The following is a 72,089-nucleotide window of genomic DNA, read 5'->3' as shown; positions in this document are numbered from 1 at the left end:
ATACCTAAAATTTTATGAAGTAATTTTCTTATTTGATTTTATAAAAGATATAATTAATGAGTGTATTTATGTAAAAATTAATTAAAAAAATAATTATAATGTTGATCTTATGCACCGATGGCATTTTGTTCGTCGATATAACATTGGAATAGTGTGAGAAATAAATAAATTTTTACCTCAAAATTTTAAGATGAAAGATCTTAATGATGTCTCCTTTATTCTCGTCATTGAGATACATCATGACATATCATGTGAATTACTCGACTTATGGTAGAGAGCATATGTTAATAGAATTCTTAAAAGTAAAGCATACAAAATTGGTCTCCTGGTCAAGCACTTATTATAAAAGACAATAAGTTAAGTAAATTTCAATTATCTAATAATGACATAGGAAATAATTGAATGAAAGATATTCTTATACATAGTAGTAGTGAACATCATATATATTAATGTTGTACATGTCTGAGTATCACTTTTATAGTTAGAATGTTAAATATGTATGTTTACAATTAGGGATTCATTAGATAATTGAAAAGAAAGTTTTATATTATCTATAATAGACAAAAAGACTTTGCACTCACATATAAAAAATTCGACCACATGAAATTAGTTAGATGTATAGATGCAAATTTTGTTGCATACCTCAATAATAAATTATATTTCTATGATAGTTGGTGGAGTTATGTCATGGAAAAGCATAAAACAATCTATTGCAACCTTATCTATTATGAAAGTTAAATATATAACTTTAGAGGTGGGCTTCGAGTCGAGTCGGACTGGATTGGGTCCAACTCGACTTGGTTCGAAACTTTCAATACACTGACCCGAACTTGATTTGATCCGAAACCGAGTCTGGGTCCTCTGACTATCCAAACCAGTGTTTTAAATAGCGTTAGCGTGTTGCGTAGCGTTCAACCCTCCGTAGCGTGTAGCGTAAGCTACACAATACTTCTATATATATATATATATATATATATATATATATATATATATATATATATATATATATATATATATATATATATAATTTTCACCGTTAAAAATTTTGTAGGGCCCACTATAACGTTTATTTTCCATCGAATTTGTTAATAACGTCACAACTACATGGATGAAAAGGAGAAAAAAATTCATATTGATTCGAAACTTCTGTGACCCTAAAAGAGTTTCAATGGTAGGCGTTCAACCCCCCACTGCTTTTTGCAGTGTGGTCCACTTGATCTTTAGATTTGTCTTATTTTTCAGCTCGAACCTTAAGACGAGCCTGCCAAATGGATGGACGGTTTGGATATAACACATACCTCATGGTGAGACCCACAGAACTTATTGACGTCAATACACCAATTGGTCAGGTGCATGGTACACCTACCAATCCGCTTCACGTACAAAAGACGGGTTACCCTCCCATTAAAACATTCATAATCAGTTTTTCGACCCACTGATGTGTGGTTCACAAATCTAGACCATCCATTATGTGTGTCCCACTTGGATAAGGGGTCAAACCAAGTTTCAGATGCATCCAAATTTTAGGTGCGCCTCACCAAGTGCTTTTATATGTTTTAGGAATGTCTTCACCTGATTTAGATGGTATGGCCCACTTGAGTTCCGTATACGGCTGATTTTTGGCATATCCCATAATTTAAAGGGGACCCATCAAATGCATGGTGTTGATGTTCGACACACATCACGGTGGGGCTCACGCAGATCAACCTCATGGGAAGTTCTATGAGCTCGACCGCATAGAACCATTTCCCTGTCTTCTTTCTTATCTCGTGTCAGAGCTCGGTGCTTGATGCACCTTGAGCCACGAGCTGACAGGAAGGATTGACTACTCCCTCTGCCACCATCCAATGGCTAGTGGTTGGTGCTCTGTGGACCCAACCATGATGTATTTATTTCATCCATGTCGTCTATCTATTTTTCTAGGTCATTTTATGGTATTAAACCAAAAATGAGATATATCCCAATCTTAAATGGGTAACATTACAAGAAACAATGTTGAATGAACATTGTACGAAACAGAATAGATCGGATTCAATCAGATCGGATCTGTTCAGATTGGCCATTGATCCGAACTCGACTCGATATGCGGTCAGATCTGAGTAGGCCTACTCGATCCTAGCCTTCGGTTCGAATCGGATCAGGTCAGATTCTTCCCAGCTCTAGTAACTTATCACGAAAACACAAATCAAATTTACAACCTTAAAGTTTTTTCTCCAGTTTACAAGTCATGAAATTGATCCCAAAATTATCAAAAATTTTATATAACAATTCGGTTGCAATTAACTTATCCAATAATAACAAGCACTTATTAAAGTCAAAGTATATTGACTTAAAATATATTATTATGAATGAATTAGTACAAAATTATCAAGCATGTATATAATTTATCAGCACAAAACGAATGATAATGGATTCACTTACTAAAGATTTTTTTTTATTTTGTTAAGAAGCATGTGTCTTCTATAGGAATTGTTGATCATAAGGATATATTTAAGTAGTGTAAGTTTAGTTTAACGCGATTTATGTACGACATTTAGATATCTCATTTATTTATTATTAATTAATTTCTTATGGTGCTTATTTTATCTTCTCTTTCAGTGTGTACATAAATTATAAATAGATAAATTTTTACTCTCATTAGAGATATGATGCCCTTTATAGAGATAATTGTTATGGATAGATGTCTTAAATCTGTCTGTTGGTCTGTTGATAACATCGACAGGGTTTCGATGACATTGAAGCCAGTCGTCGATGACATCAAAGGTTTCTCGATGCCATCGATAATTGTCGAATTTTTCATCCCTGGTCGCTGGACAGTTTTGGTCCATTTTCGATGACATCGTTGGACCTTCGATGACATCGAAGATTTTACGCAGATTTTACAATTTTTGTTTCCTATTCCGATTCTACTTCTTTCTAAACTTATATAAAGGAATGTATGCGGGATTGAGAGGTATTTTAAGGCTTTCTAAAGGAGTTTTAAAGGTTCCTAAAATGATTTTAAGGTTTCTAAATGGTGTAGCAAGGGTGAGATTCGAGGTTGTTCGAATCGGGTAAGTCCTCTCTCTTTATAATTTCTATTTTCATAGTGGAGATCTGTCGCTTTGTGCCATGGTTTTCCCACAAGGGTTATTCACGTTAAATCTGTGTTCTCTTGTGTGTGCTTGGTATCATTGGATTGCTATCCTAGATCTAGATCTGTGTGATTCCGAAGTACAAATCCCCAACAATAATAAGATCACTTGGAAATAGACACGTATGATCACATGATTAAACATGCAATTTTTATATAACACTTTCATATCTTTTATACATATTGTTAATGCTACTCGTATTAGTAGTCGTGATTCATTTCACTTTGAAAATATTAAATGTTGTGATTATTACTATAATTCAATATTAATGGTCTTAATGGACAAGGTTTGATAATCGTTGCTTATATTATCTAATGATAGTAATTTTAAAATGCAGTGAGTATTTAATAAGATGTTTCAAAATTATTTTTAAAATAAAAATAATGATTGATCAATGTGGCTCAAGTGCGATAATGCAAAATTTATATTATGTGGGCCCACATGATCAATAATTTGAATAACTTTGCCATTAAATTATTTAGATTGAGCATAGCGATGGGCCCCATAGTTATAGTGATCAGTCTAGATATGTAAGGAGTTGTGTGCTTGAACTATACTATATATGCACAATATTTCGGATACATGTTGACTTTTATACTGTGAAAGCTCATGGAAAATGAATAGTTGTGATGAGTTAAACTACTCTAACCTCATTCTTATAACTAAAGTTTTTGTCCCCTCAGTTACACATATATGAAAAAATCTTTTCTCCAATCTTCGATTTCTATAAAAGGTATAAAGTGTAGAAGATCAAGTTTATTCTTCATCTGTTAAGGCATTACTTCAAATATATATTTTTTCTCTGCACAATGGCATTTCCTAAAGTTAGTCATTCTAATCAATAGTGAGATCAATAAGCATTGTTGTTGATGAATACCTATTAAAAATTACATATTTGGCCAAGATAGTAAAAGTTAAGAAAACCAACACTATTTTTATGTTAAAAAAATACTATATTTTGAGCTCAATAAATAAGGGTTGGATGTATGGTCACCCACAGACCTAAGAATATAGAAAAAATATAAAAAAATTATGATTTCATAAGGCTAGAGAATGGGAAAAAAATAATAAGAAATGATGTATTTAAAGGAATAAAGTGAAACAACACATGCAAGAATACAATGAAGCTCACTGCCATTTTAAATTGATGGCAACCCACCATCGTTTCATGAACCATCCAAATTGATGAGTGCTAGTGACTAAACTATTACTAACTTGGGATTAGGACATTCATAATATCGCAATCATTTTAGCTTACTTGTAAGTACTCCTGCAATGATGGGTTAAGTTCCTAAAAAAATATTGTATATATTAAGGCTTATATAATCTAGATGAAGTTTAGATGATCGGCAAAACATTATGACAATCTTTACAAAACAAAAAACATACTTCTAATTTAGAATTTTACATTAACACATCAATGAAATAAATAAATAAATAAAAGAGCTGAAAATTAAGAATTTCTCCAATGTAATAAGATTCTAAGAAAACATTGTGTATAGATTTCATTAAAGTTCCTAAATTTATATGAAAATGACAATGTGTAATATCACGTTTCAATGGTACATTAGGGCTTACATAATATAAATAAAGGTTAAATCTTCAATAAAGCACCAACAGCACAAAAGCAAATCTCTGATCCAACATCCATAGTACCAAGGTTAATCCAAAGTTTTAATATACCAAAAATACCTACACATCAAGTGCATCATTGAAAAAAGAGAAGAAAAAAAGAAGAAGCTGAAAACCAAAAGTTTTTACAATGGACTAATAAGTTTCACTGAAGTTCTTGTATGCAATTAGTGTATCTGAAAATGACAATATATAATATCACTACTAGTACGCTAGGACTTCATAATCTAGATGGTGGTTGAATTTTCAACAAAGCAACATAACAACCTTCATATATATATATATATATATATATATATATATATATATATATATAAACCTCAATTCACATCCACAACACCATGGTCAATCCAATCTTTTAACATACCTAGAATGAATACACATCAACTATATCAGTGAAAGAAGGGAAAAGAGCTAAAAACTAAGAGTTTTTACAATGGACTAAGTTTCTACGAAAGTGTTGTGTATAGGTTTCCTATAAATTCTAGTATTCAATTAATGCATCTGAAAATAATAATACATAATGTCACAATTTAATAGTACATTAAGCCTTATATAATCAAGATGAAGGTTTTAAATATTCAATAAAGTATTACAATAAAAAGAAAACTCTTCTATCTAATATCCACAACACAAGGTAAATCCAAAGCTTTAGTATATCAAGAATGCCTATGCATTAAAGTGTATTAATGAATGTAGGAAAGAGAACTAGAAATTAGATGTTTTTGCACATGTTGTGACATTCAAGAGCTTGCAATACAAGTAGAGCTGGGCATCGAGTCAAGTCGGACTGAGTTAGGATTGACTCGACTCGATCCGATGACTGGAATTGGAACTCGACTTGACTTGGTACCGAGTCAAGTATGCTGGAACCGATCTGAGTTTGGGTCTAACCTAGACTAATTCAAAATGAGTCCGATCTAGTCAAAAGTACTAAGTCAGTTCGAGTTGGCACCGAATCGGATTGAGAGATGAGGGAAGGAGGGAGTGGAGAGGAGAGAGAGAGAGAGAGAGAGAGAGAGGGTGGTGATAGTGGTGGGTGGCTGCCGGGCTTGGAAGAGGAGAGAGGGAGGGGAGGGAGTGGAGAGACAGAGAGAGGGTGGTGATAGTGGTGTGTGGCTGCTGGACTTAGAAGAGGAGGATGAGGGAAGGAGAGAGAGAGAGAGAGAGAGAGAGAGAGAGAGAGAGAGAGAGTTTGGGTCGAGGTCGGGTACGACAGATAAAGTTAGAGATATTTAAAAATCAGACGAGTCGAGTCAGGCAAGTCAAGTCCTCCTATGCCCAACTCTAAATACAAGGCACCCCAGCAGGGTGTATGAGCGACAACAACCATGCCACGAACAACCATTGCAAAGGGAGTTATAACCATCTCTTAAATTAAAAGAACTTACAAAAATATGTTTTTTTGTCCCTTGACAGATAAATTAGAGATATTTAAAAATCAGACGAGTCGAGTCAGGCAAGTCAAGTCCTCCTATGCCCAACTCTAAATACAAGGCACCCCAGCAGGGTGTATGAGCGACAACAACCATGCCACGAACAACCATTGCAAAGGGAGTTATAACCATCTCTTAAATTAAAAGAACTTACAAAAATATGTTTTTTTGTCCCTTCCACTGGACTCCTAAGCTTAGCAATAGGATACTGAAAATTGTTAGAACAACATCAAAAACCAACTATAGCCGTTAGTCTACAACATTCATCATCTCCGCCACGACACAATTCACAACCATCTTATAGTTTTCAATGTTTTGAGTAATAAAATCACCGGTTCATGCCAGCAAGTTGGATAATTTGGATTGCCATGCAACTATTACCATCAATGCACATCTATGATTTCTCAAGCAGTGAAAAGCTAGTCAATGGGTTGGATCTAAGCCAAACACAATTAAAATTTCGAATAGGGTCCACTCAACAGGCATGGTCTAGCCAATTCAAAGTCCAAGGAGAAGCTGATTCAAGGCCTGGCCCATTGACCGCACTACGCAGTTGAAGTGAAAGGCCGCCATCTTTCTAGAAAGAAGAATCTGAATTCACATTTTAAATGCTTCAAGATATATATTTTTATAGTGATTCCAAACACCCACGTTGCAAAACACAACGTGAGACGCCAAAAATGCCCACTTTGAATTGCAATGCCTTGCATTTTCCCTGCTATACAATTTCACACTGTGTATGTTCCTGACTTTTGGCCGATCTGAATTTTTTATTTATTTATTTTTGTTATTGACCCTTCATTTGGTTAGGCGTAGCTGATGAACAAGTTGGATAGAAAATAATCACCAATGGTGGGCCCCACATATAAAACCATGGTTAAAACTGAAAATCATGATCTCTAATATATAATTATGATAAATTAAGATGAGATGAAATCATTTTAGTTAGGTGTGGCTATTTTGGCTTGTTCCTTCATTTGGTTAGGCACCATGGAGAATACATACCATGGTGGGCCCCACACAAAACTACGGTCTTAATCTAACTAATCTTAGTAACCAACAATCATAATGTTTAATATATAATTATGATTAATTAAAATAGGATGAAATCATTTTAAAGCGTCTATTATATGGGCCCTAACATGTTAGGTGTAATACCAACCATTGACCATGGACTATGCGTGAGTGGACCAACGATTGACGGTTCTTTCGAAATTCCCGCACGAACGAAAGCCTTTCACGTGAACTTCCTGCCCGGGAAACCTAGGTGGGGCCCACAGTGATGTTTGTGAGAAATCTACTCTGTTCATCCATTTTTTGAGATTATTTTAGTACTTCAGACCAAATTTGAGAAATATCCAAGACTAAAGTGGCCCGCATTAAAGGAAAAATTGGGTAAGAAAATTCCTGCCGTTGAAACTTTCCTGGGTCGACAGTGATGTTTACATGTCATCCATACTGTTCATAACGTTATTCATACTGAGATGAACTGAAAACATAAATATTAAACTGATTAAAAACTTTTATGGTGCCAAATATTTCAACTGTAGAAGTTTAATCCTCACGTTTTCGGCCCTCTTGAGTCTCGGATCCAGCCCGTTTTTGGCCCAATGTCCTAAAATAAGTTTTAAAAAATGGATGGACGGGTTGGACTTCTCACAAACTTCGCGGTGGGCCCCACCTACGTTTCCAGCGCAGGAACCTTCCGCATAGGCTTTGGCAGGAAATCCTCGTCCGAACTCAGGCTTTTATTTATTTATTTATTATTTTTCAATAATTGAGCTTAATTCGTTGACTTCAAATGTACTTGTATAAGGAGAAGAGTCCTGATCCATTTGGGACTTCCAGGTTTCACGTGTATGATGATCTGAACCGTTCATTCACTAGGAATGAATAGACCATAAATCAAAATCACTATGATTGGACAATCCCAGACATTTAAAAATATGTACATAAAAGTCACAAGAATCAGATCAGTTGTTTTTTCCATTAATGGTCCACTTATGAGCCTTATGAGGAATGAATGGATTAGATCATCTTACATCTATCCTACCTACCTTGACTGTCTGAGAATCTCCCCTCAAAAATAATGTTTCAATTATTAATATTTTCTATTTTATTATTGTTTCTTAATTTATTGTTAGCATACTATCTTTGAAGACATCGAAGACGTACGAACGCCAATTTGGACGGTTGAAACTCTCACACGTGAGAAATGTGTAGAGCTCGAGTAGTTTTGAACGGTCAATTGACTGCACGTGCTCACATCTGAGATAGCACGTATGAGATATTTGGTACATTCATCAGGTGGGGCGGCTTGGGATATTATCAAATAGGCTATTCAGATGTCAGAAAAAGGCGAAGGTTAGAAAAGAAAGGACCAATGGTCCATATTCAATGAATTTTGGGCTGGGATTTGTTCTCAATGGTCCCCACCTGATGAATGGACCAGATTTAGTAAAAGCTGGCACGTATGCGCATCTTCAACCTTTCCTCACGCACGATTCGAACCTTTTTATCGTTTTGGGTCGCATTCCAACTGAAAGGAGAAGTGTCGTTATCCAAGTGGAAGTTAATAGGGAGATTCGCGCGATGATACGCTTGCCAACGTTGCACACCGGCAAGGAATCTGAGGTCGGATTGGGCACTCCCCCCCTGCCAGCAGCTCGGTGGCTGATGGTCGGTGCTCTGTGGGCCCCACCATGATGCATGTGTTTCATCCATTACGTTCATCCATTTTTACAGATCATTTTATTGTTTTATCCTAAAAATGAGGTGGATATAAATCTCAGGTGGACCACAACATAGGAAAACAATACTGATTGGATATCCACCACTAAAATCATCCTAAGGCCCACTGTACTTTTTATTTGACATCCAATCTGTTGATTAGGTCATACAGACCCAGATGAAGGGAAAAAACAAATATCAGATTGATCCAAAACTTTATAGCCCCCCAAAAAGCTTTTAATGGTCCATGTCCATTCAACACTGTTTCCTGTAATGTGGTCCATTTTATATTAAGATATACCTAATTTTTGGTCTCATATAATAAAATGATCTCTAAAAATATATGGACGGCATGGATGAAACAAATACATCATGGTGGAGCCCACAGAGCACCGACCACCAGCCAGTGGCCGGTGGCAGGGGGAATAGCCAATCCGTTTCCATGGAATCTGCCACACATCGGTTGGGCCCCATGTAAACATGTCCCATCCAAGAAAATCGTCCTGAGCCGTTCATCAGGTGGAGCACTTGCGTATGCCAAAGTAGAAGTGGTTGAAAGATTCTTATCCTAATCATCCATTCTTCTCGTGTAAACAGACACCTGATGAATGGACAGGCCTGATTCTTTGGGCCAGGGAATGTTGAACGTGGATCCCACCTGACGACTGGATGGATTTCACATTTGTGTGCTCGGCTGGTAGGTCAAAAACATTCGCGCGAGTCTCTGGGAAAGTTCGCACTTTGAAATGTAGAGCTTTGCGAAGCCCATCATGCACTTCTACACGCAGCCACGTGATACCGTTTGCTGCTTGCATATGGTGGGGCCCACCGTGGCCTACGAATTAGGTCGATCAACTCATCAAGGGACCCACACATAAAGAGAAATTGGACGGTTAGAAAAGCTACCAACAGTTCACATTAAACGTACGTTTGGGACCTGCCTGATTTTTGGGCTGGCCTAAAAAGGAAAAAGTCATTGAAGCGAGGGCCCACCTCATGAACGGCTCGGATGGGTTCGGTCGCAGAAGGGCGTGGGTGAGCACGACCGGTGCAGATTGGTTACTACCTCACGAGGACCCAGCTAGAGACAGACTGTCACTCTATGGGCCACCATGAATGCTTACCATTGAAAACTTAATCGAGGGTAGCGAGTTTTGAATTAAGCTGAGATTTATGCTTTTGTCGTAATGGTGTGTGTAACCTTATCAACAGATTAGATGGCAAATCAGCGTCAAGGTGAATCCTTTGAAGCTTTCATCTATAGTAATTCAATCTTGCTTTTGACTTAAGCCTTCAGCCTCTTTTTCAACCCATGGTATAAAATAACGTCTCAAAATAGATAGCTCGCATGGATAAAAGATATACATTAAAATGACTTCTCATACCCTCTACCAAGACTGTCAGACTCTAGCTAGGTCCTGACTCTAACAAGACTGTCAGACTCTAGCTACGTCCTGATCGAGTAGTAACCAATCCGCGAGCATGACATGGCTGTAACCTGAACGAGCCATTCAAGAGGGACCTTAACCACAAGCCTAACCTCCATGTTTGCATTTTATATATATGTTCAGTGCATCTATTTTTCTAAAAAAATTAGCAGGGTACTATGTTTTTTTTTTTTTTTTCACTGTTCCAAAACTATTTCACAAAAGCAGACTTTTTAGGGTACGGAGGTAGATGTTTTGACAAAAATACTCTTACTTGTTATGATAAAGCAGCTGAAAAAAGTAAAAATATTTTCATCTATGTCCATCCATACAAATATTAGTCTAATTTGGTAATTTAGATTTTTTCGGGTCAATTGAAATAATAACGGTAGTCCATCAGGTCTATACTAAAAATGTACCCATTTTCTAGCCTATTTTGGCAAATGCTCCCAAATTTTAAGGAGATTAAAATTTTAAGTGGACTACAACGTTGAAAACAATAGTTATTCATAGAGTTGGGCATCGGACCGAGTTGGACCAGATTAGGTCCTACTCGACTCAGGATCGAAATCTGGAGGGCCGAACCAGAAGTTGATCCGATCGGGAGCCGAGTCCGGGTCATCTGACCCGAACAGATCCTAATCCCTCCTAGCCTAAGCCGATTCGAGTCCGTCTCAGTCAAGACAACCGAGTTGGATCGGATTGGGTAAGGTTCGGATCGTCATTTTTTTCAACGATGTGGAAATCATTATTCCCACTGTTTTCTTATGGTGTGATCTACTTGATTATTAGATATATTTGAAATTTAGCATCAATCCCTAAAATCATCTGAAAAAATGATGGACGGTTTGGATAAACCGAAAAAAATTCAAGACGGGCCACATAGTTTACTCAGATAACTCAATACGAAATCTACTTCTAATTCCATAAGTAGGCTATAGCTCCTACCAGCTATACAATTGTCTATAGGCTATAGCACCTACTAGCTATATAGTTGCTCTATGTACGTGTTGTGTGAAGACGACTATAGGCTAGAAATCAGATTGCTTACTGAGTTACTCGGTACGCTCTTATCGTGCTGAGTAAACTTAGTTGGGTCCACCTTGAATGTATGTGTTTAATCCACACCGTCCATACGATTTTTCAGCTCATATAAGGGGATGAACCCAAAATTTAAGAATATCCAAACCTCAAGTGTATCATATCATAGGAAACAGTGGTAGTAGTGATTTTTCACTGTTGAAACCTTTCTGGGCCCCACAGTGATGTTTTACTTGCCATCCAACCTATTCGTAAGATCTTACAGACATGGATGAAAGGAAAACACAAATATAAGCTTGATAAAAAACTTCTGTCCCATAAGAATTTTTCAACGGTGGACGCTCAATTCACACTGTTTCTTGTAGTGTGGTCAATTCAAGCTTTGGATATGATTTATCGTTTGGCTCAAGCACTAAAATTATCAGGTAAAATGGATGGACGGAGTGGATTAAATATGTAAATCATGGTGAACCTCGAAGAGTTTACTTAGTACGCTTGAGTTACTCAGTACGTAATCCGCTTCCTATAGGCTATAGCTCCTACCAGATATACAGCTGCTTTGTACGTGTCGTGCGAAGACGATCACTGATGCTCCTCGAGCTCCGGGTTGTAAGAACAGTTCAGAGGAGATCAAAGTTACATGGCCCCACAGTGATGTATTTAGTAAATCTATACCATTCATCTGTTTTTAAAGTTCATTTTAGAGCATTATCAAAAAAATGAATCATATCCAAAGATCATTTAGACCACACCATAAATAGAAGCGGAGATAATGATTTTCACCATTGAACAATTTGTACGGCCCACCATAATGTTTATTTTCATCCAATTTGTTCGTAAGGTCACAAAGACCTCAATGAAGAGGAAAAACAAATTTCATATTAATCCAAAACTTCTGTGAACCTAAGAAGGGTTTCAATGGTAGACGTTCAATCCCCCACTACTTTCCGTAGTGTGGTCCACTTAATAGTTAGATATATCTTATTTTTTATCTCAAGCGTTAATACGATATTGCCAAATGGACGGACAATTTGGATATAACACATACCTTGTAATCAAACTCACAGAACTTGCTAACGTTACACCCGCAAATCCACTTCGTACACCAGCTAATACACTTCCGTCAACCAACATGTAAACAGCTGCATGCCAACCATGCCTGCTACGATTCTCTCTCTCTCTCTCTCTCTCTCTCTCTTGTACATAGCTTTATACCATTTCTCAATGTATTTCCCTCTTCGACAGAGAAATCCCATAGAGCTTCAAAACCCAACGGCTCTCCATGTATATTTCTCTCTAACAAAGAAATCCATAAAAGCTCCAAAACCCACCGCAAGACATCTAGCTAGCCTTCTTCTTCAACAAAAAGGGAGAGACAAATATAGAAAGAGATAAAGAGAGATAGAGAAATAGAGTTAGGGCTCAGGTGTACATTGGGCGGGGTTTTTTGGCGCCAAACGAAAAGCCAAAGATGCGTAGAGAAAGAATTTTACAAAATCGAGGGATATTTACATCCTGTGTCAGATCAGTTCAGACCCTTTCGGTCCAGGTTTTCGGATCGGTTCTGTTTGGATGCACCTCTATCCGAATCCGACCCAAAAAATGATCGGATCCGGATGGACAAATTCGATCAAAGCCGATTTAGGCCGTCGGTTCTGTTCGGAACGGTACCGAGTCGGGTCGGATCAGGTCGGATCTATCGGATCAAGTCTAACTTGCCCCACCTCTAGTTATTGACCATTAAAAATATTTTGTGGACCACAATAATTTTGGATCATCAAGTTGATATTTATTTTTGCTTTCATTTGTGTCTGTGTGATGTTATCCACATGTTGGATGTTCAACAAATATTATGGTGGACCTTAGAAATTTTTAATGGTAAACATTCAATAACTATTATTTCCTATGGTGTGGTCTGCCTAAAATCTATATTGTTTCATCCGCCAGATCATAAGATAAAATGATCTTAAAAAACATATAAACGGCGTGGATATACATTGCATACATCTAGGTGGGCCCTACGGTCAGGGTCCTACACAGCTGATTATGGGTCGCATGTAAGTCGCGCTCGGTGCGGGTTGCGCAGAGATTGTCGCGACTGTACGAAGTACGGCTAGTTGACTACAGTAAACCAGCCAGCAACCAAACGAACCTTTTAAGAATACTAAAGTTTCGTTTACCACAATTCCTTTACGTGGTGGTGACTTATAGAACATATACATGGTACACGTGAACATTAATCTAGACCGTTTAAATCCATGGATTTATTGTGGATAGAGCGTGGGCCTAGAAGCTAAACTGATCGAACGTTCCCGAACAAATAACAGGTGGAAAAAAAATGCATGGCCAAAAAAAAGAAAGGAGAATTCCTTTTCTCTTTCCTTTGTTTGTTTGTTTTTTTTTTTTTTTTTTGGCCCTTTTTTTAAATAAAATATTTGGCTATGCTCCGTGGCCAATGAAAACCGTTCATCTGCTGGGCCATATGATGGATGGTTTATAATTTATTTTGCTTTTAAAATCTCAGTGGTGGGATGATCTCATTGTTTTGAAATTTCCACGAACAAAGTCGCGTGCGAACTTTCCACGCAAATGACTCTCTTTTCTATCGCTTGCGTAGAAACATCCCATCACTGACCGCACCGTGAGTATTACCTGGGAGCGAAAATCTGACCAATCCACTCATTAAAGTGGGTCACACCAGTAGATTGGGTAAGACCATCAGCTGTCCGTTGATTTTGAACTTGTAACCCTCCTGATGGGTGGAAAATCCTGGTATTCTCTCAAGGTGATCTTATGGTGTGGGCCACCTTTTGCACGGTTCGGATGATCCAGGCACCCACTTTGAGTGAAAGGGAAGCATTGTAGGTGGAAAGCTGACATGCGAACTGACCGTCGTTCTGAGTAACTCATTGAGGCCAACTTGATGTATGTTTATTATCCATTCCGTCCATCCGTTTTTTCAGCTCATCTTAGGATAAAATCTCAATATTTAGTCATATCTAGTGATCAAGTGAACCACACCATAGGAAACAGTGGGAATTGAGCACCTACGGTTGAAAACTTCCTGGGTACCACAGAAGTTCTGGATCAAGATGATATTTTCGTTTTCCCTTCATCCATGTCTTTTTTATCTATGAACAGGTTGGATCATAAATAAACATCACCGTGGGCCATAGGAAGGTTTCAACGGTGGACTTCTTTATCCCCACTGTTTTCTTTTGTGTGGTCCACTTGATATTTGGATATGCTTAAATTTTCGTATGATAACATAAAATGAGATGAAAAAATAAATTAACGGTGTGGATAAGATACATACATCAAAGTGGACCCCACGGAGTTTACTGAGCACTATACACCGCGCTGAGTTACTCAGTGCGCAATCCACATCCGTCCATCTGCAGGCCAGTCTTTGCATACTATAACACTCCTAACCGCCTTACATTTTTTGCACGTGGATTCATCCATGTGATGCCCCACCGAATCAACGGTCCATATACTGCATGTATATCAATGACACTCAGTAGACGCATGTTGCTGAAAGGTGCGCATCCCTTCAGTCGCAATCAATGTTCCTTTTAACGTGTGCTTTGTGGAAATTCAATGGAATGCAATCACAACCACTCACTCGGCATGCATGCATGGCGATTGGACCATTGACCTGCTGGGCCATTCCACGTCCGTGGAATGCGACAATCCCAACGGTTTCACACCCACTTCGATCGTCCTCTGACTTTCGGGAAATAGAATAGATAGCAGTTCACCTGCTCTTTTCAAAATGGTGGTGATTCTTCCACCGTGTACTTGGCATAGATGCAGATTAATCCAGACCGTCCATCGTAACTTTTACTGTGTTTGACGGAAAATTACATTATCTGATGGTGTCTGTCAAACAACTGGCATGAAGGAAAATGGTCAGCAATCCGAGCAGTTGAAATCAGATGTATTGATATTTCCATCACCTGGTTAGTTTGATTTTATGGTTAGGCTCTAATCACAAAGGGTCCAAAGTATGGAAGGTTTGGATTGCATTACACAGGCCGTTGAATGGTTACAGTGGTTAAGTCACCACCATTTTAAAACAGGTTACGAAGTTTCACCGTAGCGTAATTAGAGCTGGATAATGGATGAGAACCTGCTCGGAAATGATACGGTGGAGCCCGAATCAACGGAAAATGCCTGAATAACCGGGAAATGCTGGTGCTTTTTCTCCACGGAAGCGGATTGCGTACTGAGTAAGCTCTGTGGGCCCCAGTGTCATTCATGCATTGTATCCACTCCGTCCATCTCTTTTACCACATAATTTTAGAGCTTTATCCCAAAAATGGAGCATATCCAAACTTAAGTGGATCACACCACCAGAAACAGTGTGAATTGAACATCTACCGTTGAAAAGTTCTTGGGGCCAACCGAAGTTTTAGATCAAACTGATATTTGTGTTTTCCTTTCATCCATGTCTTTCTGATCTTATGAACAGGTTGGATGACAAATAAACATCCCTGGGGCCTTAGAAAGTTTTCAATGGTGGAAATCAATACTTCCACTTTTTCCTGTGGTATGGTCCACTTGAGATTTTTACATGCATCAATTTGGGTTGAACCACTAAAATTATCTGGAAAAACGAATGGACGGTGTGGATAAACCACATGCATTCACGGTGGGCCCAACAGAGTTTACTCAGTACGATAAGAGCCTACTGACTAACTCAGTACGCAATCCGATTTCTTTCTCCACAGCACACGTGGCAGAGCTATGTATTAATCGGATCCGTCCATACAGTAATACCCATAATGGATGGCTTACATTTCAAACATAGAGATAATATCCAATCCCATCCATCACTTTCCTTGAAGTTTCCACACCAAATGTTGATAATGACCTTTTTTGTTTACGACCGTCGCTTTGAACTCCATTGATCAGATTGACAGGATTAGCTGATACATTTCAATTTTGAACCATCTTCAATCCGTAGGACGAAAGTCTAGATAGACGGTCACGATCGTCATATAACAATGCCACATCTACTGTAGAGGCGATGGATCTATCATGTTGTGGTTCTACTGTGCTCTACCTTATAATCTTGATGCTTCCTCGTGAGTGTGGAGTCGCAATCCCTATGCCATGAGGGTTGTCTTGAGCAATGGTCCCTCCACTCATGCTTTTGGTGGGCCACCCTTCTATCATTACTGGTTTTGATTTCCCCACCAACTTTTGCCAACCACCATCTCTTTATCGTGTACCAAATAGTTTGAATATCCTGCTTTATTGATGCATTAAACAGTGGAAAAGATACAAAAGAAGAACTTTGAAAGTTGGCCAGAGTTCCAGCAGTGGACCATCTTGGCCCAATCCAACAGGGGTTTTCTTTGGGCCGTCAGATTATGATCTGGGCTGATCTTACGTCTGCCTAAGACGCAGCTCCACATGGAGATAGATCCAGATGGTCGGATCAGCCGCAGACCCGATGTTCTCACCCATAGGAAATCAGGGCTGTCTGGTCAAGTACTCTTTTTTTGGACGGTTAAAAATAGTTCAGACCACTGGTCTGGATAAAAGAGTTTATACGTGCGGGGCACGGCTTCGGTGGATCCCTAACTGTGGGGCCCATCTTGATGTATGTGTGTTAAATCCACGCTGTCCATCCGTTTCTCCAGCTCTTTTTAAGGTATGAACCCAAAAATGGAGCAGATCCTAATCTCAGGTGGACCATGCCATAGGAAACAGCGGTGATTGAATGCCCACCATTAAAAACTACCTGGGGGCTATCGGAAAGTTTATTTTCCATCCAACCCGTTGATAAGGTCACGAAGACCTGGATGAAGGGACTACACAAATATCGGCTTTATACAAAACTTCCATCGCTTCAATTAGTTTTTAATAGCAATCACCACTGTTTCCTGTGGTGTGGTCCACCAGAAATTTAGATCTCCTTCAATTTTCGAATTAGGCCCTAAAATGAGCTAGCGAAATGGATGGACGGCGTAGATGTAAGACACATACATCAAGGTGCGCCCTACAGTCAGGGATCCATCCAAGCCGCGCCCATACGTGAGCTTTTTAAGCATTGGCCATCCATGACGTGTGGCCAATGTATGAACGGTCCTGATTGCCAGACATTCTCCAATATCATCGTATTTATGGTGTTACACCCATACATCTCCCATCTTCCTTCTAAAATACCCGAAAGTTAGATACAGGCACACACCTCCCTGCAGTCACATGTGCTGACTTGGCACCATCATGTTTGTGGGTCCCACATCGCCTATGACTTATCCAGTAATCAGGCTAATGGATAGGCCTCAGCTTTGGATTGAAATTTTTTAACCGCCATCTTTTCTTACATGTATGGTCCACGTGAGTAGTTGAGTGACCTGATTTTTGGCCCGTCATCTCCGCGTGGGGCCCACATAATGCATGTTACAGATTGAAAAGCGTGGGAGACTTATCAAGCTCTAAACTCCAACCGCAACACATGAATGTGGCCCAGCCGTGAGAGATCCCAGCCATTCATCATAGGGGCCACAGATCGGTGGATTCATGTGGCTCAAAAATCAGTGTGGTGACCTCTCATGTGGTTGGCCACCACCTTGAATGTGGAGGATGGGTCCCCCCTTATAGATGGGTCTTATCTCCAACATACGATATCGAATACATGTTCCGGAATCTCAACCGTTGGCTGTCTCTTATTTTAACCATCCATTTACTGGCCACCAATCACATACTTACAATGACATTCTAGTTTAATTTTTCGGTTACGACCTATGTACATTGGGATACACAATTTCAGCAGTTTTGATTGAACGACATTGATGCCACGTGTACGGATAGAGTTGGGTGCGTATGGACAGTCATGCATTGCCAGAGTATCAAACTTCCGTCCTTGTATAGCGTAAAGAACGAGGTGTGGGTCCCGCGAAAGTGAATTAAGATTTAATAAGACGCTTTAATGAGTAGCAAAATTCGGAAAGTGCGCTTCGCTCCATCAAACAGGCTAGGAATAAGATGCTCGGCCCGAGGACATGCACCGCATACTCGGTATTTGTTTTTGTTCAAGTGAATCCTGGGTTAAGTAATCAGAGCCGTTGATATTTTGATACCCACTATGGATGGACCATATATAGAAAAATATTCTTCATATATGCTCATTAGCTTCACATTAACAGCCTGAAAATAAACGGTTGAAAAAGAAACACAACGATCTTCCACATTCAGCTGAGACACGGTGTAAGATTTACTTCTACATCTTCCAGTATGCGGCCATCGTCCATCCATGCTGGGGCCCTACAAATAATGGCCCAGATCACTAGTCCATAGGACCCACTTAGGGCCTGTTTCGCCGGACGGATCCCATGACGTTAGGAGAGATTGGATGGATTTTAAAGTAATGATGGTGGTGTATGTGGATTGGTTTAAGGTCCAAAGGATTACTACATACGGGAAAGTCCGTGGGTCTGCTTGGCACGCCCACTGTATCCCGGGATTTTACCTTTCAATCCCTTGCAATCCATCTAACCAAATGCCCCAAAGCATGATTGAATGGGATTAGGGATGGGATCAAATCTAAGGTAATGATGGTGATGGCAGTTGATTAGTTTAAAATGTATGGGTTTGCTATATTCGAGACAAGTTTACCGGTTCTATTTGGCAGTTGTTTAGTTTAAAATTCATGGGTTTGCTATATTCGGGACAAGTTCATAGGGTTTATTGGGCTCGTTGGATATATCCAAGATTTTACCATCCCATCCCTCTTAATCCGCCCGGGCCTGTTTAGCCGGCTGAAGTAGATGGGCTTAGGTGGGATGGAATTGCATCGAGTCCTGTGCCAATTCCACTCCTGTCTGGGAAGAGTGGAAAAGCTTGGAAGTAGGCTGGTTAGAATCGTTTTGGGTCCCGTGCCAATATCACTCAATGTTAGCAAGTTGTGAAGGTCACACCATGATGTATGGGCTATATTCATACCGTCCACCCATTTTTCGAGATCATTTTAAAGCATGGGCCAAAAAATCAAGTAGATCTAAAGCTCAAATGGACCCTACCATAGAAAGCAATGGGGATTGAATACTTAGCGTTGAAAAATTCTTTGGGGCCACATAAGTTTTGGATTTGTCTCATTTTTAGGACCATGCTATAAAATGAGGTTATAAAACAAATGAACAATTTAAATATAACATGTGTGTTATTGTCAATAGTTTCAAATAATAGTGGGTATATCCTTTCAATGTACCACCGTGTTACAAACAGAAAAAGGAAATTAAGCTTATCCCATGGTAGCAGGGAATAGTCCCTGCCCTGGGTAATAATGATGTTTTTTGAATCCCATCCCACCTAATACCGTGGGATCGGTCCGGCCAAGCAGGCCCTTAGAGAAGCTGAAAACTCGAATATGGTGTACATGTCCATGGAATGGGATGATCACCATGTGATTCCTGCACAGGATAGAAAAGATTTGGTACTCCAGCAGAGACTGATGGTTCACACGAATACACTCACAAGTTGTAGAATTATTGTATACGTCACTCAAATCCAACAGTCCAAATCATAGATCCCAATTCAGATGGACCAAAAATAAAAGATTAATCTGAACCGTCACCTAATTGGTCTTCAAATGATACCCATTGGATTTACGGTTGAAATGGAAAATCATCAACATTCTAAATTAAATAGATCTGATTCTAGGGTGGTTGACTATCAACAACGTGTCCCACTATTTGTACGGTTTTATTTGAGCTAAATACACTGAAAGCATGAAAATCCAACGCATGCGTATGAACTATATCACACTCCGCCTGAGTATCAAATAACTCCCCAAAACAAAAAGAGTAGTTATTTGATATTCTGGCAAAGTACCACAGTTCATACACGGGCACTAGGCTACTGTACACGTGTTATATATCTTACTCAAATCAAACCGTCCAAAATGTGAGAACTGCTGTATATCGATCTCCGCCCTGAAACAAGATCAATCGAATAATTTTAAACTCTGATTAATGTATATTTGCTTTTTTGCATTAGTTCCATCGAATGTTTTCATCACAACCGTCCATCAAATTACCATCAATTAAGCAAATTAATAAACCGGTATTGTATAGACTTTTGCCAAAATCCATCTAAACTCAGGCCCACTATTTTGACCGTTTAAATCAAGTTAAGGCCCAGACTCTTATGGTAGTTTACCAGGATTTTGAAAGATGGCGGTTGACTCCTTCTCTAACATTTGTCAGCCGGCCAGCACTCATGTACAGTTGTGCAGGCCATCTGAACTGTAGAAGCAGATTGTGGATGGAGCAAATATCCAAAATATATCTGATTAAGCAATCCTAACCATCCAATTGATGGTTGAAAATTTGGTTGGTTAAAAATAAAATAATTACCATCCAATTCAAAGGCTTCATTAAATTTTAACCATATTCTCAGTTTAATTTTTGCGTCATAATCCATCCAGTTCGGTCAGAAATCTGGACGATATGGATTTCCTTACAACTGATCCACGTGTAAGGTGTAAAAGTCACCACCATTTTCTAAAATGTTGTTGAACTATCATAGAAGTTAGTAGAATACTTATTAAATTTCAAGTGCATGCCTATAAACAACAATCATACGCTGCCAGAATATCACATTTTTCTCCCGAAAGTAAAAGGGAATTTATTTAGTACTCTGAAAGAGTATGGCACTTGATACTCAGGCACACAGAACATGTGTATGTGGTACAAATGAACTAAAAATAAACCGATTAAATTGTGTATATCACGATTTCTAAACCACAGTTCTAAAATAAGATTGTATGACACAATAATCTCAGATTTATAGACACTTGTTTGTTGGAATAGCCCCGTTGGATAGTTTTCATTTCAACGGTTGGCAGACTCTCGGGAGTTTAACTCCCGGTCAAGGGTTCGAGTACCCATAAGTGGTGAAATTCCACTCGCGTAAGTGTGTGGGGTGTGTGTGTGTAAAAAAAAAATAAAATAAAAAATGTTTTCATTTCAACGGTTCAATAAATGTTGCCCAATCCGATATTTAATATTCTTAAATAAGTTTAATTTTTGTCATATAATACCTGTAACCTTTGACTCATAATTTGGACAGTTTTATTAGATTAATTATTATATATAAGTATGCAATACCTAAATGCCTGCGTATCGTCCATTACCTGCACTCGGCCAGAGTAACAATGATTCCCGAAAAATTTAATGTTGCAGATTCCTCCGCACGATGCTTTATTTATTTATTTTTTTAAATCCACATAATGTAATTTTTAATGTACGGATATAAGATTACGAAGGAAAATACTCCTGATCTTTAAGATTAAATTATTAAAAAAAGTAGTAGTATTTTCATCTTTACAGTATCCTCTCATAATTAAGATGAAAAACTTCATCACTATAGCAGAGCGCATTATTGTTGATACAGGCATTTGGAAATTACTTATAAATGAAAAACTTGTCATAGGATTAGCCAAATTAAACAGTCCAAATTTTGGAACCCATTCAGATGTATCACAAACCGAAAGATAAGTGTATTTAATTATCTAAATATCAGATTAGTGGACATTTATTGGACGGTTAAAAATAAAAAAATCCAGTTGTCCTGTTGACACAAACAATTACTACGAATTAGAGGTTAAAATTGTTAAAACAAATATCATCATAGGATTTTGACTTGGTGGCAGTTGGATGCACAACGTAGTCTGTTTTGTCTGAGTTCATATATGCCACGTGTACAACTTCCAAGTGCCGGCGTATCAAGTGTCATAGGCAGCTAGAGTATCAAATAAAACACTTGAGAGAGAGAACGGCTTTTCCTTCCCCTTTCAAAAAAGCGACCCTCTCTTTCGTCGATTCCTCTTTTCTCCCTCTCTATTTGAACCATCTCTCTGAAAAAAGACAGCTTCTTCTCTCCAACCAGAAATCCGAAATCCAGCTTCCTGAAAGAAATCGAAGAATCTGAGACGGAATCCAAACGATCTTTCATCCGTTTCTTCAGCATCGGTAAAAAATCGAAGCTTTTCTTTCAATCCTCTCTCAGTTCTTCCTCCTGATTCTCTTTAATCCAGCTCTCTCTCTCTCTGTCTTTCTTCAAAAGAATCGAATTCTAGAGTTTTAAATCTCTTGAAGTTCTTGAAATTTCTGTTTTTGTCTTGTTGAAGTAAAGATGAGATGGCAAAACCGTAAATACGAGTAATTCTTCATCTTATTATTTTCGGATTTTCATCCGTTTCAATGGAATGCAGCTTAATGGATTTTTGCTTTATTATTGTTATTATTATTATTATTATTTCACATTTCACCCCAGTGGTAACTTTTGTCATTATTATGACCGAAATGCCCTTACAGCGGGGTGGAAATTTCAAATCCACTGGGTTGAAATGTCATTCCCTTAATTTATGGGAAATGACATTTCCTCCCACAAATGTGGATGAAATGTATGACGAAATTACCACGTATGGATGGAAATATCAAAATTTTAAGGGGTGAAAATATCAGTGTTATCTTTACCCTTGCAGGGGTAATTTGGTCACTGCAGGTTTTATTTCAATGTGGGTGCTTTGAGCTATCTCTTTATTGATGAAATTACTTTTAAGGGGTGAAACTTACTATATTTTACTTGTAAGGGGTGGAACTAACAATATTTAGGGGGGTGGAAATGTCAATTCCCCTGCAGGGCTAATCTGGTCATTGTAGATTTTATTTCAATGTGGGTGCTTTTGGCTGTCTCTTTATTGATGAAGTATCTTGAAAGGGGTGGAAGTAACAATATTTGGGGGGTGGAAATGTCAATTCCCTAAATTTATAATTTTCTGTAAATGAAAAATACAGTACTTGTTATGTACAATGAATCATACATGTCTTTGACATGATAATAAATTTTTTGGATTTTCTGTGTTCTATTTTTAAGTGAATATTTTGGGAAATGCTATTTGTGATTTTAAGACCCCAGAAAATTGCTAAGCCGCCCCAGAAAGGGTGATTTGATCATAAAAAAGGTTATCAACAGGATTTGTAGAAAGTCCTATTAGGACTAGATTAGCCCTCTTCTGGTTTGAATGGCGACTCAAGGGGGTAAAAATATCGCACCCTTTTAAATTTTTTTATTAATTAGTAAAAGAGGTTTGGTTTCAGGAGTTGATATTTCCACTCTCTAATGGTGTTAGTTTACCATCTGAAAGGCGTGTTGTTCATGTGACCCCTCACTGAAAATTCATGCCCATCTATTGAAATCTGAATGGTGGGCTCAATAAATGGTGGGCCATCCTCAGTTGAAATCTGAACCATAGATTGATTTTCCGCTGACACATTTGTCGCATCCATAGTGGAAAAACAAGTTGGAATGGTTTTTCTTTGTTGTCCAAACAGGCCCTTAACATTTTATGTTGTCGAAAAATGTGGCTTCTTTGCTTCTATGTATGAAACTTAGTTTTCTATTCCATTTCTACTTCATTTATTTTGCTATATATATGTAAGAAATATGGGGGCTAATGTTGTGGAAATGGTGATGAACAGACAGCTTTAGTTTGCACCGATGACGAGGATAAGCCGTGATTTTGGGGATAAAATGCAGAGGGATGTATTCCTTTCGGTTTCAGTTGATGTAAGTTTTATTTCAAATAAGTTCCCAAACTATAAAATAGGAGCCAATGATCGCATTGTGGAGCCGAAGGAGACTCCAGAGGCACCATCCATGAAGGAAGTCGTTGCTCGTGAAACTGCCCAGTTGCTAGAGCAGCAAAAGCGTCTGTCAGTTCGTGACCTTGCTAGTAAGTTTGAGAAGGGGTTGGCAGCTGCTGCTAAGTTGTCTGATGAGGTTTGTTTCCTACTAAATTCGTTAATTTTTTCTGTTTTTTTTTTCCTTAAAGTGTTATGTGAATGGTCGATTTTCTCAAGTAAATTTAGTGATTTCAGGCTAAGTTCAGAGAGGCGGCTTCATTGGACAAACACGTCCTTCTAAAGAAGCTCAGGGACTTACTAGAATCATTGAGAGGTCGTGTGGCCGGTCGAAACAAGGATGATGTGGAGCAGGCTATCTCTATGGTTGGTTTTCTGTATTTATCTTTTTCATTCTCATGGCCTGCTGAGGCTTATTGTTTTTATTTGTCTCTGTGCCACATATATAGTATTTAGTTGTGTTAGGCTGTTCTTGTGTCCTTACAAAAGTTTTCTGAAAACATATCATGAATGAATCATGAAGCTTTGTTTGGAAACTCTTTCAAAAATGTTTCTTGAAGATAGACATGATTTGACAACTGGCCCTGTGCCCATGGCCTTGTCAGAAAATCCTGTTGTTTTGCGGGACATCGCCATAGAACCAAGAAGAGAAAAATATTTATGCCTCTCTGTTTTGCAGGGAAGTCCTGCTAACTGACAGTGCATATGGATGAGTGTCAGATCCTGTTGGTCTGGGACTCAGGGGTATATCTTTCTAGGGTTGCGAGGGAATCCTAAGTATAAGAAAGATCACTTCATTCCAATCTGTCTGTCATGTTTAATTTTATGGCAGAAAGATATAGCAAAACAGGGATAAGTTTGCTTATGTTTTGAAGGAATCCAGTGATGTAATGTCTACTGTGACCTTGGAGATGGCAAAATCATGTTGCTATTTCATGAAGCAGAAAAAGAAAAGAAAAGAATGAGAAAGAAAAATGTATTCTTCCTTCTGAATAGCTTGACTGTTTTTTCAAGAGGTTTTGGGATAAATCCAAAAGCAGAGTTACTGGTTCTGTTATTTGAAACTTTTTTCATGCGATTAACATTAGGTCTATAAAACTAAGAGAACTGCTATCCCATTAATGAGACTTTATGTTTAGGCCTACGACTGAATCATGGACTGGAACCTGCCCTATGGAGCAGTGTTTCAAATAGCGCCCGTAGCGTACGCTACGTAGCGTAGCATGGCCGTAGCGCTACATAGCGTCCCAAATAGCGTAAATCCCCTATAGTGTACGCTACGGGGGTTGTAGCGTACGCTCCAGCTATGTAGCGCATAGCGTTCGTAGTGTAAGGTACAACGTATTTTTTTACTGTTTTATTTTTTTATTCTTTATTTATTTATTATTATTATTATTTTTTTTTCACGTTTTCTTTGTTTCTAATGTTGAGGAATGTAACACTTGTATTGTACTTGATACTTTTAACCTATAGGATTTTTATTTCTTTTCATAATTGTGACTTGTGGTTTCAATTAGACATTATTACTTAAAGTGGTTTGCTTAGAAAGTTGTTGATGTGATAATTGTTTAATTTGGCTTATATATGTGGATTGGCTTTTGATAAATGATAAGTAATAACCTTTTTGAACATGCTTATAATTTATAAAATGAATCATCTTTTAGGCATTTTTATATATATAATTTTTTTCCTTTTTTTTTTTTCACTATTTATTATATTTGTTCTATTGTTAAATTAAAAAATAGATGTATCGTATAGCTTACGCTTCACGCTACATATTTATGCTACATGCTATAGAGTGCTGAGCGCTATGCATCACGCTACCGCTATTTAAAACACTGCTCTGGAGTAATTGTTGTTGGAGAAATCATGGCTGTGAATGGTGAAATGAGAAGTGTTGTGGACACTTTTCTTGGTAATGCTAAATTCCCATATGTTAGGGTCCTTGATGGACCCACATGGGTCAAATGGAACAGAGAAGAAGCTTTATAGTTTGAAACAGTTTGGTGGTCCTGTGAAGGACAATTAGATACTTCCTTACTGTAAAACGCATCCCTGGTTAAGAGATTGGCAATGTGGATTGACCCATTCAGCCTGGCTTTGAGTTGGGGCTTAATGGCCCGACTCACCCGAGTCAGGGGTGACTTAAGTATTGAATTCGATTAGCTACTAGCAAATCCGAATTGACTCAGACAAGTCATATCAGACTCGCCTGAGTCTTAAAATCATGTTATAATCCCGTATATGAAAATCAAACTCCTACTAGTTGGTTTGGCAGTAAGAATACAATGGTGAGTTGAGGGTCACGAGGAATCAGCCAGAGGAGCCACGACGCCCACAATAACTATAACCTGTACCTCTTTCTTTTGATAACTAACAAAGACTTTCATTAAAACAATGCAAAGATGCTTCAGTGAGCGGGCTGCTGCATTTCAATTTCTACCAATTGAAGAAACAAAATCTTCTCGAGGTAAAAGCCTACAGAAGGTACATAAAGCATGCCAAACAGTTTCTTTTCACTTACTTCCCACTTTGAGCATGCTAAATCGTCCCACCTGTGGGCTTTTTGATTATTGGTCTTAAATGTACTTTTTGGGTAGAACTTAGGTCCATTGGATTTGCTTTATGTATTACTTAAGGAGGGCACTTTTGTAATTTAATTTTTTAATTAAGCTAGACCTAATAAACTAGAGAGAGGGAGGATGTGCTTGGGTTGAGTGTGCAACCGTTCTTCTCTCCTCCCCTTTCCTTTCCTTTTCCTTCTTTCTTTTCTCTTTTCTTTTATTTCTATTGGTCCAATGGATTCACAGAGCTCACATAGAATTGAGCCAAGAGGAAACATTTTCTGCATTTGGGAAAAATCTTTCAATGCTTTGGACACCCTTAATCTATATGGGAATCAATCCTTTCCTTTTTGGACAGAACTGCTGTATCTTTACTAATAAAAGAATAAATGATTTACAATCGCAGCTGGAGGACTTCACCTTAGCATCCCTAAATAGCTTGACATAACTAGAAGAACAACAGCTATCCACAATACAATTACTTGGCTTGTAACTGAGTAATGGCCACCTTGTCACTGAATAGACACACTTTTTTGCCGTTGAAGGAAACATCCGTGGCAGGAAAAAAGCATTGCAACAAACATCAAAGCCATGATTTGCCAAAGTATCGGCAGGTTGATTACTTGCACAGGAGTTATGATATATGCTGCATTGTGACCCTCCTGAAGGACCTTTAATTTCTTCCCAAAAGTACCAGACAGAAGAAGGGGGCATGATCATATGAGAATAAGCTTACTGCAAATGCCGAATCACTTCCCACTGCTATATTTTGGAACTCATTAAAAAATCTGTAGACTGTCAAGTGACTCTTTAACTTCAGCTGTCAAGTGATCTCTGTGGCCATGATAACAGGCATTAGTGATGTGTAAATTACCATCAGAATCTTGGACAATACCTCCACCACCCCATTAATCCCATAATTACCTCAAATGGTCCATCTACATACAGTTTAAAACCTCCCAAGATTGGCTTAATCCATTTTGCTAGAATGAGCCTAAGTTGCACAATCATTTTAACTAGATACTGCTTCTGTTATCATTTCAACTTTTGCTCCCGCTCTTAATTCCTAGCTATTTATACCTGATAACATTTTGAAATAGACACTTCCCCACTCCTGGTGCTGAATCTGTTGCACCTTCTCTTCAGGCTTCATGCAACTGTAGAATAAACTCTGTGGCTAAATATGACTGATATCAACATTCAGATTTCTAAGAGATAATCAGCTTTCTTGGAATCCATCCTTTTGCCCTAATAACTGAATCCATGCAACAATTATCTTGAAAATCAGACTTGAATGATGAAATTTACCTTCAAACTTTCTGGAATTGTTTTCATTCCAAATTTCCCACTCAATGAGCGCTGAAAGGATACCAATTAGCGAGGAAAATTAATTTCTATACGAGGCTTTGTTGAACCATTGACAACATTACTTGATGGAATCAAAACGATGCAAATGCAAATCAAGATGCAAGCTGAAGAATAATCATATCTTTCTTGCAAGATCACCTCGGCAAAAGAGATGGTTTATACTTTCCATTTTACCATTTAAACAGCATAGTGCAAACACACCTGGATATAATCTGAATTCGACTGCTGAATCTCCAGATCAGTTTGAATTTTATGTGAATGGTTTTCCACAGCAAAATTGAGATCATGGTTGGAATGTCACAGCACCAAACCCATGTGTAAGGAATCAAAAGCATGAGTGGAGAAGTAGCTGATGAAGTTCACCTCCAGAGAAGAAGTCCTGAACTGCACGGTACACCTGTTCCCCCCAGTGTCCAAGGAATGAGTGAAAAACACCCCAGAAAACCCATCAGGGCCTGGAGCACTTTCTTTTGGAATGCTAAAAGCTCTCTCCTTAATTCAGCATCTTTAGGTCTGAGAAGCATGAAATTGTCTTGGGCCTCTGCAAGACTTGGAATGCTCACCAAAGATCCTTCCTATCACCCCAGTCCCCTGAATAGAGAAGGTTCCTGAAAAAACGACGTTGCTTCTTCTCTGATTTCTGACTGAACGTCAATCCATGCTCTTTTCCATCTTTAACTCTTCTAACAGAGTTGAAATGGTGTTGACTGAGAACTCAAACATGAAAATTTTGGGTTTCCTGTCACCTTCCAAAAACCAGTTGGAGAGGATTTTTGGGTCCAGAAGACCTCTTCCTGCAACCAAGTGGATCCATCGAAGGCCTAGCTTCTCTGACAACCAAGCCATTATCCCTGAGAGGGATTTTCATCAAAGAGAATTCCAGCTGGTTTTGACTTACATTCTGCCTCATGAACTCTTTTGTAGAGATTGCCGAAAACTTGAGTTTTCCAAATTTAGTGACCACCCTTTAACCTTGTTTATATTATTATTATTATAAATGAGAACTGCTAGAGCCAGACCTTTACCTTCAACCTTCCAATACTCTTCCACTTTTCTCATACTGCAAGAGCCAGACCTTTATTTTCAATCTTCCAATTCTCTTCCACTTTTCTCATAAGCGCTTCATGCAAAGTCCACATGTGCTGAAACCTAAATGGTTTTGGAACGTCTTCTTAGCTGCCTTCAATTTGGACCAATAAAGGGCTGTGATCTTAGTTAATTTTAGTTTGATGAGATAAATTAATAGACATAAAAGATTCAGCCGTGGGAACATTATAGAGAACCTGATACAACGTGGCTCTGGGACAGCCCGAGTCATGCTAGTTATCACTCTATGTAAGTTGATTCCGAGAATAACCTGTATCCATCAGAACATATCTTTTCAGTTGTTTCATGAAAATTTTCTATCCGTTGAGGCTTTATTCATGTGTCTGTCGGACAACTAACCTTCACTTGGACTTGGGGCTACAATTGAACTTGCTCTAAAAGAAATGAATTATTAATAAGGTTTTCAAAACTTGTGACCAGGCACTGACTTGAGCCTCAAAAAATATATTTTAGTCTTCGAGTCTACCACGATTCCATCTCTCAGGTGACTGTGATTTTCTTTTTGTTAAAAGAGTAAAAAAAAAAAAGAAAAAAAATGATAAGTTATCCAAAAACATGGGTGAAAGTACTAAACACTATCAGAACTTATGCAAGTAAATAGATGCAGACAGATATACATGTCTGATCTGTAACAATCCATTGTACTTCCGGAATCTGTTTCAAACTTTCAAAACACTTTAGCTATATTCTAAAGTCAGCTGAAGATAGCTCAAAAGTCTCATATAACTCCCAAATACATAGTATTAGGTGCACATTAAAAGAAACCATAGACACATGCGAGCTTTCAAGAATAAGCAAGGAAAAGGAAGCTGTGCATGCAAAAATAGATTCTTTACCCATCAATTGATTTGTGATACTTAAGCTAGAGGGTCAAGTTAATTGCTGAATTTCTGGTAGAAGTCGGTCAGTCAGACTACTATCAATATGCATTGTTTTCTAACCTTCAGTTTGATGGATTATTGCTGCAGTGCTGGAAAAGTTAGATTAAGTGTTGGTTAGATTCTTAGCAATGTTTAGCCTTATGCTACTGGTTAGCTATGCACGTCTTTCCACTTTCTGTATTCATTGGGGAAGTTTTTCATGTAACCTATTGGAACATCCTGAAGACTAGTTACACGTGGGGAGAGGCAATGGCATTGCAAATGTCTCGGCAATAGGAGTAGGCTGTTCGGCTGTTTGAAGTGGGAACTCTTTCACTTTATTTAATTTTATCAATTAATCAATTGTTTCTTGCTCAAAAGGAAAAATGTCACAGTGGCTAGGATTTTCTTATTTTAATATATTTTGCAATTTTTTTTTTTTTTTTTTTATAATTTGTTCAATTTGTTCTGAAATATCCGCTTTGGTTTGTTATTGGAAAAAAGTTACTTTACTGTTCTTTATGTTATCCCTCAATTATAGTGTGCACTGAGCATGTCAAGATATACTTGCTTTATGTAGGTGGAAGCTTTAGCAGTTCAATTGACTCATAGGGAAGGAGAGCTACTTCAAGAAAAAGCAGAAGTGAAAAAGTTAGCAAATTTTCTTAAGCAGGTAATCCCATGTTTTGTTAGACATGTGTATTGTTGGTTTAGGCCAATACTTTTTCCAAGTTTATTCTCTGTTTCATATGATTCTTGCTTTGTATTCAAAGAAGCATTTAAGTAATGAAACTATGCATGATCATCGATACGAGTATGATAAGTTTGGCACCACAGATCCTTCAAACCCCAAACTCTCTGAATACAAGTACTGGGCGCTACAAAGGATTGGTTATTACTTGTGAGTATAATCATGTTACGACATTCTTGAACAATATTCACAATTTGGGCTAGTAGTGATAGTAAACCAATCTGAACTTGCAGACCAAATTCAGTTTCAGCCTTTAAAATAGAGTAGAAGCATGGCTCTAATTCAAAACTTAGACTCTTGTGCTTGTAGAAGACCGTGGGAACACTTTTAGCACTCAAATTCAATTGGATTACAACAAGCAGCTGGGTAAATCGAAGAAAGAAGAAGGGGAAAAAAAGGAAGGATGGATTGTGGAGTACCACAAGGAAAGAAGAAGAGTCTCATCTCCTGTAAATAGCCAAGTCATAGTAACTCAATGAACAAATCTTTTAATCAATCACATATTGTTTATTGTTCTGCATGCATCTGTTCTTTACAAAGCAAGACTGCTTGCTTAAATAGGAAATTAAAAGATAACTCTAGATCTAACTCAGAGTGGAAGTTGAAGTTTCTTCAAAGGATACTTTGCTAAAATAGAATTAGTAAATAAACTGAACCCTTCACGTAGGAACATCATGTTGCTTCTATGGGTTATGTGGGCCCTACAGTTGGTTAGAAAACCAATCAAGAAGTCTCTTATGACAAAAAAATCACATATTGGCCAGAAGGCCTAATAGACAACTGAATTTAGACTATCATCCGAAAGCCACTTCCTCTCACCGTATTTACTTTGGGGCCCATCCCTGGCCCTGCAATGGCACACGTGGGTGATGGGTGGTTTGTCTACATATAGTAGCCTAATTGTTATCATAAACTCTGAAATCTGAGTCCTAAATAACTAGTGGGTCTAGAGATTAAACCCCTAGATTTGGGGCTCAGATTTCAGTGAAGGGGGATCCCCGAATCTTAATCCTTATCTGGGTCATGTATTCTTGGTTTTTGAAGGATCCAAGTGCCATATTTTGATCAATGCATTCCTAGCATTTGTTCTAAGTTTTGTTTAGAAAATTTGCTAACCTTGCTTTAATATATATGTAAAGAAGACCAGTCATAGAAGCACAGAGCTGAAAAACCGAGGACAAAAAACTGAAACACTTTGATAAAAAGGAATTCAAGTCAAGATGGTTTTCTGAGTAATAAAGAAACAGTCCCCTATCATTCCAAGATGTTAGAGTTTGCATATACAATGTTAACTTATAAGTTGATAGTCATTTGAAGGTATGCAAAACAGAAACATTACATTGCAACTATTGCTTAATTCAAACCATTTACTAAATGAATACAATCTACCTTCTTGACAAACCCCAGTAATCGTGCTTGCTCCACTGAGGGCCTGTGGCCTTAATGAAGACGGAGGTGTCATTGGCATGCTGTAGATTGGTTCATCACATTCATTTCACACTACTGCTCCTTGAAATGCTTCCCCTTAAAATGTAAAGGTTTGCACATTGCAGAGTATATGCTTATGGCCTCACCAACAGGAGTGAAAAGAAGGTTGAGAAAGGGTCGTCTTGACATAGATCCCATACTATGGTGATAAGGACCATACATGTCATCAACAATGGAGGCGGAAATGTATTTAAGTGAAATGCAATCGTGTTCCTCCATATAAGGCTTAGATGATGATGATTGGTTCATAGACTTCTTAAGGTCAAGAACCATGAACTCATAACCCAATTTGGTTGAAGACTATGCTTTCTGTCCATTTCGTTTGTTTTGAACCTGCGGTAGTTTTGATCTTGAAACTATGTTTCTTAACTCTTCCTTGTCACTAGTTCTGTACATGCCATAAGTAGCCAAAATAAAAATGCTTGAGTGCAAATGTGGATGATTATGCTGGCTGAGATGAAGTGATTTTTATGCAGATTGTGATTGAACATCCTGACTTGATTATACTTTTTAAAGTATGCATATGATTTCAAAACTATGGTGATGGTTGGTAATTTCTTTTGAGTTTTAATGACTGTTCGATAATCCGTATATTGTTGGCTCTTTTGCAGTTTTATACCTAGAATTTTATTTTCAAAGATGTTCTTCCTTTACTTATTCTGCTCTCCTTTTTCAGCAGCATATTGAAAAGCTTTTGTATTTGTGCCATGAAGTACAAGCTGTTATTCTCTACCACTCAACACTTCCATGTCCTGTATAGTTTTAACTAATTTTGGTGTTAGAACATACGAAAGCAGTGCAATAAACCAAAGGACTAAATGGCTCCAAGATTTGAAACCACATTGAGAAAATCTAACATTCATTTTTCTTATCCTCCCTTTTATTTGGTTTTTGGCTTACTACTGGTTCCTGCTTTTTCCATATACCATCCACTGTTGTGTGTGCAATCAAATCTTAGTGTTTTAATTACATGCTATCTGCTTCAGTTGCCTCTGTAGTCTGTACTCCACTTTATTATGTATCTTTTTCTTTTTCTTTCCTTTTTTTACTTTCTCCACTGCCCATGAATTCAGGTTTATCTTTGTTCAATCTTTGTCAATGAACTGCATTCACGTACATTTTTACTTTTCTGGTCTATTTTGTTTCCAGGCTTCAGAAGATGCTAAAAAAGTGGTTGAAGAGGAAAGGGCTTTTGCTCGTGCTGAAATCGAAAGTGCTAGAGCAACAGTTGAGAGAATTGAACAGGCCCTTGAGGAGCAAGAACGGATGTCAAGATCTTCTGAGAAGCAGGTTTGTTCGAACAGAAAGGCTTCTGTTGTTTTTCTGTCTACCAGATAAGATTTCTTGGTAGTGCACTCAGTTTCTTCTTCTTCTTCTTCTTTTTTCATTTGTTACTCCTTGTACATATTTCCCATCTCTCTCACTTTATCAACTGGAACAGGTTCATTATATTTTTTGAAAGGGTGCGGCTATATTCACACGAAGAGGATTGAGAATTGTGTGTCACACATGCAAGCATGACACATTTATGAGGTTGGGGTCATTTGTCAGGAGGGCCCCATTGTGTACTTGCCCTGGCTCAAAGTTCAGGTCGATCAGATCATCAGGCGGGCTAATAAAAATGGACGTTTTAAATAGTTTGACCAATGGTCGGCATTCAATGCACGTGTGTGGAGCATCTGATGAACAGTCTGGCCTGTATTTTGTGCTGGGCATGTTGACAGTGGGCCTGCCTGATGAACTGCCCATATCTTTGTGCAAATATCTTCCACACCTCTCTTTGCGAAATGCCTTTTCTTCTGTTCTTATCAAAAAGGGCTTTTTGTGTCCTGCATTTATTTTTAGGAACTATGTTCTTCAAGTGCCACAGGCCCACAGTGGCCCTTTTGAAATCCCATTGAACACACCCACATTGACTTTTAAGCCCACAAACAATGGTAATCTTGCTAAACTGCTGTACAGTTCAGACTGATTTTTGAGTGCGATGGCTACTCCAACCAATAGTTGGGGGCATCCTTAAATATTGCATGCCATCGTCAGGATCCTTTAATATGAAAATTCTTGCATTGACTCATTTTTGTTGCTTGAAACTTTATTGCTCATTGATTTATTTGTTAGGAGGTCATTTATAGTTGTAGAAACAGCCCTTTGTTCATCCCTGAAGTGATAAATTTTGTTTTTGAGGTGACTTGATAACATTTTCTATGGACAAAAAGAATAGAGAGGGTAGAAAATCTTCTTATGTTCTCTTTCTAGATTCCTGGTGCGTAAATGTGTTCCTGCTGGACTTGGAAACTCATCATTTTTCCTCTAGGAGCCTATCATACCTAAGTATTCTATCAGTGTAGTAGCTTGTTTACTTTTACATGCTTCTTTGCGTTTAGTTTATGTTTGTGTTTTACGTTTCAAATCTGTAGGACATGGAAGAATTAATGAAGGAGGTTCAAGAGGCTCGAAGAATTAAAATGCTGCATCAACCGAGCAAGGTATGTTTAAATTGTCCCTTGATTTCCATTCTCCTTGTGCATATTAGGAAACAAAAAAACGAGCCCTTTTTCCTTATCGCAAACCTTGGGAGTGCCTATGTCACGCCCCAGACTCAGTAACCAGACTTACAAGGAACTCGATAGCCGGTTCTGGCCGCAACAGCCTCTATAGTACCCCATTTTTGGCTCCTAAGGCAGGTTCCGATCCTGGGATCTTATAAGGAGGATTTCCATAATAGTATAATTATTTCCAATACCAACATACCCTACCCAAGATCACAGCAAGTATATCTGAGAATAACAAAGGCACTCATCACAAAATCCACCATGAATTTGAACTTTTACAAGTACAAAGTAGGAAAAGTATACATCTGATAGCAAGAGAGGTAAGAAGAAGATCTGCAACACTGGGGGTCCTCAGCTCAACTCTAATCCAAGCTCTGCTGCTACGACGCCCGCTTAGGATCTCCTGCACGCATCAATCGTACATAAGCTTATAGAAGCTTAAAGGGTGGTGATGGTGTGTGATAAATGTGCATAAAAGAATAGCAGGAGGTATAGGAAGGGAAACATGCTCCATGACAATATTACCAGCCTTACCAAGGCTTATCATGAATACGATGTAATGAGTACTGGGCGCCATACCAAGGTGATGCATGAAGGGGCTTATTCAGCCGATGCGAATGTGATATAGAGTAATGCCAGTGCTCATATTCAATCCACATATCAAGTACATTTCCAATCATAAGGAAATCACCGGGGTCCATTACACTGCTGGATGATTGCCGCTCTTCAGACCCCGCACAGTCAAACGAGCGTAAGAGACCTCACTACCCTGTCTGCGGACAGCCAATCACCAGCAAGGCCTGAAGGTAGCGGACCCATTTACGAGCTGGTCAGACTCAGCCTAGCAATGTCTTCTTACATCAGACGAGTAAGGCCACACCCCTATCTAACCGGCTACACGACAGTGGGAGTCGCGGCCTAATGGTATAAGGCCCTCATGCGCTCATAGTTTTCACTTGGTCACGGCGTTGGAGCAAATCCTTGGTACCATAGAAGTTTTGAGGATTTCACCCATGGGCATTCTATGCACCCGGTATGCTTAAGTAATATTTCCGGTGTCTACACATACGACCATCCATGAATGTCCCTGTGGAGGCAAGGCCCTGATGAAGCAAGGGCGGTATCATCATGAAATGCGATGCCAATGCATGAGTCACACATACAGATCATGCACTAGCTTCAGGCACTCAATGTGCACAAGGGAGAAACTCCATCCCTTAATGACCACCACACAATGTAATCAATTCACATAGATGATGCATATGGGTCACGAATCACGATGATGTAAGTGCACTACCTGTAGAATATATTCCTCATTCCCAAAGAGGGACAAGGTCTAGATACATAGACAGGTACTCTAAGGAGAAGTGGAGTCTTTAAGTGGGGGCCCAGTACTTTGGGAAGACTCACGAGCCAAGAGAGTCAAAATCCTAAGGAAGAAACGGTCCTAATCAAGGGCCCAAGGTGGACCTCCAACCACCTATATGAACCCTATGGGCCTACCTTAGGGCCACCAAGGAGGACATCTAACCTCAACTGGGTCCCAAAAGGTAGCCCGCTATGCATAAAAAGTAAAGTCCAAGGCCCAAGTAATCTGTTGTCTGGTGGGCCATACACTGAGCCCAACATGGTGGGCCCTTAAATAAGGTTTGGGCCCAACCTAAGGGTCATGAATCCACTCGTTGTGGTGGGCCTAATGGGCAGCCCATTATTTCAAACATATGGGTAATCCGTACATTTAAAATAAGTAAGTTGGGCCTCACATTTCGGCCCAAGCATAGATTCATTTTAAATGGGCAAGTAGGGCCCAACTACTTGAGTATTTTGCCCATAAAACCCATTACAATGGCATGATAAATATAGGCCCCAAGGGTCTAATGGGCCTATCAAAAGTTTTAGCCCAAGTTGGTATGCCAAATCGGTTACGTATCGGCCGTATCGGTCGATACGTAACGGTAACGGTGCGAACCGTTACCCGTTTGGGGGCTGAAACGGCCGATTCGATTTTTTGCACCCGTATTGGCCGATCGGGCCGTTACGGGCCCGTAACGGGCCCGAAACGGTAACCTTTTTTTTTTTTTTTTTTTAAAAGCTCTGTTTTTGCTGTTTTTTTGAAACCTCTTGCTTCCAAACTGTTTCTAACTCCTTCTACTATTAATTTCGACCAACCTTAGCTAGGTATTTGATATAAAAACACATTATATTATAGATTTTTTTGAATCAAAGCTCGGTAGGCCATTTTTCAGAAATTCGTCAAAAATAGGTATTTATACTTTTTTTAATATATTTTGCTGTTTTAATCATGTCATATGATGTGTTAATCATAGTAGAACATGTTAATGTGCATTTTACAGATTTGGGGTGCCATTTAATAATTTTTAATATTTTTTTCTATATACGCATGAATTTGGCCCCTTTTTTTAAAATTCGAAAAATCAGTTTTTAATGGTTGTTTTGCTGTTTTAATCATGTCATTTGATGTATTAATCATAGTAGAACATGTTAATGTGCATTTTACAGATTTGGGGTGCCATTTTATATTTTTTTAATATTTTTTTCTATTTACGCATTTATTTTGGCCCTTTTTTTGAAAATTCGAAAAACCATTTGTAAATGATTCTTTTGCTGTTTTAATGATGTCATATGATGTGTTAATCATAGTAGAACATGTTAATGTGCATTTTACAGATTTGGGGTTCCATTTTATATATTTTTTATATTTTTTTCTATTTACGCATTTATTTTGGCCCTTTTTTTGAAAATTTGAAAAATCATTTTTTAATGATTCTTTTGCTGTTTTAATGATGCCATATGATGTGTTAATCATAGTAGAACATGTTAATATGCATTTTACAGATTTGGGGTGCCATTTTATATTTTTTTTTATATTTTTTTCTATTTACGCATTTATTTCGGCCCTTTTTTTGAAAATTCGAAAAATCATTTTTTAATGATTCTTTTGCTGTTTTAATGATGCCATATGATGTGTTAATCATAGTAGAATATGTTAATGTGCATTTTACATATTTGGGGTGCCATTTTATATTTTTATTTTATTTTTTTCTATTTACGCATTTATTTCGGCCCTTTTTTTGATAATTCGAAAAATCATTTTTTAATGATTCTTTTGCTGTTTTAATGATGCCATATGATGTGTTAATCATAGTAGAACATGTTAATGTGCATTTTACATATTTGGGGTGCCATTTTATATTTTTTTTCTATTTACGCATGAATTTTTGCCTTCAAAAATAATTGCAAACACCTAAATGTAAGATATTTTCATATTACATTCATTCTAATATATCTATCATTGATAGTAGATAGTTAGAAAATTAAATATATGAATTTTGTAGTCAAATTCAGGTTATCTGGTTCATAAATTCATCAGACAGTTCGATACAACTTCTCACTAAAGAGTGGACCGTTACACCACCATAAACATGTTCCAATTTATAAATGAATGCATATTTGGAATGCTTAGAATATTCCGGATTTAATCCATATTTTTTCATATTTTTTTGGCAAAAAAAAAAATTTACGCCGTTACGGGCCGTTACGCCCCCGTATCACCGTTACGCTCCCGTATCCGTATCGGTTTTGGAGGTCACTGTTACGCCAACCGATACCGATACGGGACACCTTGCCCAACCAAGGCTATAAGGCCCAACAATTAACTAGAAGACTAGTCCAATAAGAATCCAATTGGAATGGGCCTTTAAATATGTACCAATTAAGCCCAAAAATCTAATTAAAATGGGGCAAGATATGTGTAACAATACCTCCAAATTTGGTGGACCATGCTGCCCCAAAACATCCATTTATGGGCAGCAATCATGGGCTTATTGGTGAAATTCCAGCCCACCTACAATCTGGCATTGTTGAAAATTCAAAAATTAATTAAATTATACGTTTATTTTAGTTCTTGGTGACCCATACATGTCACCGGGGGGTGGGGGTCCACCAAATGAAGGGAGTAGATTAAACACATAAATCAGATGGGCCATGCTGCTGGACTGGACAACAGCCCAATGGGCTGGGCGTCTCATCGTGGGCAGCCTTATGGGCCTGGGTAATTGGCCTAAATGGACCCCAAAAATGGAAACTATAGAGGGAGGTGACTATGTCCCACATGGACCAAGATTGGATGGAAGGTGGGACAACAAAACTCATCAAGGTGGGCCTACAAGGTGGCCTGGATGGCCAGCCAAGACTGGACGCCGTAGCCTGGGCGTCCTAGCCTGGTGGGCCACTCCAGGCCGCACCACGGTCGGTATAGGGGCCCGATGGCCCTGGAAATTTGCAGGGTGGTCCTTCAATGGGTGGGCCACACCTCCATAAAATTTTGCGATTTTTAGATAACTAAAAGCATTTTAATTAATTTAAAGAAAACAGTCTGTTCAGAAAATCTGTCTGACCTGGACGTGCCAACGTGGTGGGCCAGTCCAGCCCTTGCCACGGTGTGCACAGGGGTCCGTTGGCCCCAAAAATTGGTAGGTGGGTCCTACCATGAGTGGGCCACACCTTCACAAAATTTCATGATTTTTGGATACTCAGACTTATTTTATTTTAATTCAGGATTACAATCTGTCCAGAAATCTGGTTGTTGCTGGAATTATAACTATCCCCATGTTTGGGACCACATGGAGTGGGCCTAAGTTTATCCAAACTCCTGAAAAATTGGTGGGTGGACAGCAAGTGGGGTCCACTGAGGTGGCCCACTTATTTCAGAAACTCAGGTAAAAATGCTCATTTCTAACTTACAGTGTTGCTGAACTGTCTAGAAATTTCTAGACAGTTAGCCCACTTTGGCCCATCACATGGGTCTCAATCATGGGAGAAATAGTGTGGGCCCCATTCCACATCAAAGTGTGGTCCATGCACTATAGAATCCCCAAAGAAATTTGGGAGAAAAGGGCATACAAACAGTTCCAAATATTAGCTTAAAAGTCATGCTCTAACTGGGCCTGAAATCTGGATAGCAACATATGCTGTCTATATTTCGGCCCATATAAATTAATCCAAGGGTTTATTGGCCTGGTCCATCAAGTGGGGTCCACCTTGATGGGTTAGCAAAATTCCAGATCCATTAGTGCATTAAAATCACCATAAAAAATCAAGTTTGGAGGCTACCTAACCCATGCATGCATGGTGGGCTTGGATGTCCAACAAGGTGGGCTTGAACGTCCTATCTCCCTGATGGATCTGAGATGTTGCTGACCTCCTTAGTGGGCCACACATCATCAGAAATAAATAGAAGAAAAAGAAGGGAAGAGAGGGAGAAGGAGAGTGATCCGGCCATTGGTGGAAGGTCCCGCCACTAATGGACTTTCCACATTACAATCCATGCCATCCACCATGTACATATGTTACATGCAAGCTACTATACATAAAGAAAAGTTGCTGGAGGGTGGGGACACTTTTCCCCACCATGCATGCAAAGGCCTAAATGGCCTAGGAGATGCTAGAATAAAGAGGAAGTACATCATGGTGGGTCCATGAAGAATGACCCATCATGAGAGGAATAAATAAGATCTAGGCCCATGGCCTCCGTGGAGCCATGTAGGACCTCCACCATGGATTGGTGGGTCCTATATGCTTCCATGCATGCAAAGAAAAGAATGAAGAAGAAAGAGGGAAGAAGCCAAGAAGAGCACCCACCTTGAAATATGTCTTCCAAACTCCAAGATCCAAGTGCTAGGCTACAAGAGGAAGATGTTTGATGGTTGTAGATTGGTTGCTAATGGCTAGATGGAGAGGAAATGAGGGAAGAAAGGGCTGGAAATGGGGAGGGAGCTTGGACGTTTTTGCTAGGAGGAGAGGAGAATGAGAGAATGAGAGGGAGAAAGAGAGAGGAGAAAGGGTATATCCATGCAATGATTTCTCTCTTTGCTAGGGAAGAGAAACTTATGATGGAGCTTTGGGGGTGGGGACCAAAGCAAATGATAGCTTATCTAGAGAGGCTAGCATAGGGTAAGCTATGATAGGTTAGGTGTTAGGCATGATAGCCTAGGCATGATAGGCTTCTAGGAAATGGTAGCTAGGTGGGACCCACCTTGAAAAACGTGTAGACCCTAGCAAGTGGGTCCCACACATGATGAAGGGCCAAGAATGCTCGGGTCGATATCACGAGATGCACATGCAGAATCATGCATGAGATGCGGCGTTGGAACCGCGGCGCCGATGCGGACAAGATGACGTAGGTTTCGGTTCGATCCGATTCGGGTCAACGTGACCGAACTCAAGGATGATCGCAAATACTACCCGAAACTCGCAGGTCGCAGGGATTCGACCGATAGGACCGCGAGACCAAGATGAACGAGATGCATACTCACACACTCATGCACACATGCGAACTCGGGTTGGGTCTCAAAACCATCCCCACCAATAAAGAAATTTCGTCCTCGATATTGACAAAACCGGAACAATAAAAAATGCATAAACATCATCACATCACACACACACACACATATATATATATATTAATCCTTAATCACAAGAGAAGGCAATATAAGCAATCAATCATCGAACAAATGAGGATAATGCTCTCTAATTTCGGCCTCGCGTTCCTAAGACGCCTCGGCCTTCAAATGATGACCCCATTGCACCTTCACCAAAGGAATGACCTTGGTCCTGAGGACCTGCTCCTTTCGATCAAGAATACGAATCGGCTGCTCGATGTAGGAAGCATCCTCACGGACCTCGAGTGACTGCCAATCAATCTCGGGAATAGTCTCAGACCCACATTTCCGCAACATAGAAACATAGAATATGTCGTGGATCGCGAACAACTCAGGAGGTAAGGTAAGCCTATAGGCCACAGCGCCTACGCGCTCGGTAATCTCAAAAGGTCCAATGAATCTTAGGGCGAGCTTGCCCTTCACACCAAAGCGAACCATGCCTTTCATAGACGAGACCTTGAGATATACCATGTTCCTGACTGCGAACTTGAGGGGTCGACGCCAACAATCAGCAAAACTCTTTTGCCGGCTCTGAGCTGTGCGCATCCTCTGCCTGATAACATCAATAGCCTTTGACGTCCGCTGCACGAGCTCGGGACCTAAGAGACGACACTCTCCAACCTCTGTCCAATAACTAGAAAATCTGCATGGTCTGCCATAAAGTGCCTTAAAAGGAGCTATGCCGATAGTCGCCTGATAACTGTTGTTGTACGCGAACTCGGCGAGGCACAAATGCTTATCCCAATTGCCCGCAAAGTCGATCACACAAGCTCTGAGCATATCCTCAATGATCCGGTTGACCCTTTCGGTCTGCCCATCCGTCTGCGGATGATAAGCGGTGCTGAGACGCAAGGTGACCCCCATTGCATGCTGGAAACTCCTTCAAAACTGAGATGTAAACTTGGAGTCTCGGTCTGAAACGATCGAAATTAGGAACACGTATCGATGGACTTCATTTCAGGTTTGCCGAGGACTCAGCGCGGTCACAATACCATCTGGTTTATCGTCAATCATTTGACGAAGTCGGCTCATTTCATTCTAGTACGTGCCTCCTGGTCGATGGACCGACTTGCAAAGGTGTTCATTGAGGAGATAGTGATTGGTTGTGAGACCCAACCCGAGTTCGCATGTGTGCATGAGTGTGTGAGTGTGCATCTCGTTCATCTTGGTCTCTCGGTCCTATCGGTCGAATCCCGGCGACCCGCAAGCTTCGGATAGTGTTTGCGGTCATCATTGAGTTCGATCACGTTGACCCAATTCGGATCGGACCGAAACCTACGCCATCTTGTCTGCATCGGCGCCGCGGTTCCAACGCCGTGTCTCATGCATTAAATCCGACATGTGCATCTTGTGATATTGATCCGAGCATTTCTCAGCCCTTCATCATGTGTGGGACCCACTTGCTAGGGCTTACACGTTTTTCAAGGTGGGCTTCACCTAGCTACCTTTTTCCTAGAAACCTATTATGCCTATCACCTAACCTATCATAGCCTACCCTAGGCTAACCTCTCTAGATAGGCTATCATTTGCTTTGGTCCTCACCCCCAAAGCTCCATCATGAGTTTCTCTTCCTTAGTAAGGAGAGAAATCATTACATGGATATACCCTCTCTCCTCTCTTTCTCCCTCTCATTCTCTCATTCTCCTCTCCTCCTACCAAAAACGTCCAAGCTCCCTCCCCATTTTCAGCCATTTCTTCCCTCATTTTCTCTCCATCTAGCTATTAGCAACCAATCTACAACCATCAAACATCTTCCTCTTGTAGCCTAGTACTTGGATCTTGGAGTTTGGAAGACATATTTCAAAGTGGGTGTTCTTCTTGGCTTCTTCCCTCTTTCTTCTTCTTTCTTTCTTTTCTTTGCATGGAAGCATGTAGGGCCCACTAATCCATGGTAGAGGTCTTACATGGCTCCTAGGATGGAGGCCATGGGCCTAGATCTTATTCATTCCTCCCATGGTGGGCCATTCTCCGTGGACCCACCATAATGTACTTCCTCTTCATTCTAGCATCTCCTAGGCCATTTAGGCCTTTGCATGCATGGTGGGGAAAAGTGTCCCCACCATCCAATAACTTTTCTTGATGTATAGTAGCTTGCGTGTAACATATGTACATGGTGGATGGCATGGATTGTAGTGTGGAAGGTCCATTAGTGGCGGGACCTTCCACCAATGGCCGGATCACTCTCCTTCTCTCTCCCTTCCCTCCTTTTTCTTCTATTTATTTCTGATGATGTGTGGCCCACTAAGGAGGTCAGCAACATCTCAGATCCATCAGGGAGATGGGACGTCCAAGCCCACCTTGTTGGACGTCCAGGCCCACCATGCATGCATGGGTTGGGTGGCCTCCAAACTTGATTTTTCATGGAGATTTTAATGCACTAATGGATCTAAGATTTTGCTAACCCATCAAGGTGGACCTCACTTGATGGACCAGGCCAATAAACCCTTGGATTAATTTATATGGGCCGAAATATGGACAACATATGTTGTTGTCCAGATTTCAAGCTCAGTTTTCTTTGGGGATTTTGTAGTGCATGGACCCTACTTTGATGTGGAATGGGGCCCACACTATTTCTTCCATGATTAAGACCCATGGGATGGGCCAAAGTGGGCTAACTATCCAGAAATTTATAGAAGTTCAGCAACACTATAAGTTGGAAATGAGCATTTTTACCCGATTTTCTGGAATAAGTGGGCCACCTCAATGGAACCCACTTGCTGTCCACCCACCAATTTTCCATGAGTTTGGATAAGCTTAGGCCTACTCCATGTGGTCCCAAACATGGGGTTAGTTATAATTCCAGCAACAACCGGATTTTTGGACAGATTGTAATTCTGAATTAAAATAAAATACTTCTGTGTATCCAAAAATCATGAAATTTTGTGGAGGTGTGGTCCACCCATGGTAGGACCTACCTACCAATTTTTGGGGCCAATGGACCCCTGTGCACACTGTGGCAAGGACTGGACCGGCCCACCATGTTGGGACGTCCAGGTCAGACAGATTTTCTGGACAGACTGTTTTCTTTAAATTAATTAAAATACTTCTAGTTATCCAAAAATTGCAAAATTTTGTGGAGCATTAGGGGTGGGGACCAAAGCAAATGATAGCATATCTAGAGAGGCTAGCCTATGGTAGGCTATGATAGGTTAGGTGCTAGGCATGATATGTTTCTAGGAAAAAGGTAACTAGGTGGAGCCCACCTTGAAAAACGTGTAGGCCCTAGCAAGTGGGTCCCACACATGATGAAGGGCCGAGAAATGCTCGGGTTGATATCACAAGATGCACATGTCGGATTTATGTATGAGACGCAGCGTTGGAACCACGGTGCCGATGTGGACAAAATGGCGTAGGTTTCGGTTCGATCCGAGTTGGGTCAACGTGACCGAACTCAAGGATGACCACAAACACTACACGAAGCTCGCGGGTCGCCGGGATTCGACCGATAGGACTGCGAGACCAAGATGAACGAGATGCACACTCACACACTCATGCACACATGCGAACTCGGGTTGGGTCTCACAGCCTAGCTCTCCTATTAGTAAGGGGGAGCAAAGCTCTTTCTTTCCAGGGTAAAGTGGCGCATAAAAGGGCTGGCCCGTCAAACGTCCGGTTCCTTCACGAACGAAGTTACGTTAGAAAATGAAATCATGTTTGAGTAACTATGGAATAAAAGAATTATATTTGAATAGAATTTCCATTTTGATCATTTCTTATCTTTTTCAATTGTATATACCACCATTTTGGAACAAACGATCTAGGGTGAAAATATCGAACAAAATTTCTTATGGTTAAAATGCGATCTTGTTTAATCGGTTTATTTTGGTTTCGACGATCAACTTTTTCTGGTAAGAAAACATTTAGTATCGTTTAAATATGTGATTACCCTTCCTAAGAATGAAAGTTACGCACTTCGAATATATTTAATTTGTTGGATTGATTTGATAAGGAAGTTAACCTCTTGAGGAGCAGACCTTTGGGGGAATCTACACATTTGCATTCTTGTGGATATTGGAAGCATTGAAGCATTGACAAGAATCATGCATGGAATAAATCCTGCGAATGTAAATCTTAACTGCCATGTGCTTAACAGGGTGAACACCAAATAACAGGACATGGGGACGTGGCTTGCTTTCAACAAACTCAGTATTAAACTTATGTTGAATGATTGCATTGTCACCAATGAAAAAACATAGTCCACTGTTTCCTCATCATGTTCTGGTGGGGCTCAACCTGTATTGGACTGTTGGTCTCCACCTTGATTGATTTAGATCCTTGGATGGGTTGACCTCCCTTGGATTGCCCATTTCCCAATTCTGTTGCTCAGATCCTAATTTTCTAATCAAGACCATATGAATTTCTTTCAACAAAATTTAGACAAAAGCACAAAATCTGTTGATAGGATGTTTAGGTTCCACCTCCATTTCTGTCATGAGGCTGTCTGCACACTGATATGGTGCAGGAATTGGGGCTGGCAACAGGCTAGTCTGCCTCGTTATGCTTTTGGACCCAGCTCTCCAATGGGATGGGCTCAGGCTTAGGCTTGATTGGCAGGCCTCCTAGATAGCCCAGCCAGCGAGTCAATTTTTGACAACATCTCTTATTAAGGCCTCTCCTGAGCCTGGGTCTAGTTCCGTTTAGGGATGTCATGTCAGGTCTAATTTTCTGTCGACCATTACTAATTTCTTGGTAATTAGAAACCAAAATTTTTCCTCAGGTTATGGACATGGAGCATGAACTTAAAGCATTACGAGTCCAGCTTCGGGAGAAATCTATGTATTCACTTCAGCTCCGGAAAGAGGTTTTATACTCACACCTTCCCTTGATTTTTTTTTTCTTCTTTTATGTTTAGTGCTTAAATTTCTAGGATAGTACATGATACACGAAGTTAGGCTAACTGTTTGTTAGCTTTTGTGTTTGAGTGTAATTTATTATTTTATTTCCGTCTTCTTTTCTACCCATGCTCGCGAATTTCACATTTTTATCTTCTTGCTTCATATATAGATTTGAGGAATTTTAGAGGTAAGACAATCTTATATCATGAAGCTGTACATGTGTACTGGGTTGCATATTAGATGGATATTTGGGTGACTGAGTTTGTTGAGGATTTTTCTTCACCAAAATTTCAATCCTCTTACTTGTATCGGGATGTTTTTGACATACTTATGTGCTGCACATATTCTTGGATGGTAGCTTTTTCACATTCATGTCAAATGAAAAAGAGTTGTTCTTTTTGGTTTCTTGTTCTCCTTTTATGCTAGAGGTAACATTGTTTGCAAGGATGCTATTATGGGTACCAGGTTCCGACCACAGACACTACTTATTTGCATTGCTTTCTTTTTTTTATTGAAATCTAAGTAATTAATTTTTTTATATTAAATATGGGTTGTTTGGAGGCACTACTTATTTGGGCAAAAACTGCAAACTAGCTCAAGATGATTTCTAGATGCCCGAGGTTCAAGGGATTTGTGTTAGGCACGACGCTAGCAATCCGTGTTAGTTCTATCAAACATCCTTTATTTTTATTGAAATCTAAGTAAATTTTTTTTTTTTTTTTTTAATATTAAATATGGGTTGTTTGGAGGCACTACTTATTTGGGCAAAAACTGCAAACTAGCTCAAGATGATTTCTAGATGCCCAAGGTTCAAGGGATTTGTGTTAGGCACGACTAGCAATCCGTGTTAGTTCTATCAAACATCCTTTATTTGAGTTTGAATGGAGTTCAATCCTTAACTTCTAATATTTCTGCTGTTCTGATTATCCTTTTGTGCATGGATTGAAGAGAGAAATTACTCTCAACATGGTGCTGATTTTTTTTTTTCCTATTTCCATCTTGTGGGAGCATAATTTTTCTCCATAATACCAAGATATGGAATTTCATATTTATGTCCTATTACTATTTATCTTTTCTGCTTTGAAATTCTTTAGGGGGAATGAGACATGGGGTTGATCCCATGTGGAGTCAAGTTGTGTGTGGAGCCCACTTGACATGTGTATGGCATCCATACCGTCAAGTATGCCCCACCATGAAGATGGAACACCACAGAAATCAGGCCAATCCTAAAGTCAGGTGGGCCTCACCATATAGACAATGTAAAATCATGCAAAAACATCTAAATTCGATTGATGAGGCCCACCTGATGATTGGATTGGTGTGATTTTTGAGGCATCCCATTCTCATGGTGGCAGGAATGATTTGGATGGATTGGATACCACAAATGCACCACAGTGGGCTCCACACGCAATTTGGAGCTTTCAGGTGGTTGTCCATTGTTTTTTGGAGCAGTGTGATTTTGGGCGTGGTCCACCTGATGATTGGATCCGACTGTTGGATGGGTTGGCATATGTACATCATGTTGGGCCCCAAACAGCTTGACTCCATGTGATTATTGTCTATTGTTACTGGACGTAAGGTACATATTGGCTTGTTATATCTGATTGAAATGTCACTGTCTTTCACTCATATATGTATATTTAGTTTTGGCGATTAATATTGGGCAGGTGAGAGTTAATTTCTTTTAGATTGATTCTTGCTCTGTCTTTTCCCCTCTTTCCAGCTGGCAATGAGCAAAAGGCTTGAGGAAAATAAATCCCATTTGTATGAATTAGATGGTTCTGAAACTTTAGGTTCCTGTTTACGGATCGTTCCTTGCACGGATAGCACTCCAGATATTTCGAAATGTTCTATTCAATGGTTTCGCATATCACCTGAAGGAAGCAAAAAGGAAATGATTTCAGGTAAGTACATGTTTCTTATTAGTGGTGAGGCATAATTCTTAATGGTCCGTATGTTGGATGCTTAACCAAGTGGTTCAGTTACTCAGCTATACTGTTTTTACAACACTATGAATCAATATGTTTCTTGTATTTGCATGGTTACTCATGTACTTATGTAATCTTGCCTCATGATTGTCATGCACCCATGTAATCTTGTCCCATGACTATCAAGATGGCTTTCCTATACTTGTGTTGTCTTCTGCAATATCCTAGTTATGTAATTCTTGATTTTCCATTTGGGCAGACATTCTGATTGTTGTTTTCTGAATTATACCTGCCCTGTGTGCTAATTAAAACTACAGTTATCTGCCTTACATGAAGGCCATGTTTGAATACCAAGGATTCCATGCCAAACAAAGGAAAGAAAAGGAAGGGGTTTTCCTTTGATATGACAATTTGTGTTGTTTGAATAGTAAAGAAAACAATAGATTTCACAAAGGAATCATTACACTTTTCCATCATTTGGGTTCTTGGCACAAGAAAACAGGTGAATATTGTGAGGGTAACATGATATTTCCACTTGCTATCAAAGCAAGTAAATTGGAATCCATGCTGTAACACTGCTCAAGGAAATTTTGAATTACACAGTCATTATTTTCTTTTTTTCTTTTTTACCTTTCTTTTCCTTTGGGTTCCACGTATTCAGACATGCCTTAATGGTGCAGGCTACCGAGTGCTAAAATCTAAAGATTTCCTTGGTTCTGCTGAAACTTTTTAACTTTCAATAACACATTTAAGACTAAAAGATTCGAATACTTTTTGGGGTTTTGGGTTTTTGCTACACTTTCATGTAAGAAAAAACGTTTAATGACAGAAAGGCAATGCTCCAATATGTTGCCAGAAATCATGATTCTTCATGACCGTTGATAGATCACCATTTATCCTTCTTGTGAAGTCTATTTATTCTTTTACTGCTATTTTCTTCATGACTATCGTGAGTAGTGGTCGGTTATCTCTGTTTTGGTGCTGCTGTGCATCCCTTACCACTCTACATCCATGTGTGGAATGGCTATTCTCTTCTGGTTTCTACTCTCCAATTTTGTAAAACCTAGCATATGATAAGCATGCCTAATCTCACATACATGCATCATGATTTTTGATATATCCCTTTTCTAATTTATTCACAACATATCTGACTAACCCTTTGTTTTTTCAATTACCACTGTCTTCAGGTGCCACAAAATCTTCTTATGCTCCAGAGCCTTATGATGTTGGGCGATATTTGCAAGCAGAAATTGTTTCAAATGACCAAAGAGTTGTAATAACTACCACTGGCCCCATAGATCCTGGTTTGATTTTTACCTTGTGCTTCTTCATCTCGGCTATGCTTCTTTATCTCGTCTATAATGTAAAAAGGAAATGCAATGATTCTATGTCCAAATTAGTTTTAGTGGAAAGTTTCATGAATGGATTATTACTAGCAATCTACATATAATGCAGCCTGTCAAATTCGGTTTTGCATTAGAGATTCTTGTAGGAACACGCCCTTTTGATAAGATTATTGGAGATCAATGGAGTGCGGTATCTGGGGAATAGAATGCTTGAGATCACCAAACATCAAGGAAGGAACATGCTATATATTCCTTGCCCAATGGTGGATTTGATGGTTACTGCTTCTGATTATAGATTTATTGCCCACTGGGCTAGCCAAGGAAGTAAAGGGGTCTGCTCATCAGATGTCTGAACCAGAATAAATGGTCTGAGAAATGTGGGGATATCTGTTGCTAATCATTATACCTGCTTATACTAGCTTCATGAAATGCTATTTCTTCACTTATAGATTGTGGCTTCTGATGAGATTTAAATATCGGTATCGATGCATGTATTGCACCCTTGGGATACAGAAACATATTGGTATTGCCTGGGTAATATCACATGTATCAGGGAATGTATCGCCGTTTGAGGGAAACATTGTAAAATAATGGAAATTTTCAATAAAACTTTAGGATATGTTGAAAGTGACATGATTAGAACTCAGAAAAAAGAAAAAAAGAAAAAAAAGACAAAAAAGAAAAAGAAAAAGAAAAAAAAGTATGCATAAAAGTTTCCTTTATATATGGTCCTAAGCTATCCATTGTTCGACGGAATTGATGCAATTATATCCAAAATGGGTTCACATAATTCATAAATCATACAATACAAATATAAAAACATATTCCCCCAAATCTTTTTTTTTTTTGGGGAGAAAATGGATTTTTGTGGGGGGTTTTGCAAATTTTTATTTTTATTTTTTGCAAATTTCCGTTGGAGGAATGTATTGCAATGTATTGCTGATACATATTGCAATGTATCACAATGTATCACATCTATCAACGATATGGGGGATTTTTATGAAGGGTTTGGCAAAATATTGCAATGTATCGATATATCACTGAAACACATTGCAATATATCACACTGTATCACATGTATCGACGATACGGGGGAGTTTTATGAAGGGATTTTGGCAAAATATTGCAACGTATCAATGAATTGTGATATATTGGCGATACATTGCAATATTTTGTGCGATACAAGAGAATTTAATAACTTCTCTTGTATATCACATCGGTCATAGGCAATATCAATAGTATTGGTCAATACTATCGATATTTAAATCACTACTTGTAGTGGTCACATTTTATGCTGTGACCAATGTTGTCAAAATCGTTATCATATCGCAAATCATCATAAGGTTTGAATCATATCAAATCGCAAATCATATCGTACATCGTAAGTTTTTTTTTTTTTTTTTGTTTATAAATAATTTTCTTAAAAAACATAGAAAAAAAAATGGAAAATATAAGTACAAAAAACCAGCCCGGGGTTTGGGTGAACGGCTAGCATTGTGGGTTTGCTTTCCACCAGCGCAGTTTCGATTCCCTTCCCCGTTCTTTACCTGATGCATGTGGTTTTGATTCCACACACGGCTTGCATTGTGTGCATTTGCAGGGAATAGTCTCGCCTTCAAAAGGAGCGTGGACACCCTATCGTCATTAAAAAAAAAACCTCATCAATCTTCCTGCTATCAATATGCACCAAGCAATACCACGCCATGAAGTGTTAGAGGATTCTTATCTTTCTGTTATTTTTGTCTTTCAAGAAATTTCCCTAAAAACACACAAGGATCCTTTAATAATTTATGTTCTTGTTACCTTTCTTGAATGTAGAATCACATTGGAAAAGTGGCATTTGATACTATAGACCAATGAAAAAAGATATTTTGATTTCTAAATATCATTCCACAATACATATAAGTCAACATGTTTGTAACCATCCATAAAAACATTCTAGATAAGTCAGACATCAATTTGGTGTTTCGGCCAGTTAAGAAGTAAGAAATCATTAAAAAAGAGCTCCATGATTTAATGTTAAAGAGATAGCATTTAATCTCTTATAAAGAACAAATAAAATAATTTACCTTTTCTAAATGATTCTTGAACCCCCCATCAATATGAAAACATAAAATGAAAGCCAAATGAAGCTTAAAATAGAAGAGAACAAGTATAATTTGAATCCTAAATTGGGATTTGAATTGTAAATCATAGGATTCAATACAAAGGGATTCAAGGTGGGATTCAAATAATTTTTCTTAAGATTCAATGCAAATTGTATATCGTAAATTGTTAATCGTAGGATTTTGACAACACTGGCTGTGACTAGTTTTTTGGTGATAGGTGCTTGTCCACCTGATGGGATTTGTGTTTGATTAGCATACAAGGCACAACTCATTTTTCACTTCTCTGTTTATATTATATCTTTTGTACTCATTGCTAGACGATTTTTCATAGAATGGTATTTCAAGCACATCATTCAATATTTCCAACACTCGTCACCACCATCATCTGATCCTTTCTCCCAGCAGTTTGGGGTTGGCTTCTAGATGGTATTGGAAAGGGTTTTATGATTTACAATATAAACCTTCCTCTTTTACCTTAGCTCTTGGAATTGGCCATCGAAAAGTCTTTGGCACCACTCACATCCCGGCATGGTCCCCCCCAGTGTTGAGACAGCCCAACTATTATATGAATGCCCCAAGGGGTGAACAACAAACTAAGATGACGAAGGGGCAGATGCCAAGCAAACCGCTGTGTGTGAACGCGCACATACGTACGACTGCTGGACGGAAAGCAAAAAGGACATGGTCAAGTAGGATGCAGGCCGTAGCTGGAGCCCACTAATCCATGTTTACTAAACACCATTCACTGATCACAATCCTGCCCAACACTGCACATGAGTATAACTACTGTTTGTTATCCGGAAAGGAAAATTGGAGTCATTAATCCTTTCACGCGTGTTCTTGTAAATCTAGGCATTATTTCCAACACAGTTATCTCTAAAAGTGAAATATGAATGTATTGCACTTATGTCAAACTATTCATTACTTATCTATGTTATTCTATTATGAATAGAATCTTTATAAAAATTTAAAAGGTTTGCCAAACCCACATGCATGTATACCCTTTCCATCAAAGTCACAGCGTTTGTTCCAATATGAAAGAATGTGCAAGATCTGAATGGTCCATCAGGTGGACTGCACTGTCTAGATATTCCAGCCCAAAAAATCAGGCCAATTGACTCATCAAGTGGACTACTGTGTATGAAACAAATGGATGGATAAAACAAGTTTTTTTTTTCCCCTATCTGGTTTTAATTTTTAATTATTTTATTTTATTTTTATATGCTGCAGCCTACCTAATAAGTAAACCTACTAGCTTTTCGGGCTAGGGAATCTAGACAGCATGGCCACCTGGTGTGCAGCTCAGATATTTCATGTGTGCCAGATTAGCATGTGCACTGGTGTGTAGATGGAGAGTGCTGTACACGCATGTGGGCTTAATAGAACTCAACTTCTAACGTGGAAAGAAACACAAATATGTAGGTAATTTTTATTTAGGTGGAGTCTTCTTTTTTGTAAATTAATAAAATCTATTCATTTATAAAAATGTTTTCAAGGTGATATATGTAACATGCAGGTAGGTAAATCATGTGGTTGGTATATAGGTTAATCATATATATATATATATCCTGAATAACATCTTTATATATTCTAACATGAAAAGAAAAAAATATAGGAGGCTAATTAGTATTGAAGTTTGTATGCAGATGTTAGTTTTTATCCATCGTGTTTTGATTCTAAATATACTAGTTTGAAACTGCTACTTGACCTTCACAGCCTAATATGTATTAGTTTTAGCTGTTCTTAATGCATAAGTAGCTCTCCATCCCTCCATTGCTTTCTTCAGGCTAAAATCATGGAGAGTGGTAATAAAAAACTAGTGGAACATTCTACTAACTGTTTCTTTATATTTTTATTCCATGGTGGAGCCAAATTGTTGTTTTATCTTTACTTTATTTTTTTAAAATTTTTTTTCTATTAAGATTAGTTAAATTTAGTCTGACTTGATTATGTTTAACAGCTGCAGGATTGGGTAGCTATGTAGAGGCACTTGTAAGGAAAGCTGACACTGAGTTCAATGTACGTGATTTTTTAATTTCTGCACTTTGCTGTATTGTGCATTGATAGGGGTTTCCTACTATGAATTGTTTATCTAAATTACATGACTTAGGAGTAGTTTTTCAATTTTTTTTGTTCTTTTTTTAATTTATAAAATTGTTGTGGTTAGTTCCCTAGTTAGGTAGCAAGTGGGGTTTCAATGAGTCTGCATGTACTTGCTATTAGAATTATCTAATTTGCTCTTTTATTACTGGAATATGATTTTGCATCTTTTGGAGTTTCTTGTTGAGATCCTCATAGTTGAGAAACAACTTCATCCTGATGTTTTGCTTTTCAGAATGTTATCGCTTTTGCTTCCTATAGAGAAGAAAAGAGAGTTTTGGAAAAGAATAATCATAGAGATTTGATTCTCTTCTCTCTTAATCTATTTTGTTAGACCCTAATACAAAATAGTATGGTGCTCCAAGGTGTACCAAAATGAAGAAATACAAATAAATGAGGAAATAGAACTATCTACTGTAACACTTCAACAATTCGATTTCTTCCATCATGGTTGTTGTCAGTGGAGATCCTCACACTCAGTATGTCAATCCAATGCATGTTTATTTCTTCCATCCTCTGACAATTTTTATATATTTCCAATCCTGTAAAATGGTATCTGGTCTAGTGCCTGATTTTCGTAGAATACTTGTAAGTTCTAATTGTCTAAATATGTTATAGAGGATATTTCATAAGTTTGCATTGGAGAGTGCATTGTGATGTTCCCTGGGGCACTTTTGAAATAAAAACAAGTATATGTTTCCTTGCAGCCACATTCCTCCAAGTCGGGTTTATTGCTGTACTATAACCATTTCTGAATTTTGGCTCACGAGATTGACACTTCTATGTAGCAAAGTCACAAACTATGGAGTTGTGTACCCCTCTCTCTTTGGCCCACTTTACATTTTGTTGCTGATGTTTCCTACTTTTTTGATATTTCTGGAGCCTCCTCACCTTGCAAATTGACATTGTGGGACTTGTGCAATTCTCTCCTTGCTGGTGTGATGGATTTAGAAAAATAACAAGGGTTCAATTTTTTCCACTTGTATTTACATGGTTATGATGTATTAAAATTCGAAACTTTGGGAGTGGGGATTCTCATTTCATTGGTCTTTGTTATTTATTTCCTATTATTCATTGGTTGCATGCCTCACAAAGCCTGGCTTTTCTGGAGTTGTTTAATGAGTCAGAAGTTTGGGGGCTGAAAATGTGATCATATCTTCAAAAAATCCGTGGCCACTTCCAATCTAACTTATCATGAAGATGATATATTTTGGAACAAGTGGGGCTTGCCAGTGACACAGTCTCTAATTCCATGTCAGTGCATGTATCATTGTGCTCCAACATTGAGGCGTATTGGCATGTATTGGACAATTCCTCGTGTGTATTGTCTGCATCAATGGGAAATTGGAATGATTTAGAGTCCCTTATCAGTGATAGCTTAAAAATAAAAAAACACTTCGTAATGTATGCATCTTGGTCCATGCATACTGTAATGGGTGATGTTTAGAAACCATGGTAATGATTAACTATTTAAAAATTTTAATTAACGTCTCCCGTGTTACTTCTGTGACACTTTGTATTCATGAGTCCAGTTGTCTTTGGTATGTTATAGGTATATCATGGCCTGTATGGAACTTTCACTTTGCCTACCATCTCTTTTTCTTGCCCTCCTTTTGAGATTTGAGCTATCCTATCGCGGGTGCAGGTATGGGTGGTGGGCGTGGGTGTGGGTGTGGGTGTGGGTGGGTGTTAAGAAAGAAGAAAAAAAAAAGAAGGAAAGAAAAAAGGAGCTATCCGATTCTTCCCTCTAAATGAATCATTTAGGCTCTTATCATTCCATTTAGGTTCTTATCATTCTGCAACTTGAGAAAATTCTCCCCAGTACCAACAGGAAAAAAGAAGGAAATTCTTGAAGTGAATTTCAGTTGATTTTTTTTGCCCTTGAATAATTTTAGCTCTTAAACTTTCTCAAACTCTGTGATTATAACAATAGACTGTGCTAAAAAAATGAATTCTTCCCATGGGGTTTCAGATTATTTACTTAAGCGGGTTGTGCAATGGCTTTCCTCATAAAAGCTGTCATCTTGTTGTATTCATTGTTTCATGGAGGCTCTCAAATCTCAATGTATACCTCACATGTCCTTACTCCCTTTGTTGTTTCTCGTGTTGCATGGTAGGTGGTTGTCACTCAGATGAATGGACATGATCATCCTTCACATTCAATATATGTGTTTCATGTGGGAAAGATGAGGATAAGACTCCGTAAAGGAATGATTACAAAGGCCAAAGAACCTTACTCCTCTTCAATGCAGGTAATAACTTTACATGAGAATTGAATCCTAGTTTCAATGAAACAGAACATCAAAACAGAAGTGGTACCATTCAAACAAGCTGAAAGCTAATTGCAGGACTTGTTGCACCTTCTATTTTACATGGGTCTTCCATGGGAACAACATGGCAAGCATATAAAAGATGGACCACTCATCTGCGAGGCCCCACCATATATGGGTCATTGCCCAAAAAATCAGTCTGGTTGGACAATCATAACTGCTCTACTAGAGGAAAACAAACAAATAAAGATTATATATATATATATATATATCGAGAGGTAAGCATCATCTGACCAGCCTAAATTTTGTGCCATGGCTATAGTGCGGCCTGGTGGGTGAACATTCCGGGTCTTGTAGGCATTGTCTTGGTAATTTGTGTGCAAAAATTATGCAATTTATCTTCAACAAACAATTGTCCTTGATGTTTCTTCATATATGCAAATGCACACCGAGACACTCACTTTACAGGTCAACACATCTGTTTGGATACATGGGCAAAACCCAGCATATAAGCTTGATGATGTGTGATTTTCTGATCCTGTCTAACCACCCAATGCCTAGTTGTTAGGTTTTTTTTTTTCAAGCCTGAGTGATTAAGGCATGTTTGGGCATTCCTGGCTCGTAAGGTGGACAGGATGTGTTACATCCATACCACATCACAAGTGAATACATGGGACACTGGAACCTTCCCACTCTTTCGTAACTTGTGATTGAGGGCGGAGAAAGCAGGAAAATGGAAGCCACCTAATGTGTTTCCATTTTACATGCCACCTCATAAACTTGTGTGTTGGAGATTTATTGAGTGGAAGGAGCTTGGAAGAGGGCTGGGGCAATCAACTGAAACTTATCTTCTACAATTATTATTATTATTATTTTTCCTGCTGAGTTTAGAGTCTTGCTGGGACATTTCTAATACCATTGCTGTGCCTGTACATATCTAGCTGTGCGGAGTTAGAGGGGGTGGCAATGCTGCAGCTCAGGCATTGTTCTGGCAACCAAAGAAGGGGCTTTCATTTGCATTGGCCTTTGAGTCCGAGCGAGAAAGGAATGCAGCAATTATGCTTGCCAGGAGATTTGCCTTTGATTGTAATGTGAGTATTTCTTGCTTTTAAAATCGTGTTTTCTTTCTCACCTATTTAATGTAGATGTCCTGCTTTTTGGAAAATTATTGTTTGGGGCCCTGGTTGACATGGCGAATTGGACACCTTGGCGTACTGGGTTCTGTAGGTTAAATGAAGGCAACAACAAAGACAATAGTAGGGCCATTGTTACTGAGAAATGATTGCATCTGATCAATACCAAACAGTAATGGAAATAGGAACACCCTTTGACCTTTTAGGTGCTACTGGGATCAGGTGGGGACCCACTTCACAACACTGTGATCTTGATTAGACAATGATAGGAAACTTTACCAGCAGTGAACTTCATCAGGGGCTAAAATACTGTAATTGGGTTTGGCATCTTTTTGTTAGTTCCTTAAAATCTGAATTTCAAATGCTGATTGCCAGATCATGCTTGGTGGGCCGGGTGATCGATCCGCTGTGGGAACCCAGTAAAAGTTGACCGCCTTCTCCTTTGTACTAATGTAACTGTAAGTATGTTGAGGTTTCAGAAGTTTGTGCATTTGTATGTTTGTCGCAGTGAAAAAAGAGAACATGTTTTTTGTATTTGTAAAATGAGGCTTCCACTATTCTGGTTGCGCCTCAAACAACAAAGGCATCCTTTTTATTTTGCCTTCTTGTCTCTCTTAACTACTCATACAGCTTCGGTTTGAATGCTTGATTTTGTAGTACATCTCTGATTGCTGATTTAAATGTGGAATGACAGTTTTGAGCATTGATACAGTGGTGCATTTGTGTGAGTTTTCATAAATACCTATCATCATTATCATCACCATCACCATCACCATCATAGCCTTGTCACAGCTATCTGGATCTGCTCCTGTTTTGCCAATGATATCTGATGTAGGATGGGTGGTCATGAGCAATTCATTGGAGTGCCAGGATCACACCAATTCAGGCCAGAAGGGCCCATTTTGGAAAACAAAAAACCCCACGTAAATGCGTACCATGGCTTCCGACAGCCATAACTTTGCGACCGGTTATCAGCTTTGCATGTATGTATGTTGTTGGGAGCCTTGCGATGTGGCAATTTATGGTGTTGGTTGGCCTTGAGGAATTTCTCGAAAAGGCCATTTTCTAGGTCAAAATCGAGTTTATTTCAAAACTTACTATTTTCATTGAGTTCTATTTCTTTTGCTATTTCTAGGGTTCTAAGAGTCCTATGTTAATCATCTAAGAGTTGGATACAAGTTTGGGTCTATTTTTAGTAATCTTTACTGTTTAGTATTTTGAGTCTGATTAGAAGTCTAGGTCTTCTTCTGCTTATATGATGCCATTAAGTACATGGTAAAAAACACTTTTCATCAATAATATCAATTCTATTTTCATTTTTAGAGATTCTCCCTTGTGGATTCAGCAGCTATTCTTGAGAAGAAGACGGTGATCTTCTTCTCTTCATCCATGCACCCACAATGCCTATTTCCATCCAGGGTCTTATCCTTGGTATCCGAACAAGTCTTCCTATTCCTTCCTTCTGTACACCTCAACCTACTACTGGTCCTTTGACAGAGATACACATGTTTGTGCATGAATACAGTTGAATTTGTGTATATCTTGAGTAAAATACCGTTAACAGCATTTTTGGTAAATCATGTAGTCAATTGTGAAATTAATCACTTGAAATACAAAGTCGCCGGCATTGCCTTCCATTGGAACTCAATTGAAGAAATTGCTGTCATGCTTTGATCTCGTCTTATCGGATGTGTGCAGCAATTTCTGTAAACACCCGCGATCAGCAGCGGCCGTAATAGCATCCATCGACATCTCTGTATGAAGAAGATGACCACAGATCTACAGAGTACATTCCCATCTAATAATTGAATGTGGTGCTGTTCTTACAAATGCTTCCATTCTTACAAATGCTCTCAAGATGGTATTTTGGATCGGATGTTGAATTGACAGTGAAATCAGTTTCAGGAGAAGGCTTTGGTGATCTAAAACCCGAAACAAAAACAGGGTCAATGCAGAGATTGATTTGTTTGTTTGTGAAGGACGGTGCCTGTAACGTCCAGGCAAATGCCTGGCATTGATGTTTATCTAGTGGGGATAAAATGTGTGCCCCACCATCACCACTCGCGGCCCGAATGGAGTATCGTAACTGTCAAATGATCAGGTTTCAGCTTTTGCACGGTGGCCCCCACCGATGTTAAGGTCTATCAAAGGAAGCTGATTGTCTTTCCCCTGATTAGAGGGGCTCTGTGAGGCCCACTGTGATGTATGTATTTTTATCCATGCCGTCCATCCATTTTGCCACATTTAGGCCATGAATCCAAAAAAGAGGCAGATCCAAGGCTTAAATGGACCACACCGTGGGAAGCAGTTGTGATCACCATTGAAACCTTCATAGGGCCCATCGTGCTGTTTATTTCCCATCCAACCTGTTCATAAGGTCGCATTGACCTAGATGAAAGGAAAACAAAAATATCAGCTTTAGTAAAACTTCTACGGCTCCCAAGAAGTTTTTAATGGTGAGTGTTCAATCCCCTCTGTGTGGTCCACTTGAGCCTTGGATCCGACTCAAATTTGTGTTCATGCTCTAAAATGATTTGGCAAAATGGATGGACGGCATGGATAAAACGGATTGGTGGCATGGATACAACACATACCAATCCGCATCCTCAATCAGATGCATGGTTTTTGGATCTTATGACCGTTTCATCAGATGCTGGGCCGGAAGTCATATGCTAACAACTCTGAGAATTGATGACCTACAAGCGCCTGCACCACTCCCTACAGTACATGGTGTTTTTCTTCCCCATCTTATGCATCCAACGGCTAAAAACGCCGTCAGTGATCAGTTTCTCAACAACACTAGCAACCAAACATTTGTGAGATTGGGGCGTTTCATCAGAACCCAGCTGTCTATGTGCTGTGGCTAGGAAGTCAGGTTGGTCTGGTTAGCATGTGGGGTCACGACTATAAAAATGAACGGCTGATAAAATTCGAAGAGGGTACACATTCAACATGCACGTGGCCCACTTTATTAGCAGGCCAGACCTCATACAGCGGTGGATTATGCCAAGATGAAATGACCCCATCCATCACCAACACGTGTGCCACGTCGGCGCTGTTGCGGAGTCCCCTCTAGAAGGAGAGCGGATCAGTTTCTCTGACATGGGGCCCATCTCGATGTATGTGTTGTATATCCACGCTGTCCACCAGTTTTTTCAGCTCATTTTAGGGTATGGTCCCAAAAATAAAATAGATCCAAATCTCAAATGGACCACACAGTAGGGACTGAATATCCACCATTAAAACCTTTTTGTGCTCCCTTCTATAGATTTGAAGGTTTTTATTGCAGCACAGCAGCACAGTTGTGCCAATGTCGCCCAAGTGTGTGAAATCCAGGTCATTCATCAAGCGGGCCCACTTTGAAATGTCCTATTGATGAATATGTACCATAATATATACGGTTGGGATGGTCCCTACACGTGTGGTAAAATAGAAGGTTCAAAAAAAATATGACCAACGGTCAAAATTCAACACAGACGTGACCCAGGATGACAGCTGGGGCGGTAGGATTTTCTTGCAGGCCATGTTCATGTGGGTCCCACCTGATTAAAGCCCCAAAGATCACAACAAGTGTGCGACGTTAGCACGCGTGTGGCGAAGGAAAGCCCTCACGAAAAAAGTGCCGGTAGTCACGAGATGGAGGGCCTCTCCCGGTTTTTTACAAATTTATCGCGATATAACTAGAAACTTATCGCGATATTTTGGTGACACTTGAGAATCTCTCTCAAGCTTGTACGTGACGAGAATTTAAACTTCTCCCGAGACGCCGAGAAATTTCCTTATTTCATTCAAAATCACCGCAACGGCTACGAATCTGTTTTTAACTTTTTACCCCAAAGCCTTCCCATAACCCCCACTTCCGACCGTTGGATTAAAAAGATCCAACGGCCAATAGTCCGACTGAAAAATTCGACCGTTGGCGAAGGCGCCTCTTCATCCCCGAACTTAAATAAAGGGAAAGCTCCCGTTCTCTTTTCATTTCACAAACAAAGAAAACAGAGAGCAGAGAAAGAAAATCTGAGGCAGAGAGAGGAGAAGAGAAGAAGAAAAGAGGATTGAAGAAGGATCTCTTTCCATTCTAATCTCTTCCGTTGATCTTTGATCGCGGTGGCGAATTCAAATACCGACGTGGAGACGCAGAACGGCCGCTTCCAGGTCTTTCTATCGTCGGTGATCTCGAGCCTTGGTGCCATCGTGTTTCGGCAGAATCAGGAAGGAGAAGAGATGGCATCAAGGCCAATAGTTCCTCAACAACCAAGAGGTAATCGGGTTGCTCTTCTAAAAACGCATCTGTCTTTGATCTTTTCGCTGAAAAGAAATTGTTGGGTTTTTACTTTGATGGAATTTTTTTTTTTGGTTGAGTTTTTTCTTTTCTTTTCTTTTCTTTTTTTAAAAAATTTTTTTTTTTAAATTTTTTTTTTTTTTTTGAGTGTGATTGGATTTTTGAGTTTCCCTTCTGGGGTCTTCGATGGGTTTTTGATGGATTTTCTTTCGTCTGGGTTTCTTCAATGGATGTTAGATTGCTTCTTTGCGTTTTTCTTTGGCTGGTGGATTTAGATTTCTTTCTCATTTTCTCTTTGACGGGTTTTCATCTTTATTGCTTTCTTTCTGTGCGTTTGATTGCTTTTAGCATTTTGTGTTTGTTGTTTTTTCTCTGAGATCTGATGTTTTTATTACTTTCTTCTTTTTGGGGTTCCCTTTCTTCTTTCAGCTCTCTCTCTCTCTCTCTCTCTCTCTCTCTCTCTCTCTCTCTCTCTCTCTCTCTCATCAGGGGTTCCGATGGTGTTGGGGTATCTTTTCTTTATTGTCGTTTCATTTCTTCTTTGAATTTTCTTCTTCTTTTGGTTCTCTACTATATGGTTATCTCCCTCTCAGATCTGTTCTTCAATGGATCTTCTTCTTTCTCTCTTCTTTCGAATTTTTCACGGTTTTCTCTTAATTATAAATTGTTTCTCTCATGAAATTCTGCAGGTGGACCAGCTGCTCTGGGCGTAAAGCAGAAGCCTGTTGCAGGTGAAGGGAATAACAGGAAGGCCCTGGGAGATATTGGAAATTTGGTTAATGTCCGAGGAGGCGTAGAAGGGTAATTGATGCTGTTCTCCTATATCTGAGCCTTTCTTTTATTGAGGTTTTCTGTATCTTTTAATGATTTTGTTTCTATTCTTTCATATTGATTAGGAAGCCGCAGCAACAGCAACAGAATATCTCTCGCCCCATAACAAGGTCGATTAAAAGGACTCTCCATACAATGTTCATTTTGTTTGGATCAATCAATGGCACATGTGGGGCCCACTTTGATGATATGGGACATCATCTATTATAAATTTTGTGGGCCATTGAAACTGTACAGGTGGGCCGACTTTTGGCGATCCACATATTGTGGTTGGGTGATTCTAACCGTTTGATTTCTCGAGGGAAGGAGATTGTGGGGCATGGTCTATTTATCCTATTCCATCTCTACCAAATCAACTGCTTGGATTTACCCAAAGTCGAACCACTCCTGTACTGCTGATTCCAACATTTCCTTCGCTTTCCGGTCTTCTAACGTACTGTTTTGCTTCCGTCTGCAGGAGTTTCGGTGCTCAGCTTCTTGCAAAAGCCCAAACAGGGGCTGTGGGGGCTGCAGCTAATAATGTAATTGATGTTTTTCTTTTATTTGAATTTGAAAAACGAAAAGTCAGAATCTGAAATATGGTTTCCCATCACTAACCGTAGTGTAATTGTGCAGAAATCAATAGCTGCTGTCGATGGGGCTGTTGGAGGGAAGGATGGTACGAAGGCAGCTAAACCAAAGGTTACCATAAAGCCAAAACCTGAGATGGTTATTGAAATCAGCCCTGACACAGAAGAGGAAGAAAGCAAGGAGAAATCAGTCAGTCGTGGAATTTCAAGTCGCACTTCGTCCAAGAAGAGTGTGGAGAGTCTTAGTTCAGTCCTCACTGCTCGAAGCAAGTTCGCCTGCGGGCTGGCAGAATCTGTTCATGACATTGATGCAGTGGACTCAGAGGATCAGCTGGCGGTAGTTGATTATGTCGAAGACATCTACAAATTTTACAGGCTTGCAGAGGTATTGTTTCATCAATGGCTGTACTAAATCTGGACTGTTCATCAATGGGCCCAGTTGCATATGTGTGCAATGGCACACCTGGGGTCCACCTGATGAATGATCTGAATCTATCTCCATCTCTATATCTAATCTTCTCTTTGAACTAATGAATGTACTGAAAAATCCATGATGCAGAAAGACAGCGTGGTCCACGATTACATGGGGTCGCAGGTTGAGATCAACAGCAAGATGAGATCAATCCTCACAGACTGGCTGATTGAAGTCCATAACAAATTCGAACTCATGCCGGAGACCCTTTATCTTACAATCCATATCGTTGATCGATACCTCTCAATGAAAGCAGTGCTGAGGAAGGAATTACAGTTAGTAGGCATAACTGCCATGCTCATTGCTTGCAAATATGAGGAGATTTGGGCTCCAGAGGTACTACATTTTTATATCTTGATTGATGATTCAGCTTCGTTAAGGAGAGAGATTCATGTGTCCACTGCCAGAAAAATGGGCCTCACCATATAAAAACAAATTGGATAAAAAGGTGTGGGTCCCACATGTTCGGTTTGTTGGGGCTGAGCAAATGTTCGATCGGGCGGTAATTTGCAGATCCACCACCCAATGGGTTCCACCACATGTTCAGCTTGTTGGGGCTGAGCAAATGTTCGATTGAATAATATATACAAGTATTCATGTTAGATTTTGATTTCCAATTAATGGATCGGATGGTAATTTGCAGATCAACGACTTCATCTGCATATCGGACAGGGCTTATAGCAGAGAACAGATATTGGTGATGGAGAAAAAAATGCTGAACAAGCTCGAATGGAGCTTAACGGTCCCCACACCGTATGTATTCCTCGTGCGGTTTTTGAAGGCTGCTCTATCTGATAAAGAGGTAAATACTGAATTTATTTTGTTTCTGTTTCTGAATTGATCTCTATCTTCAATGGTCAGGATCTCATGAACTTTTTCTTTCTCCTCACTTCCCTCTAAATTGCAGATGGAACATATGGTTTTCTTTTTCGCTGAGTTAGCTCTTACACAGTATTGCATGATAATGCGTTGCCCATCGATGATTGCGGCTTCTGCGGTGTATGCGGCACGATGCACCTTACAGAAGAGTCCCCTCTGGAACGAGACGCTCAAGCGATACACTGGGTTTGCCGAGACACAGCTTGTGTAAGCTGCTTTGCTTGCCCTTTTTCCTTGTGTAGAGAGTTTTGCTGATTGAGCTACATGAGCCAATGTGGGGTGTGTGAGTGAGAGATCGGGCCAATGTGGCTCGAGATCAGTTCACAAGTTGGGCCCCACGTTTGTGGCTGAAAAATATCGAGGTGGGTCCAGTCATCTGGGTGGGCTAATTTGAATGCGGAATGGGGTTGTCTGTGTCCGCTTCTGCTTATTTTAAGCAAATGGTGAGGTTAAACTGATGATCAGACCTAACCAGTGGGGCCCACAAGGGCTAAAAAATCAATGGTAGGATCCAGTCATCTGAATGCAGAATGTGGTCGCCTATTCTAAACTAATCGTATGCAAGTGGGTGAGGTCCAGTCATTTCAGTTGGGCCCCACAAGGGCTAAAAAAATCAATGGTAGGATCCAGTCATCTGAATGCAGTGTCATCTGCCTATTCTAAAATGGGGTCCCATTTAATCGTGGTGGGCCACACTTGTGGCTATCCCACACACATTGACTCATGTTTGAAGGTAGTCACTAACATTGTGTAATTATGCTGTTCTTGATTCTCAGGGACTGCACAAAGCTCTTGGTGAACTTCCATTCTTCTGCAGCGGATGGTAAGCTGAAGGCAGTCCACCGGAAGTACTCTAATCCTCTACGTGGAGCTGTCGCTTTACTCCCTCCGTCATCGAAATTCTCAGAGGAGTCGAAGGACGCTGCCTCCACCTGACTGCTGACTGGTTTGGGTTGTGTTTTCCCCAAGCATGTACAGCCACTGACCACTGGGTGCGGGTGTGTTTATGTTTTTTCCATTTGATTTATCATCTCTGATTGAAGTAGAGTTTTGTTTTTTGGAGTGAAGATTCATCTCTCTGATGATATCTCTCTATTAGTAACTCTTTCCTCAGGAGTGGTGTGTTTATGACATGTTTAAGAATGTGCAGAAACAGCTTCAAATTTCAATTGGGAATGAATGGTCTGTTAAGTATGTTCTGTTTTTTATTTTTTTATTGAAAGGCTGTGTAAGAAATTATTCTTTTTTTGCTCATGAAATTCTTTCTTTGCTCATAAATCAGGCTTATCCAATTTTTTTATTGAAAGGCATGTTCTATTTGATGATGTTGCTACCTGATGTATGGACAGGGCAGTCCTGTTTCAAAGAATGTGGAAACTGCTTCAAAATTCAGATGAGATTCTGAAGTGGTTCTTCTATATTATCTCTTTGTTCATAAAATTCAATCAGAAATTACTTGGTTGTATGCCTAGATCCAATAACGGGGCTGGTCCATTCATCAGGTGGACCACACTTTGATATATTTTTGCCACCTGATGAGTGGAGCTGGTCCTGTTTTTCAATGAAAGTGGAAAACAGCTTCAGTTTCTGTTTCTCTTTGTATTAGTAATGGGGGGTGAGCCACTTGGATTTGGGTTCATGGCCTAAAATGAGCCGGCAAAACGAATGGATAAGCCTTGGATTAAACACATACACAATCGTGGGCCTCACTGAATTCACTACTCATATCCATTGATTTTTGAGGGAGCGAATTAAATGCATCCCTGGCCCGGATTTTTTGACATTGTGTCCTCCTCATCAATTGGATAAGCCTGATTTTTGTACTCATGGTGGTGTGGCCCACCGTTTACATGGATAATCTACAAATGTGACAGGTTGGCGGGAAGGAAATGGTTGTAGGTGCAGTTTTCTTTAAGAGTGAAAAACCTTTAAAAAAAAAACAAAAGAAAAACGAACGATCTCATGGACGGGACCTAAATGGCCGGCCACGATATTTGGATCAGCACTATTATTAAGGTGTATTGTACGGACGGGACCTAATGGACGGCCACGATAGGCGATATGGATGCCAAGGAGGAGTTCAAATGCTGCAACTAGGTGTATGGAAATGTGTTTCTCTACCTCTCTACCTCCCTACCCACGAGTTCCCATGGAGAGAGAACGTCGCTGAAGTGTGGAAGATCTGGAACGCTCGTTTGGCGGGCCCCACCATTACAGAAAAAAATAATGTCAGTTGTGGTCCATTGCAAATGCCCAATCCGACTCTGCATATGGCAGACTGGTCCACCTGATATTAGATCTTCTTAAGAAATAATGTCAGTTGTGGTCTATTGCAAATGCCCAATCCGTGAAAAAAGTGGGCCATACCAGCACACACCAAGTCTTCCAATGAGTGGATCGCCCTGATTTGCATAGCAAGAGATCATGACGGTGTGGTCCAACATAACAGAATAGGGCTGGGTTTCTCGAGGAAGATGATCAGATTTTCCTTTTCTTTCCTTTGTTTCTTTCTTAAGGTGGCCCCTTCTAATTTTCTTGATTGGGTTATCCGAAATCAACAATGAGGTTCCTTTTTTTTAAAAAAAAAAAGAAAAAGAAAAAGAAAATTTTATTTTATACATATGACAGTTAAAAAAATTTGGTTCATCTATTTGTTGGGGCCATTATAGATTTTTTTTTTTTTTCCCTAATTCAAAAGAATCACTTTTGCCAGGAAATCATTCTCATCCCAAAACCATGGCTAGGAAAAAAGGATGGTTTAACCCAATTGAAAACTGGCCGTGACTATGCATATGGCGTGGCAATAATGTATTTATTATATCCACACCGTCCATTCATTGTTTTGGATCATTATAGGATTTAAACCTAAAAATAATACAGATTGAAAGCTAAAGCGGACCACACCACTGAAGATAGTAGGAGAATTGATGCTACCATTGAAAACTTGCCAGGGCCATGGAAGGCTTTGATCAAGCTGATTTTGTATTTTAACTTTATCCTGGTATGTGTGATCTTATGAATGGGTCAGATGGAAAATAAGCCTCATCGTTCGATCTAGGAAATTTTGAACGGTAGTTTGTTCAATTCCCACTACTTTATTATGGTGTGATCCACTTGATCTTTGGATATACCTCAGTTTTGAGCTCATTTCCCTAGAATTACCTGAAAAAAATTGCTAGACGATCTAACACAAAAATCATGTTGGAATCCAGAAAAATTCCACACCTTAAAAGAAATGATGTGGAACAATGACAAGGGACGGCACTGCAATTTCCAGTGCCTTCAACACAAACTATCCGTACTGAATAAAAATTACATGGGATGGAGGGGGGCAAAGAACCTGACCTCCGAAACAAATAAAAAAGTAGAGCAGTTATACACATAAGCAACCCAATTCCTACAAACAAAAGAAAAAGAAAAGCTGTCGTTTATTTCCTCGTCACCTCCTCTTATTGGGTGAATCACCGAAATCACCAAATTTGGATACTTGGGATGTTGGCAATCTTGTCCCGATCCTCTCCTCCATCTCCATATCGCTCTTTTAAAACTCGACAGGAAAAAATCGTCAATTGTTGAAGCTTGGTGAGGTGTTGCAACTCCTCTGGTAGAGACTCCATCCGGTTACAATTGTAGATTTCCAGAGTTTGGAGGGCTTTAAGTTGTCCCAACCAACCACCAGGTAGTGATGTCATCTCATCATCACCAAAAATCTCCAAATGGTTAAGGTTGGGGAAGATGGGTAAGGGTGCTTCTGATGACATCCCATCATTACTTATGCCTAAACTCAGCCTCTGGAGGAAAGGTGGAAGGTTGTGGGGCAACGCCTTCATCTTCCGGCACCACTTTACTCTTAATTCTACAAGCGATGGCATCACCTGTCCATCTCCCTCTCTCAATTCCCACTCCTCCCAATTTGGCATGTTGAAGAAGAAGAGGGTCTCCAGCTTGGGGAATGAGACAACACCACCACTGCCATCATTGTTAGCATCCCCACTAAACTCGCCACCCACGTATCTCACCTCCTTCATTAACTTTACTTCAAGATATTTAAGGTAAGGTAGTTTCCCAAGACCTGGCAGTTGTTTACACTTGCCACAGTACTTGAGTTCCACGTTGACTAGATTAGAGAACACCGGATCCTCTATCCACTTGGGAAGCTTGGAACCTTCATAAAACCATATTATAAACTCTTTCAAGTTTGTGTGGGGCTTGAGGATTTCAAGCACATCTTCGTCATCATCCAATCGTTCACCATATCCGTATTCCAAGGTTAGAGCATGAAGGTGCTGCTTCTTATCCAGTTCTGCCTCCCTAGCTTCGTCCCTGCTCCTGACTTTTTCCACGTTTTTAATTCGAAGACTTCCTTGAAGATGATTGAGGTATTTCAGTTCTCTGCAATTACATCCTTCGTCACCACCTCCCACAGTGAAATCTGATAATGTCCGAAGGCCAGTTAATCTCCCTATACCCTCCGGTAAGTACTTCAGCCCGTAAGTGCCTTGTATTTCTAGATGTCTCAGGCTATTCATTTTTCTCAACCCTCTGGGAAGTTTTTCTAGCTTTCCACAGTCACCGAGTCTCAAGGTCTGTAAATTTCTGCAATTACTCACCTCCTCTGGCAGCTCCACTATGTCTATGCCAGATAAATCAAGATATCTCAGGTGTTTCAACTGTCCTATTGTTCCAGACAAGTTCTGACTGCGTGACTGACTCAAGTCCAATGCCCTAAGGTATCTCAAATGATGAAATAAATTCCGTGGAACACTGGAGATTCTTGGGTCTCGTAGCAACGTCCGCAACTTTTGGGCCTTATATAAGGTGGCCGAAATGGAAGCCACTTCATCAGCTTCATTAGTGAAAATTAGAAAAGAATGGCGGATATTGTTTAGGTTCGAAGAGGCTTGTTTTCTGATCTCCACCGTTGAACAGTCACTTCCTGAAACAAATTGTGCAAGATCATGAACTAAATCATGCATCTTGCATCTGACTATGTTCTTGTATCTGTCGAGTTCTGCATCTTGGAGCAACGAGCGTCTTAATAAATCATCAAAATACCGCCCACCAATCTTCTCGATCTCTCCACCTTCCTCAGAACGGATGAAACCTTGTGCTGCCCATAACTTGACTATCATATCCTTCTCTATCTCCCAATCTTTCGGAAAAACAGAGCAATACACGAAGCACTGTTTCAAAGCAGGAGGCAAGTCTTGGTAGCTTAGCCACAAAGCTGGTAAAATGCCTTCTGAGTTCCATATCTCGCTACCCAAGACATCCTCCCACTCCGTTCTTGTCCTTCTCAGGCGCATGGCACTCCCTATTGTCTTTGCTGCGAGAGGCACCCCTCCACACTTCTTTACAATTTCCCTTCCAATCGCTTCTAGCTCCAAACGCTCTTCTGCACTCCGATGCTCGAGCGCTCTGCAGTTGAACAATGACCAGCATGCTTCATCAGATAAGGCCAGAAGTTTGTGTATGTAAGAGCTTCCCATCGTCGATGCAACATCTTCTGAACGAGTGGTCACGATGATTCGGCTCCCAGGTGCACCAGCTTGAAAGGGAACTCTCAGTTTGTCCCACTTCTCGCTGTCATTGCTCCAAACGTCGTCGAGAACAAGCAAGAATCGCTTTCCATGCAAGATTTCATGACGGAGGCAACTTTGGAACGGGTCCAAGCCTTCAAGATTACAAGGAGACTTTGTGGCAGATTCTATCATTAATTTTGTAATCCGTTTCACATCAAAATCGTCGGAAACACATACCCACATTTTCACAGGGAAATGCCTCTTGACTTCATCATCATTGTAGGCGAGTTGAGCAAGGGTGGTCTTGCCCAATCCCCCCATTCCAACGATAGAAATGACGATTGGCACCTCGTTTACCACATCACTAGTTTCATTTAGCAACATCCTCAATATTTCATTTTTATCACCACCCCTTCCAACAGTGGCTGATTCGTCTACTTGGGAGCCTGTTTCTCGCCCTTCGATTTCATCCGTTCTCTCTGCATTACCAATTTTAAATTGAAATCTGTTCTTTTCGCTGTCAATCTCTTCTAACCTTTCCCATGTATCCTTTATTCTGTTCGCAAGTTTATGGCGAAATGCAACGTGACCGAAACAAGAAAAAGGTGAAAGGAAGTTCTGCACCTTTTTATTGCAAGAAAGAGATTCATCACCTTCATCGTCTTGTGATGGGAGGGATTCCGTCGTACAATCGTCTAGTATGTCATCGATGTCATAAGCCACATCTTTGAGCTTCTTTAGCCAATCTTTCACGGATTGTTCTTTCAGATGTCGAGTCTCGGCATCTTCAAGGACGGCCTTGATGGAGGTGAATGCACTGGAAAGCTTTCTGAGCTCTTTGGTGACACCAAGCAGTGAAGCCACCTCATCTTCAAGAACTTTGCCCAATTTTTCTATTGCGAATGAGACCAGTGAATTAACCATTTTTTTTTTCTTTCTAATTTTGGGATGTATGGATGGGAAGAAGGGAGGGATTTTGGTTCTTGATTTCTACTTTTGGGATGGATTTTGGTTTTTGCTTTCTCCTTTTGGGATGTATGGGATGAAGGGAGAGATTTTGGTTCTTGCTTTCTCTTTTGGGATGTATGGATGGGAAGAAGGGAGGGATTTTGGTTTTTTGCTTTCTCTTTTTGGGATGTCACCCGGATGGAATGAAGGGATGGATTTTGGTTCTTGCTTTCTCCTTTTGGGATGTCTGGATGGGATGATGGGAGGGATTTTGGTTCTTGCTTTTTCTCTTGGGATGTATGGATGGGAAGAGGGATGGATTTTGGTTACTGCTGTTTCCTTTTGGGATGTCTGGATGGGATGAAGGGAGGGATTTTGGTTCTTGCTTTCTCTTTTGGGATGTATGGATGGGATGAAGGGAGGGATTTTGGTTCTTGCTTTCTCTTTTTGAGACGTATGGATAGAATGAAGGGAGGGATTTTGTTTCTTGATTTCTCCTTTTGGGATGTATGGACGGGAAGAAGGGAGGGATTTGATGTGTGTGAGAGAACTCTGGCAGGCATGGAAATATATATAATGGTATCAGGTTGGGAGGTAGAGAAGCAAAGAATGCTCAGACCATCTGGACTAGTATTCTGACGGTGTCTACATACCAAAAATAAAAATGAAAAAAAATAAAAATCTCCAATCGGATATTCTCAACCCTTTGTCTGCAAGCTAATGGTTGTCGAGACTACTAGCCCTGCATGACCCATGGTACGCTGTTTTCGAGTGGGGATCCTCTGCCTCCCGGAGGCAGGAACTCCCTGCCTCCGGCGATTTCATTGGTCAACGTTACTATAAGTGCCAAATCATCACATTTTTTTAAATATATTAAAAAAAAGTACAATAACGGAGACGTTAAACGGAAGCGGTTGGGCGTGCTGAGTAAATCAGTATGGTAAGCGTACTGAGTAAAGTCTGTGGAGCCCACCGTCATTCGTGGTGCATTGTATCAACTCTATTAATCTCTTTTATCATCTAATTTTAGGGTTTTACAACAAAAATTAATTATATCCAAAGATCAAGTCGACGACACCACCTGAAACAGTGTGAATTGAATTTTACCGTTGAAAAGTTGTTGGGGGCCCACAGAAGTTTTATATCAAGATGATATTTGTTTTTTCCATTCATTCTTGTCTTTGTGATCTTATGAACAGTTTGGATGAAAAATAAACATCATCGGGGCTTAGAAACATTTCAATGGCGAAAATCAATACTTCCAATGTTTCCTTTGGTACGGTCTACTTGAACTTTTGATATACTTCGTTTTGGGCTTAACCCCTAAAATGATTTGAAAAAAATGGATGGATGGTGTGGATAAACCACATGAATTCACATTGGGGCCAACAGAGTTTACTCAGTATAATAAGACTCGGTATGCAATCCGATTTTACGTGTCTAACGGGGACGCATATTTCTTGCCAAAGCCTTTTGCAGTAAGATCTTGCGCAAGGATTCCGGATGGGCCCACTGCAACATTTGTGATAAATTCAATCCGTTCATCCATTTTTAGATATCATTTTAGGACATAATACCAAAACTAAGGTGTATACAAAACTCAAATGGGCCACACAAGAGGAAACAATGGGGATTTAGTGTCTACCATTGAAATATT

At 39.5% G+C, this 72,089-nt stretch overlaps 3 protein-coding genes across 3 annotated transcripts; 2 read left to right on the top strand and 1 right to left on the bottom strand.

The window, feature by feature from the left end:
- Positions 1 to 22,222: 22,222 nt before the first annotated feature.
- On the top strand, positions 22,223 to 57,640 carry LOC131250981 (stomatal closure-related actin-binding protein 1-like). The gene is made up of 13 exons (XM_058251410.1): positions 22,223 to 22,385; positions 23,898 to 24,198; positions 24,297 to 24,425; positions 30,539 to 30,631; positions 33,347 to 33,487; positions 34,615 to 34,683; positions 45,928 to 46,011; positions 47,769 to 47,949; positions 49,161 to 49,277; positions 53,387 to 53,445; positions 55,644 to 55,778; positions 56,738 to 56,887; positions 57,305 to 57,640. The coding sequence occupies exons 2-13, from the start codon at positions 23,917 to 23,919 to the stop codon at positions 57,350 to 57,352; spliced, it is 1,488 nt and encodes a 495-aa protein (XP_058107393.1). The 5' UTR covers positions 22,223 to 22,385; positions 23,898 to 23,916; the 3' UTR covers positions 57,353 to 57,640.
- Positions 57,641 to 60,904: 3,264 nt separating this feature from the next.
- LOC131250980 (G2/mitotic-specific cyclin S13-7-like) lies at positions 60,905 to 65,149 on the top strand. The gene is made up of 9 exons (XM_058251409.1): positions 60,905 to 61,190; positions 61,901 to 62,012; positions 62,108 to 62,152; positions 62,500 to 62,563; positions 62,658 to 62,996; positions 63,171 to 63,419; positions 63,727 to 63,885; positions 63,991 to 64,169; positions 64,739 to 65,149. The coding sequence occupies exons 1-9, from the start codon at positions 61,154 to 61,156 to the stop codon at positions 64,896 to 64,898; spliced, it is 1,344 nt and encodes a 447-aa protein (XP_058107392.1). The 5' UTR covers positions 60,905 to 61,153; the 3' UTR covers positions 64,899 to 65,149.
- Positions 65,150 to 67,432: 2,283 nt separating this feature from the next.
- On the bottom strand, positions 67,433 to 70,408 carry LOC131250538 (putative disease resistance protein RGA3). The gene has a single exon (XM_058250826.1). The coding sequence runs from the start codon at positions 70,406 to 70,408 to the stop codon at positions 67,433 to 67,435; it is 2,976 nt and encodes a 991-aa protein (XP_058106809.1).
- Between the last annotated feature and the right edge of the window lie 1,681 nt (positions 70,409 to 72,089).

Source organism: Magnolia sinica, chromosome 7 (assembly GCF_029962835.1).
Source record: "Magnolia sinica isolate HGM2019 chromosome 7, MsV1, whole genome shotgun sequence".
Classification (NCBI taxonomy): Eukaryota; Viridiplantae; Streptophyta; class Magnoliopsida; order Magnoliales; family Magnoliaceae; genus Magnolia; species Magnolia sinica.
Note: the sequence above shows the minus strand (reverse complement) of the source record. Positions and strands in the feature narration are given on the sequence as shown.

Excerpts from the sequence above, each read along its gene's own strand:
- LOC131250981 (XM_058251410.1), top strand. The coding sequence starts at position 23,917 with ATGACGAGGATAAGCCGTGATTTTGGGGATAAAATGCAGAGGGATGTA. Across the intron at positions 33,488-34,614 it reads CAAGATCTTCTGAGAAGCAG|GACATGGAAGAATTAATGAA; the intron begins GTTTGTTCGAAC and ends TCAAATCTGTAG. Across the intron at positions 46,012-47,768 it reads CACTTCAGCTCCGGAAAGAG|CTGGCAATGAGCAAAAGGCT; the intron begins GTTTTATACTCA and ends CCCTCTTTCCAG.
- LOC131250980 (XM_058251409.1), top strand. The coding sequence starts at position 61,154 with ATGGCATCAAGGCCAATAGTTCCTCAACAACCAAGAG. Across the intron at positions 62,013-62,107 it reads GTCCGAGGAGGCGTAGAAGG|GAAGCCGCAGCAACAGCAAC; the intron begins GTAATTGATGCT and ends CATATTGATTAG. Across the intron at positions 63,886-63,990 it reads CTGCTCTATCTGATAAAGAG|ATGGAACATATGGTTTTCTT; the intron begins GTAAATACTGAA and ends TCTAAATTGCAG.
- LOC131250538 (XM_058250826.1), bottom strand. The coding sequence starts at position 70,408 with ATGGTTAATTCACTGGTCTCATTCGCAATAGAAAAATTGGGCAAAGTT.